The sequence below is a fragment of the Durio zibethinus genome, chromosome 18, assembly GCF_047325235.1.
Source record: "Durio zibethinus cultivar Kanyao isolate XHJ-2024 chromosome 18, ASM4732523v1, whole genome shotgun sequence".
Classification (NCBI taxonomy): Eukaryota; Viridiplantae; Streptophyta; class Magnoliopsida; order Malvales; family Malvaceae; genus Durio; species Durio zibethinus.
In genome coordinates, this window is record NC_143179.1 from 16,439,335 (window position 1) to 16,506,184 (window position 66,850).

General features: G+C 31.1%; 2 protein-coding genes and 1 pseudogene across 3 annotated transcripts; 1 reads left to right on the top strand and 2 right to left on the bottom strand.

Annotated features, from left to right (window-relative positions):
- Positions 1-14,997: 14,997 nt before the first annotated feature.
- Positions 14,998-16,483, bottom strand: LOC111300626 (AAA-ATPase At1g43910-like; annotated as a pseudogene).
- A 10,475-nt stretch (positions 16,484-26,958) lies between these two features.
- CALS5 (callose synthase 5) lies at positions 26,959-46,010 on the top strand. The gene is made up of 42 exons (XM_089747734.1): positions 26,959-27,157; positions 27,266-27,366; positions 29,492-29,613; positions 29,715-29,811; positions 29,919-30,029; positions 30,837-30,965; positions 31,075-31,167; positions 31,374-31,465; positions 31,596-31,722; positions 31,868-32,005; positions 32,091-32,167; positions 32,260-32,332; positions 32,408-32,533; positions 32,605-32,719; positions 33,751-34,085; positions 35,096-35,148; positions 35,253-35,313; positions 35,406-35,487; positions 35,584-35,633; positions 35,729-35,815; positions 36,385-36,507; positions 36,598-36,689; positions 36,788-36,875; positions 36,957-37,117; positions 37,686-37,809; positions 37,894-37,988; positions 38,104-38,221; positions 38,352-38,503; positions 38,811-38,920; positions 39,017-39,139; positions 39,223-39,291; positions 40,341-40,530; positions 40,620-40,731; positions 40,805-40,924; positions 41,004-41,119; positions 41,240-41,323; positions 41,766-41,878; positions 41,950-42,179; positions 43,167-43,979; positions 44,403-44,453; positions 44,544-44,729; positions 45,334-46,010. The coding sequence occupies exons 1-42, from the start codon at positions 26,974-26,976 to the stop codon at positions 45,562-45,564; spliced, it is 5,754 nt and encodes a 1,917-aa protein (XP_089603860.1). The 5' UTR covers positions 26,959-26,973; the 3' UTR covers positions 45,565-46,010.
- On the bottom strand, positions 45,986-59,598 carry LOC111299764 (transcriptional corepressor SEUSS-like). 2 transcript variants are annotated; one of them, XM_089747736.1, is made up of 11 exons: positions 59,225-59,598; positions 57,311-58,546; positions 57,109-57,228; positions 56,274-56,322; positions 54,940-55,154; positions 54,776-54,844; positions 52,911-53,008; positions 51,517-51,610; positions 48,417-48,486; positions 46,811-47,385; positions 45,986-46,735 (listed from the first exon to the last, which is right to left on the bottom strand). In XM_089747736.1, exons 2-11 carry the CDS (start codon positions 58,316-58,318, stop codon positions 46,451-46,453), a joined length of 2,583 nt encoding a protein of 860 aa, XP_089603862.1. In that variant the 5' UTR covers positions 58,319-58,546; positions 59,225-59,598; the 3' UTR covers positions 45,986-46,450. The 2 variants fall into 2 exon arrangements, with proteins under 2 accessions (XP_089603862.1, XP_089603861.1); XM_089747735.1 differs by having other exon boundaries at positions 45,986-47,385.
- Positions 59,599-66,850: the final 7,252 nt, after the last annotated feature.

The following is a 66,850-nucleotide window of genomic DNA, read 5'->3' on the forward strand; positions in this document are numbered from 1 at the left end:
TATAACTATTTTTGTGAGAACTCCTGTTGTTATAAGGACTCAGGCACAATTGCTTTTAGAGCTATAAGGCTAAATTAGCACAACATCGAATGGATCCAAAATGATGATGATATTGTGTGTTCATATCATCAAGGGTTAATGAAAAGATTAAAGAGTTAATCTTATGGGGCAACATATATATAAAGAGGATCTAAATATATACATGGTGTTGAATAGATACACTTTTAAAACTTAGATAAAAAAATATTTTCAAAGATCTTTAGATGCCTAACGATAGGAAACATCCTAATATTACAATTTGATAAAGAATTTTGTGATTTTGTGAGAAAATGGTAATAAGGAATGCGATCTTTTTTATTGGCCCAAGTCTTCATAATGGCACACATAAAATTTTTGGATCTCCATAAATGGCTAACAAAAATTTAGAATTGTCATAAAAATTTATGGATTCCATACTAGTCACTAGACAAGTAATACCTACTAATTGAGAACATAGTTTAATAAAATAATACATATGTTTAATGAAAGAACTTGTTTATGTGTTCAATATGTACATACTTTGTGAGACTTGTCTATGTGAATTCAATAAATTATGTTATTGATTAAAAGTAACCTTATAGTTAATGAGAGTTTTAAGGTATTAATTAATAAGTTACCTTAGAATGATAAATTTTGCACTATAAAATAAAATAATTAATAATCAAACACATTAAAAATAGAATTTCATTGCAAACATAATGACCTTTTGGCTTCATTTTTATATGAATGATTGTCATTTGTGGTAAAATAAAAGTGTATAATGTTAGGCATTAATTAATATATAGGTTTTTCAATATTAAATTATCCTTTGAAATAACTTCTGTATCTAAGTGTATGGTTACTAAATGAGAATAATTATGGAATCTGAAATATGAAAATACAGTATATGTTAGAAAAATAAGAGGTTCTTGAAATTTTAATAGATGAATAAAAGATTCAAGCTATAATTTGATTTTTGTCATATAATTGAATACACATGAAGGTGCACCTGACCCACGATAAGAGTATAAGTACTCTCAATGATGCTTTTCATCATTTTTAATTAAAGGAAGATCATTTAAAAAGCATTTGAGGCTAGTGTTAATGTGTATATGGCATACACATGTTTAAAGGAAGCTATGGGCTTCAAATGCAAGCCACATAATAAGAATAAAGAGAAAGCTCCTAAAAGATCAAAAAGTAGTCAAAATGGCAAAGGGAATGGTCCTAAAGCTTAGTATAAAAAGAAAAAAGATAAAGTTAAATGTGTTAATTATGGTAAAAAGAGTCATTATGGTAAATAGAGTTACTTTGCTTATGAATATAATGAGACAAAAAAAACTTAAGGGCCACAAACTATATAGCATGAGACATGAACAAAATGTATCTCTGTAGGAAACAATCAAAAGATTGAAGTAATGGGTGTTAACACCTACAAGTTAAATGTGTATGACGAAAAAACCCTTACCCTACATAATATTTTATTTGTTCTTGATATTTGATAAAATTTAGTTTTTGTCATTGTTCTTCTTTATCCAAGAGTTATTATAAATTTTCATAATACTGATATGGATATATTTTTGAAAATAAATCATTATGGATTTAGATGTTTATTAAATTATTTTGTGATGCCAATATTAATGTGAATGTTTGGTATGTTAAACTTGGTCATATAGGTCAACAAAAAATTGATGGATTAGCAAAAAAGGGATTACAAGGCCTATATTATAAGTTTAATCAACCATTATGTGTAAACTGTCTAGTAAGAAAATTGACAAGAAAATCATTTGATAAAAAACTAGAGTCAAAATTTCATTGCAACTAATATATTTTGACATTTGTGTCCTAATGTATGTATGGGTACACAATGGAGGTTAATATTCATCACATTTATTGATGATAACACATATTTCAGTTTTGTCTAATTTATTATTTAAAGTTTAAAGCTTTAAAGTGTTTTAAAAAATATGTGTAATGAAAAACCAATTAGGTAAAAACATTACAGCTTTGAGAATTAATTGTGGATGTTAGTACTTAGCTGATTAATTCAGACAGTTATGTGGTGAAAATGATATTAATAGACAATTAACCATTACAATATCTCCACAACTAAATGGTGTTGTAGAAAGAAGAAATAAAACTTTTCTAGAAATGGTTAGATTAATATTGGCCTAAGTGAGTTTGCAAATCACTTTTGGGGCCAAGTATTATTATAAACTGTCTATGTATTTAATTAAGTATCCTATAAGTCCATTACAACCACTATTTATGAATTGTGAACTAGTAGAAAATCCAATATTAGTAACCTGAAAACTTGAGGTTGTACTACCTATGTTCTTAAGTTCGCTTATCAACATGGCAAGTTAGGTCTATAATACAAAAAAAAAAATATTTTAAGATATTCTAAACATTCCAAAGAGATATGTATTCATAAGTGAACGATCTAATAGGAATGTAATTAAATTTTGAATATCAAAATGCTACTTTTTTAAAAAAATTAATTTCCAAATAAATGTGAGATGAGCAAGAAAATGTCTTTTTATGAAATTGAGGATGCAAATGATTTAGTAAGTTACAAATCAACTAATGCATATTTTTTTTATTAATAACCAATAGTATCTTATTCAAGTGGGAACATGACTAAAATTGATGAATTTGTTGAATTTATTTCATAAGAATCACAATTCAAGCAAAAGAAAAGCAGATGAAAGCAATAAAAGAAAAAAATGGAATCTAAAATAAAACAATGTATATGGATTGAATGATCTATCCAAAGGGCACAATTCTAGCCATTATAGTTTGTTTAGATTTGGAGTTATATTGAATGGTTGTGATAAGTGCATTTCTAAATGAAAATTTGAAAGAGAAAATTTATATAAAATGACTTATAAGTTTCATTAATAGAGGTTAATAACACAAAAATGTGTAGATGATTAAAATCATTTTATGGTCTTAAAGAACATTCCAAGCAATGGTACATTAGTATTTATTAAGCAATAATTTCATATGATTTTCTCATGATTGGTGAAGATCATTATGCATATGTCAAAAAATTATGGACGAGTTTGTGATCTTTCACTCTATGTAGATTACATACTGTTGGCTAGAAATGATAAGAAGTATTTCACCATAGTGAAGATTAGTTGTCCTCAAATTTGAAATGAAGAACATGTGCGAAGTAGCTTACATACTTGATTTAAGAATCAAGAAAGATTGTTTTAAGAAATTATTTTTTTTTCACAAGAATAATATATTAATAAAATTCTTGAATGATTCACTATACAAGACAATAAGCTAATTGATATTCCTATAGTAAAAGGTAAAGGCCTAAGCCAAATAATGTGTCTTAAGACTCCACAAGGTAAAGAAACAAATGACAAGAGTTCCTTCCTTTAATATTATTAGAAGCCTTATATATGTTATGATGTGCACAAGGCCGAATATCAGCTACACTTTAAGCATGGTAAGCAAATCATATCAATCTAATCTAGGTTAATCCTATTGAAAAGCCATGAAAAGGATATTAAAGTTTCATAAAAGGCACTGTGAATTATTTGTTATGTTATCAAGAAAGTGGTCTGTATTTAATTGGTTATATAGACATTAATTAGAGAGAAGATTTAAATAAAAAAAAAATCTTTGGCTATGTTTTTTTATTAAATATTGGGCTATATTTTGGATCAATAAAAATAAGACTTGAATAGCACTATCCACAATGAAAGCTAAATTTGTAGCATTTTCAATGGTAACGTATAAAGTTATTTGGCTTATAAAAATTTTAAATCATTTGGGAATTGAGAAAGATGAGTCTAATTCAATGTTAGTGAATTGTGATAGTCAAGTAACAATCACATTTATAAACAAATCCTAAAGACCAAACATAAAGATATTAAGTATAATTTTGTGAAAGGTAGTGTTGTACAAAAAAAAAGTTAACAAGTGTATTTCTATGCATGAGATAATTGTAGATCCATTAACTAAGCCTATGCCTAGAGCTATGTTTATATCCACATTAAATCTCTAGAGTTGCATAAATAAGGATATATTGATTAAGATGTTCTATATGAACAATTTATGATTTTTCTCATTTGAGTTAACTTATATTGAATGCAATTAATTCCATTAACGTTTAATACTTTGTTGTGTGATGCATACACACATGTATATGTATATATACATATCCAATATGATTTGAAAGGTATATTAGATAGATAATTGACCTTCTCACACAAGCAATCACTTAAATGATTTGACACTGTAGAGATGAGATTAATTTTAAATTATGGATCGAAAGTCCAAGCTTAAAACAAAGCCACCTTGATAAAGGATAAGATGAGGTCACTTGATATTTATATTTGTGATCAAAAGTGAATAATCCCACAATTCATTTCGTTTGACTTAATATGTCAGGTGAAAATCCTATTGATTATGATAAATCAAATAGAGTTGTAGACTTAAGCTAAATACTAGGAATATATAAATTATCACATTGATATTTAATGATAAAGACATACGCTCTTTAAAAAAATATGAGTAATACAGTAGTATGTGTTCATATGACATATGCATTTTTGCAACAAGGGTAATATAAGAATAGATATCTGTTTTTTATTGTGTGAAACCCTTAGGATTAAAGGATTCTAGATTTAGTACTCTTAAGGACTTTTGGCTATGTCTTAAAGTTTCAGTTCAATCTTAACTATCTTAAAATATTGCCAATGGTTATGGATGATTCGATTTATGGGAGATATTTGGATAGCAATTGAATTGAAAGGAAAGATTTTAGAAGAAAAAGAGATCATTTTGGTGTTATATTTGGTTGTATTCACAGGCTAGCTAATTATATTTGAGACATCAAACATAATTATAAATACATAAATATATCATATAATATGATAAAAGAAAGATCGTTAAGAACTTGAAATGCGATTTAATGAATCTAAGGTGCTGCATACTAACTCTACTTATAGTTAAGAGTTACTATATATATCTAATAGTTATTAGTGACTAGATGTGATTTTAAGCTGCTATATACACCTAGCGATCAAATAGCAACTAAGCTCTTGAAATATGCTAGTCGTACAACTTATGTATTTGTAAAAACTAGAGTACAAAAAATGTTTTCTTGAGTGTGAGAATTTAGAACCCATTTTATGCCAATGGAAAATGTTGGAAGGGTTTGCCCATGAATGAGAGCCTAACTATATAGAAATTACATGACAGTTTTTTATTTTTTGTTTCTAATTGATAGAAACTACCCAATGCAGTTGTATTATTTGTATTCAAATAATAAGTAAAAACTGCTATACTCTTCTTACTTCTTTTAAGATGATAAAGAAAATGTTCTTAAAACATGAACATGTCGTGGTCTCTTCCTCTCTCAATAAGACATGGTATTTGGTCATGATGAGAAATAAAAGTGATGAATATGTTCATTTAAATAAAGTATGAGATAAGTTTTATTCATATAAGATTATGTGATGAGTTAAATAGAGAACAATAGAGAAAATGTGTAAAGAAGAAAACTCTCTAAGAAATCTCATGCTTCGGTATTTAAGGACTTACGCTGTGGATAAAGGATAATTTTTAAATTCGTGATTTTGTCCTTGACTTGTGAATTAAGTTAGCATCGTTTCCATAAATCATGTAAGTTTTTTGCATGTTATTGATATATTATCATATTTATATATTATTGCATTATCCTTCACTATAAAGTTTTGATCCCTAAAATTTTATTCTTTTTCTTTGTTTTGTTTTTTTAATACATTTCATTTTTACCATGGTAGAGCACATGACAACCCTCAATCATTCCTTTTTATTTTTTAATTTATGCTATTATTTTTCGTTTAAAATAATAATTCAAATCCTTATAAAAACCATATTTTTTAAAACAATCCTATATTCAAAGGGAAAAATACTAACGGAAGGAAAAGGAAAAGAACAAACAGTTCCTTTTGCATATAAAAAAAAATGTTGAGAGAAGGGAAAAAAAATGGTGAGAGAATGAGTGATGTATGGAAACGAAAGCTAAGGAAGGCTGAAGTTGAGGGTTACAAGAGTAATTGAGCTAATCATGTTTGATTTGATGCTTAACGGAGTCAAATCTTATCCATAAAAACATCGCACATATTTTATTTTTAATGTTTTAGTATAATTTTATAATTATTTAATTATATTAAATAATATAAAATATCAATTATAAATATAAATTATATATAAAATTTTAAATTATAATTAATTAATTATAATATAATATTATAAGTATTATATGTTTAAAAATACATTGTTAGTGTTTCCAACCTCATCGTTGGCAAGGTCTTGCCTCATTGACAAGACATAGGATCAAGCTCAATTAACCATGGATCAAATAATGGTTAGATTCGACCAAATCCATGGAGCCCTCCATAACTAATATATTATATATTTATATAAAAGAAATAAATCTTCATCAGGAGGGCTTACGAAGATAATCATTTTCATAAATAAAATTTCTAACATTGACTACAATGGACCACATAATCAAGAATAGGTTTGTTGATTATTAATCATCAACTGTGGGCGGCAAACACCTATTTATCTTACTACTCACTCGCATGCAAAGAGGTCATCATTGTTTTGACATCTCACCGTACCTTTGAATGGGTCATTCAATTGAAAGATACATTGGGGATAAACGTGAGCTATTAGTTATTGTAATAGTGGGTTTAATTTATTATCATAATAAAATTAAATTAGTACTTAAATATATGTTTAGATAAAAAATAATTGCAGCGATAAGGTAATAGTAAAAAAAAATTATTAAAAATATTAAGTTAAAAATTATTTATAATAAACATTTTAAATTATTTAATATTTATAAAATTAATAATTTATTAAAAATTATTAAATTATTTTTATATTAGATAATAATTTTGTTTTTTTTTTTCTAAGGTAAGCAAGACTTGTTAGAGTATTTGTATCTAAGATTAATCAATCAAAATCTTAGACTATAGTTGATCACATTAATTATTTTTTATTGACTTAGTTGTTTTTGATGATTTATATATTGTATAATCAAGATTGTGAAAGAAACATCTAAATATTTAACAAAATTTTCATTTTAGAGGCTAATCTACATTTCCCAATTAAGTGGTAAATTTTTTTTTTTAATTTTTTGAGACTAAGATCCTAAAAGGTATGAAAAAATGGGAACATCTAATTGATAAGGACTTTATTTATTATCTGACCATCCACTTGACCTATGTTCTTACTAATTTATTTGAGAAGATGCTTGAGATGGGAAATTGTCAAACTATAAAAGAAATTATACATGAAATTTTGTTAAGTTAGATGCATAGAGAAAAAAAATTATAATAAAAGAGAGAATAGGGCAGATCCACTATCCTGATCGTCAAGCCCAACAGCGTAGCCCATTCTCTTTTTTTTTTTTATTTATTTAATTTTTGTTGTGAGCATAGTTAAATTTATAAATTAGCATATCAAGACTTTTTTTATTAAAAATGATAGTTTTTATTAGGTTACACTTATATACTTATAAGGATATAAAATAAAATAAATATACAATAATTAAAAATTGAGAGAATATAGATATTTTGTTAATCAATTATAATTTTCTTAAAAAAATCAAATCCAAATTTATGAGTGAAGAACGCAAATGCTTACTATTAAAAAATACAAGTAGTTTAGATTTTTTAAATAAAAGAAAAATTTGTAACTTAAGCAAAGGAAAGAAGGGAAATTTATAATAATAATAATAATAATAATATTTCCTATTATCAGGAGAAGAGAGGTTTTAGGGATAGCAACGGATCAGATCGAAACGGTTTGCTCGTCTCGAATCTGACTCGATTTTAAACATATAAAATTTGAATTCGATTCGATAATTTTTTATTATTTTTATACTTAAATCTAATCCGATTTGATATTGTATAAAATCATATTCGACTCAACTCGACATGAAATTAATAAAATATTATTTTAAATATAAATATAAAATTAAATATATATAAAAATATATATGAATAATTATAAAATTAAATAAATAATTAAAAAAAATTATTTTTATATATATGTCTATCGAATTTGTCTAAAACTCAACCTTGATCCGATCTCAATTTTTTTTCATGTCACCTAATCCGACCTGATATTTAATTTAAAAAAAAATTAATTTTAAAAAATTAGATCAGATCAAAACCATTTCAAAATTTTTTACCGTCTCTAAAAGGTTCCAATTGCTTTTACATGATCATAATTTGTTGTAGCTAGAAAGGTGACTTTTCCCAATTTTGTTTACTATAAATAAATTAATTAATTAAATTAGATTAACTGCTCCTACTTTTTAACTAAGTTGTGATTCATGAGATATTTAGGACCCACGTTCATAAAAATGATGATGGGCAAATGATTGATTGGAATGAGCTGTTTTTCGATCACATTATCCTTATCTCCTTTTTAGGTTGGCTTGTGATAAAGCTGTTTTTGTTTTGTGGGCCCACTTCCTTACACCTACAAATCATGATACACGACATCACCATACATCATGACAGCGACGATCATGATGATGATGATGTTGATCATTCATAGTTTATCATTGTCTTTCTAATAATAATTGGAAAAGGATAAGTTTTAGTTTAATGCAGAATTTGATTCAACATAATGAAAATTGTAATAAAGCAGGTTTTTTTTTTTTTTTTTGCTAAGTATTATGGTTTATTTTATTTTATTTTTTTCTCTCAATCCTCTTCATTTTCCTTTAACCTAATTTAAATATTTTTTTTCAAAATTAGATTATCACGTTTTTTTAATTGAATTTAATATTAATTGACATGATATTAAAATTGACATTTAAAATCTGAAAATTACAAATTTAAAAAATTTATATACGTAATATAATTATCACTTAGGTAAGTATAAAAATAAAAAAATTAAAAGTAGATTAAAATTTAAAAATGAAAACCCATTTCTACCCTTAATATTTCAAATATTTAAAATTTTAAATTAAAAATCTTTTATTTCTAATCAATCCAATTGCACCCTAAAACAATATATCTTTACAAGTAATAATGTGTTATTTTTTATAAAGAATGTGGTAGCCTGAAATTGAAAAAAAATTGTAAGTATTAAAATTTAATTTTTAAATTTATTAGATATTATTTTTTAAAATAATTATATAAATCATCTGAATTAAATCTTTATGTTTACATGTTCACTTCTAATTAGATAAATTTGATTCTATTTTGAATGGAATGATGGTGTTAGGCTTAAAACGACAAATACAACATTACAAAAATAATATATTGTAATAAATCACAGTAATAGACAACAATTAATAATGCAAAAAAAAAATGAAGCATATCAAGATTTACATAGAAAATCTTTTAGTGTAAAGGAAAAAAACTATGAACAGAAAAATCTTTATTATCAAATAATGGATATATAAAATTATTTTCTAACTAAAACTAGAGTTAATCGATAACTAGAGAGATAATTGAAGAAATCTCATCAAATAAGTGATTCAACAAATACACCATAAATTTATTTCTAGAGAGTTTCAAACCCAATTTTCACCTCTCAAAGAACATTAAATCACGAACGTGCTGACAAAATTTTAGCTCAATCAAATCATGAAATGATTTTCGTTCAACCAACTCTTCTTTCTTCTTTTTTTTTTCTATTTTTTTTGGTTTTTTTTTCTCTTAGTTTCAGCGCTACACACCTTTATTTTTTTTACATCAAAACCATAACCCTTTTTTTTATTATTTAAGGCTTTATTTTAGGTTAAAAGTTAAAAGGCCTATTGCCTTTGATTGGCAAAATAATAGGGCTAAACCCTACACATTCCTAATAATCCCTCATTCCAGTTTCATTAAGAGAAGATTCATCATCATAGTAGTTTCATTTAGAACTTACTTGCCCAAGGAACCCATTCTGATCAAGTTACTACAAAGCTCAAGTTTTTTCCTAAGAAATGTTTTAGTCAACATATATGCTGCATTTTTTTTATTATAGACTTTTTGCAACTGTATCGACTGTTCTTTAATCACCAAATGTAACTAATGATATCTAACATTAGTGTGCTTTGTTCAAGCATAATACATGACATTCTTACTCAAATTTAAAATGCTCTGACTATTACAAAATACCACATACTTTTTCTAATTCAACCCTAATTCAAGAAAAAAATATTTCATCCAAAACACTTTTTTTACTTACTTTAATTGTTGTAATATACTTAGCCTTTGTAGTTGACAAGACAACACATTTTTATAGCTTAGACTGCCAAGACACAGCTCCTTCTACAAAAGTGAATAAATACCTTGAAATAGATTTATAACCATTAAGATCACCTACTATGTCGGTATTAGTAAACCCTTCTAGAACTGATTGTAAAACTCCATAACTCATTTACATTTTTAAGATGCCCTTCAAATATTTAAAAATTTATTTCACCACTTTCTAGTGAACCTTTCTCTGATTAAAAAAAAATCTATTCACTACACCAACTGCATGAGCAATGTTAAGCTGTGTGTAAATAATAAAAGAAATAAAAAAATTGACTACAAAAGAATAATAAATACTAGACATAACTAGTTGTTTGTTTTTAGTTATTGGACATGATTTTTTACTTAGATAAAAATAGTCGACAAGTGGACTGCTAACCCATTTAGTATATTATATGTTAAATTTACTAAACACCCATTCAACATACTTTTCTTATGATAACCACTGCTTTTCAGCTCTCCTATCCCTGATAATATTTATACCAAGAATTTACTTTGCTGGATCTAAATTTTTTATGTCAAAAGATTTAAATAATTATTTTTTTAACCTGTGAACCACATTAGCATCTTGTCCTACAATCAACATATCATCAATATATAATAAAATAATAATAAAGTTATCATATGAGAATTTTTTAACATACACATAAAAATTCGTTGCCATTCTTTTATAGTTGTGGCTCACTATAAAAGAATTAAATTTTTTGTACCATTATCGCAAAGCTTGTTTCAAGCCATAAAAACTTTTCTTCAATTTGCAAAAAAGAGCTCTTGCCCATTCACTTCAAAACCCTCTGGTTGATCCATATAAATGTCTTCATGTAAGTCACCATACAAGAATGCAGTCTTAACATCAAGTTGCTCAAGCTCAAGATTCAAATTAGCTGCTAATCTCAATACCATTCGAATGGAACTCATCTTCACAATTAGAGAAAAAATTTTATCAAAATCGATACCAGATTTTTAAGAAAAATCTTTCACTATCAATCGAGTTTTGTACCTCACTTGTTTATCACCTTCTATTTTCAACTTGAATACCCATTTATTCTTCAATGACCTCCTCCCTTTTGAAAGTTTAACAAGATCATATGTATCACTTTTTTATGACTTTATTTTTTTTCATTGCTTTTAACCAGTACTCTTTATCCGAAATAGTCTGCATATTTTAAAAGCTCTTTGATTCTCTATCACTAGTAACTATAATAAAATTTAAACTTAGATACCAGGTGGATGGCTTGTGCTCTCTTATAGATCATCTAGGCTGAGACTTTACACTACTTGATTTTGAAGGTAGCTCATTTTGCTCAACATTCTCTGGTGGAGAGGATTTCTCATTTTACTCAAAATTAATTGCATCTGGCTCATCACTAATTGTGGTTGGCTTATTCGTATCTCTAAGTTCTATCTCTTGCTCATTTTCATCATTTATGGCTCTCTTAGGTAAAACTCCTATCGATGTTAAAACATTATACTTAATAGTAACTCGTGTAGTTTTCTTATTTTTCTTGAGGTCTGCTATAATTTCTTTTTCATGAAAAATCACATCTCAACTTTTAACTATCTTTCTCTTCTCTAAATCTCATACATTGTAGCCAAAATTTTTATCACCATATCCTATAAACACACACTATATGATTTTATTGTCAAGCTTTGACTTTTACTCTTTTGACACATGCATGAATGCTTTACACACGAAAACTTTTAAGTGAGAGTATGAAGCATATTTTCCTATCCACATTCTTTTTGGAATGTCAAAGCTCAAAAAAATTCATGATGATCTGTTAAGCAAATAACAAGCTGTGTTAATTGCTTCATCCAAGAATAGCTTTGGTAATTTTGTCATCTTCAACATACATCTGACTTTTTTCACAATGATACAATTTATCATTTCAGTTACACCATTATGTTGTAATGTTTTAGGTTCTATCATCTCATGCCTGATCTTATGCTTTGAATAGTATTTTTCAAAGTCTTTAGATGTGTATTATCTACCATTATCAATTCGAGTACACTTCAAACGCAATCATATCATCATTTTCACCATGGTATGAAATTTTTGAAAATACTGCAATACTTAATTTTTATTTTTTAACATATACATCCAAGTCTTACATGAAACATTATCAATAAAAGTAATAAAATACCTGTTATCACCTAATGACTCAACCTCAATGAGACGATATACATTAAAATGAATCAATTTCAATATATTTTCTTTTCTTTAAAAACGCTTATGAAAAAAAAACTCTATGATGCCTGTCAAATAAAAAATAATCATATGAATCAAGAAAATAATCATATGAATCAAGAGACATACCTTTGGTCAAGGTAATGAGAGATTACCTTACCAAAATTTGTAACCCCTTTTTGCTTATGTGTGCTAGCTTCTTATGCTATATATTTATTGAAGTATCATCTTTAATGGCATTTATCTGATTGTTGTTTAATTGCATCTATGTTTTGCACATTGTGTAACATAATTTTTCTCTTGCAATTACCATAAATCCTATAAGAAATTTTCATTGCCTATTCTTTTGTCAACTTTCATATCTTTTCTTATCAAGGATATTAATAGCAAGTAAGTTTATTTTCATATCTGAAATGTATCTAACATCCCTCAAAGTTAACATGCAACCCATAGTAGTTTGTATAATAATATAACTAATCCCAACAATCTGTGACACACTTGTTTTTCATCTTGGTGTAACCAAAGTCTCTTGCTTTGTAAGTTGTAAATGATGTCTATTAAAAATACAATGATATGTCACTTTTATGTTAACTATCCACTCAATATTGGGATCATCAACATGATTACAATCACCATGTGTATAAATCAAAGTAATTAAATCACTATCTGAATTCACTGTTGCAACAATGCCATTATTTAAACTCTTGTCTTTCTTATCTTTCTACTCTTGCTTCAAGATTTTGCAATATTGCTTTATATGACTTAGTTTATCACAATGAAAACATTTCATTTTATCTATAGACTTGAATCTATGTTTAGACTTACTACGATTTTTTAAGTTTTGAGCTCTTTCAATGTTTTTACCCCTATCTCTCTGATAAAAGCTCGATTCTCAAAGTCCAAATCTTTTGACCTTACTTTTTTTCATTAAATATACTATCATTTACCTTATCTAATGTCACCTTATAATCAAAAGCTAAATTAATAACAGTCACAACTAGAGTATTCTAGTTGTCTGGCAATGAACAAAAAAAAAATAGTACCTTCATTTCGTCATCCATCTTAAGCTTTATAGTAGTCATTCGAGTAAATATATTTTAAAAATTACTCAAGTGCTCTGTAATTGGTCGTCCATCCCTATACTATAAAGTTACAAACTTTTTAACAAGCATAACTTTATTCATGCCTGTTTTTCTCTGAAACAATGTTGCCAATTTTTCCTAAATAATGTGGGTATCTGTCTCTTACACTACATAAAGAAACATATTGATATCAACTCATTTTTTTATTATGGCCCGTATCTTTCTAGCTAACTTCTTATAGCTTTCATATTTCATATTTGTTGGTTTAGCCAAATCAACTAATATCGACTCATACAAAATTTTACAGTATAAATGATCTTCTATCATAAGCTTTCAAATTGAATAATTTGATATTTTTTAATTTTATAATGGAACATGTGTCGCCTTCCTTGATTTCAAACAAAATTTACTTTTGTTTTAGGTTGCTTCTGTATCGATGCCTCAAAATAACTATTATTTTAATACCACTTATTGGGCCTAAAGTGACAAACACAACAATACAAAAGCAATATATTATAATAAATCCATAGCAATAGACAAGAATTAACAATCAATAATGCAAGAAAAATAAAGTACACTAAAATTTATGTGAAAAACCTTTCAGTGTAGAGAAAAAAATCACGAACCACCAAAAAATTTTACAATTAAATAATAGATATAAAAAGTTATCTTCTAGTTAAAACTAGAACTAATCAACAACTAGAAAGACAATTAGCAAAATCTTATCAAATAGGTGACTCAACAAATACACCTTAAATTTGTTCTTATAAAGTTTCAAACTTGATCTTTAGTGTTCAATATGTAAAATACTGAATTATGAATATGCTGATAATATTTTAATTTAATTGGATTATGAATTAACTTTCATTTAACCAACTCTCTTTTCTTTTTTTTTTTTACTTTTTATGATTTTTTTATCCCTTCAGTTTCACGCTACACCCTTTTTTTTTTTTAGGCCAAAACCACAGCCCTTTTTTTTATTATTTTTATTATTTAAGGTTTTATTTTAGGTTAAAAATCAAAAGGCCCATGGGCTTTGATCGGCTAAAACAATGGGCTGGACCCCATACATTCTTAACATATGGAACTTGGTTGAAAGACTTGCAAGACTAATTCATCATTCCAAGTGCGTACGATACAGGAAAAGTGAGCTTTTTGAGATCTGCAGATGAAATTATTTTTTGATCAGCCAATGGAATTTTTATTAAGTATATACTGTAAATTTTGAAGAATGTGGGAGCTAGGACTAATACGATTTCTTTGCTTTAGACGGGAAATTACACAAGAAACTGATTGGCTAATAAGATCCAATGAATTGATAGTTGTAAGATATTACTAAATTGAGCATTACAATTTTCTTATTACAATCAAGCTGAATCAGGAATTTACTTTTACAATTTGGAAACCAACAGAAGGAGGCGATTGATATTTGAAAAAAGATAAAGAGTTTTTAATGATCATCAGCTTTCTTTTCCATCTTCATTGCTTTTCACGTGAAGAAAGTCAACGAAACTTTCCAAGTACAGCTTCAGGCTCGATACTCTTCATGAGCTGCTGTGCTACTTCTGCTGGAGTGACTGTCAAATTTTGTAAAAGGTTTTCAATAGCAACAAAGGAAGAATGTTCTTTGATCCTAAGATATGTGGCTGCAAGCTTTCTAAATCCAGCAGGAGTGCAATAACCCATGTCAATATGAACATCCATTGGTCCTGGGCGCAACAGAGCTGGATCCAACTTCTCTTTATGATTTGTTGTAAAGATGATGATCCTCTCATCCCCGCAGCTCCATCAAGGAAGTTGAGTAAGCCTGACAATGTCACCTACATAATCTCCGTAGCCTGACAATGTCACCTACATAATCTCCGTAGTTACAAAAGCCAGAAAAAAGAAAATGAAATGATGGAAAGAGGAATAAAGATTGAAAAAGCAAATAATTACCCCAGGAACATTAGAAGAAATGCGATGTGGTTGCTCATCGTCTTTATCTTCTTGATCATCTTGAACCTTGGCACGATCATGGAAGACTTTTGTGCCACAGTCCATGTCCTCAATCAGGAGTTTGAATCTGTTTGTGGTAGAGGCTAGCATATGCCTTAAGTCAGCGTCACTTCGAGCACTTTGGACCTGAAGATCATATATATTGTAGCTCAAGTAGTTTGCAATTGCAGCGGCCAATGAAGATTTCCTTGTCCCTGGTGGACCATAAAGAAGGTACCCTCGTGTCCAAGCCCTGCCAACTCCCTCGAAGAAATCCTTGCCTGCAACAAATGAGTCAAGGTCTTCCATTATGAGCTGCTTCTGCTCTGGCTCCATAGCTAGAGTCTCAAAGGTTGCAGGGCGCTTAAAAACTGTGGATTCCCACATGGAAGATTCTTGATCGTAGGTGTGGACGTTGAGGGTCTCACGCTTGCGCAAGATGGACTGTGCTGTTCTTGCAATGTGAGGGAAGTAGCTTTGCATTACTCTATCTCTATCACCTTTCTTATAGGTCAAGCGGAAGTATTTTTTTGTAGTCAATAGAACGAAGAGTCCATTCTAAGCGCATGCCCTGGAATTCATCAATGATCTTGCAATCGACAGGAATGTTTTCTTTTGGTGGCGCTCTGGGGTTTAGGGGTTCATTGGATCCAATCAAAAGACTATCGGCAGAGGGACCGATCTTAGTACGCAGATAGGGCTTCTACCGCACGAAATGTTTCATTATTAACAGCTTGCCAACGTTCCTCAATAATGAAATTGAAATAGGACAGGCAACGTGAAACTAAGTCGAAGAATTTAGAGGAAAGGTAGTTTTGTATTCGGGTGGGGATCATTTCATTCAAGATTGTACGAAATAGCATGGCCAAGGCAGAGACGGAGGCGTAGATGGACAAGAGGGTGGACATCGAAGGCAGCTCATTCAACAGTGATGACATCATCATCTCTAGCATTTTGCTTTCGAAGTATAGACGCTTAGAGAGTGAATTTATAAGCAGGCGAAATGGACTGACTTTGATCAGAAAAAGTGTAGGAATTTGTTGCTGTAATCTCCTACTTTATGTAATCCAGACGGATTATCACGTAATTGACTCTTTCTATCGTATGACGCATAATGATTAAATTCCCATTTGAATTTAACTACATTTTCGATGCAATACAATTGAATTAACAACATTGGTTAAATCTAAATACTAACTCTAATGAAATCCATTCAACATAAATTTTTAATTAAATTTTTTTTTCAATCACAGCTATATAAAAAAATTTTTAATCGTAATTACAATAACTTTTATTATTATTTTTAATCTTACAGCAATCAATTTTACCGACTATTCAAGTGAAGCTTAAAAATGTTGCAGAATCGAACTCCTGCATTAGAAGAAATAAAAATCTCAAAACCTCTGCATTACAATTAATAATAATTTATATCGTAGTAAATTAAAACGAACTTGCAAAAGCAACTTGGCATTCAAGTATGGCACCTCAGATTAAGCTCATTGTTAGTGAAAAGAAAAAAGGCTCCTTGACTTGCAGAACTGTCACACATGTTTGCTCACGCTACCTGGAAAATGTAAGGTCATTTGTTCAACACCATCAAGAAATGAAGCCAGGATCATCTTGGAGAGTTTCTTTCAACTTCAAAGCAATTCATTTGATCAGTTCCTCTATTTTCTGGGCTTTTCACCATGCACAATACACTACAAAATACACTCCCTAAAATAGGAGCTAAAACAAAACAACAAGATTTCAAACCTATGAAAACTTTTCTTCCGACCCATGAAACTGATCCTCGTTATAAATACAAAGTCTCCAAGAAACAACAAAAATTTTTAACTTCCAAGCTAAACTTTTGGGTCTGTTCGGCTGGCTGAAGTTACCAAATTTTCCTGAGACGGCTGTCTCATTTAATGTATCGCAAACCTGCAGGATAGTTTGTAATATTAATCACACCTCCATTTAACAGTACTAAATTTCAGTAAATAGTAAAATTTTAATATTGCAAGATTTTCCACTCACTCCCAATTTTCCGTTTCAGCCTCCAATAGCCAGCATAAAAGGACTATCCTGTGAGAAGGAAATGGAAAAGACAGTTCCTTAATAACATTCACAACAGTACGTGAGAATGTATACATATTGGAGTAGTCAAAAAACAACACATGGCTTCTCAAATGCTTCCTCTAAATCACACTTACTGCTTTAGGATTCCTGGAATTGTCAGACAAATGGCAGCAAATGAAGATCAACCAACGAAACCGCCTAAACTATATTCATAACTTTACACGTTATATGAAAGCACTAAAAAGAAACCTTAACTTACCTTTTTATCCATGGATCCAGTTGCAAGAAGCTGTAAAAAAAAATAATAAAAGAGGTCATGCACATGAAATAAATAACCTGACCAAGGAATGAGAAATAGACATAGTTTTATATGTTTGGTGCGGCAGGATTATATGAAAGGGTGCAAGCAGCTTTGTAATGTGTATGGAGAGTAAAACTTTATTGTGGTGCAAATATCATAACCGCTGACTCTACCATCTTCAAGAATCACCTGATTAAAACTAAAATTATCTTAATATGCATCATTTTATCAAGCTAGTCTTTCTCTGTTTTTAAATGGAAGAAATCAAATAAATGCAGCAGCATCTCTAAGAAATTATTAGCCTAGGTAAAGACTAGTGAGAGTGCAATCATTTTCATAGTACTATATATAGATGACATATTATTTATAGAAAATGATATACCTAAGCTACAATCTACCAAGATTTGGTTATCAAATAAGTTCTCTATGAAGGATTTAGGAAAAGTAACATATGTGCTGAGAATAAGAATCTATAGAGATAGATCAAAGAGGTTACTTGGTCTCTTATAATTTGGATACATGATAAAGACGTTTTACATGAAAGATTCCAAAAAAGGATTTTTACCAATGTCGCATGGCATAAATCTTTCCAAAGGCATGTGTCTTAAGATATAATTGAGAAAGATCACATAGATAAGGTTTCATATGCTTTAGCAATTGGATCTATCATGTATACAATGCTATGCACAAGGTATGATATCTCATATGCCTTAAGCATAACAAGTAAATATCAAGTAAATTCAGGTGAATGTCATTGAAAGGTAGTGAAAACAATCCTTAAGTACTTGAGAAAAACTAAGGATGTGTTTTTTATCTATGGTGGGGTCGAACTCTAAGTAAAGGGTTATTATGATGCAAGCTTTTAGTCTAACAAAGATGATAGCAAATTTCAAAGTGACTATGTTTTTGTTTTGAATGGTAAAGTAATAAGTCAAAAAAGTTTCAAACAGAGCATAACCATTGATTCTACAATCAAAGTTGAATACATCTATGCATCATAGGCTGTAAAAAAGCTGTTTGGATCATGAAGTTTATAACTAAACTAGATGTCATTCATAGCATTGTTGATTTGATAATTATCTATTGTGACAACAACAAAGCAATCACTCAAGCCAAGGAATTAAGGTCTCATCAAATATTCAAACATGTATTGAGGTGATATCATCTCATTAAAGATTTTATTTCTGAAAGTGATGTTAAAATTAAACGAATACCTAATGAAGATAATATTACTAATCTTCTCACTAAAGCATTGACCTAACAAAAACATGATAAACATATAAGCAAATATAGTATCAAATACATAAATGATTGGCTTTAGTACAAGCGGGAGATTGTTGGTATATGCCTTTCAAGCTAAATCAATATTGATAAAAGCATTATTTTTTTTGTAATATTTGATATCTTATAAAGGTCTTGATTTTTTTTATCATTAAGCTTATATATACATATATTTTGTTATTAATGCTTATATAATAAAATCCTTAGAATATAAGCTAAAACTTTACAAGGGAATTATAATAAGATTATAATAATGAGATTCTTATTGCATAAAAACTATATTCCTAAAAGTTCTTAGTCAATGCCTTTTAAATAAAAAGACATTGAGAAAATCCATTGAAACTAGCACATGGTTATATTCTTACTCATGTAGCAAACAACTGTTTTCATAAGTTAAAGTTTGGATAACTTAAGTTAACATGTGGGTGCTTGTTATAGGAATAATTTCACCGAACATGACCTGAGATAAGAATGTTATATGATAGTTCACATAATATCTATAATTATATTCTCATATGATGATTGTATAAGTGATCATTTGATTTGAGATTACTTATGATCTTATATGATGAGTATTATATTTTAAATTTACTCATAGTTCTAATTATAAATTTACTCATAGTTCTAATTATAAATACTCTAGTTAAGTATAATTAAGTATTACATAAAGCATATGAAGATTCATAAAGTAATCAAAATAGAATTCATCATCTTGTGTAATTAAGAGAGTATCTCAATTAATCTTGATTGAATTAACTCTAAAAATTTTTGGCCAAAGTGAAATAAGAGTTTAGAATTGTTCTAAAACTTATTAGTGAGTTAATGTTAATGATAAGATTTAACATGGTTGAACAAAATTGAGTAGACATTAAACCATTCAATGTATAACCTAATAAGCTTATGATAAAAAGATATTAATTATACATCAAGACCATGCACAGATAGATTGTCAAGCCACATTAACATTTTTTAGCAATAGGAGGTCATGACAATATAGTTAGCTTTGATTATGATCTATAAACATAAGATTATGTAATTAGAGAATTAATGATGAAATCAAAAGATTTGATTCATCTAAGTTCGAACATAAGAATTATAATGCTTGTATTTATTGCTAGCATGCTAAGAAACTTAATGGGTCACACATAATAAGACAATTGTAAAAGATAAAACTAGGACAAATTAAGTTGGACTTAATTTGGATTAGGTTAAACCCAAAAGGTAAAAGAATAAATAAAAGACATAACATCTACTTGTTATAGCAATCGACATACATAAGGATTAATTGGGAATTAAGTTACTTTATACTAAGCTAAAATAGCCAAACCCTCATCTATATAAGGAACATTAGCCGTCTCTCTTGATAGAAGAATAGAAAATACACTTTCATCTAATTTATTGACAACAAACTTGAAACAAAAGTAAAAAGAGGATTTTTACAATACTCATTAATTAAAGTATAGGTTTTGTTCCTCCCATCACTTGAGAATGTTCTTTTATAGTCATTCATGTGGATCACCATTAGAGGCTAGACATTTAGACAATTATTGGCTTGCTAAAACAAATTTAATACTTAGTACTAAGAAAAATCGGTACAAGAGGTAATGTACTCCTAGCTGAAACTAATTATCATGTTTGTATGATCTTATTGATTGATCTTGATTTTAGGGTATTGAAAATTTTTAAAATTTCATTGTAATTAATCTGTATATTGATGTATAATTCCTTTTAGCATTTTGAAAAGAAACTATGGATGATGAAATAGATGTGAAATAATACGTGAATCCTAATTGTTCTTTTTCCCGGTTGCAAACCAATAGGTTGCAAATGAATTTTCAAAGAGAAAATGAAAGTTAATGGAATTATAAACAAGTCTAAAGCTAGACTTGTTGCTAAAGGATTTACATAAAAACATGGTATTGATTATTTTTATACTAATACATTGGTAGAAAAAATTGCTACAATAGGGATGCTTATAGCATTTGCTTTTATATATAAACTTAAAATTCATCAAATGGATATTAAAACAACATTCCTAAATGATGATTGGATGAAGAAGTTTATATAGACCAAACAGAAGGATTTAAGCTTCTAGGTCAAGAAAAAAAATGTGTAAATTTGTTAAGTCATTATATGGATTTAAACAAGCTCCAAAGCAATGATATCAAAAGTTTGATGATGTAGTGCTAGCTAATAGATTTAAAATTAATGAATCTGATAAATGTATCTATAGTAAGTTTGACAAAAACAAAAGTGTTATCATTTGCTTGTATGTGGATGACATGCTAATTTTTGATATGAACTTAAAACAAGTTAAAAGTACTAAAATATTTCTTAAAAGCAATTTTGCTATGAAAGACATGGGTGTTGTTAATGTGATTTTAGGAATTAAAATTATTAGAGATAACTCTAATATAAGCTTAACATGATCATATTATATTGAGAAAGTTCTCAAAAAATTTAGTCATCTTGATGGTGCATCAATTTCAACACCTTTTAATCCCAATTTAAAGTTGACTCCAAATAAACAGAAGCCAATTGCACAACTTGAATATATAAGGGTTATAAGCTCTTTGATGTATCCAATAACATGCACAAGACTGGATGTAGCTTATATAATTGGTAAGTTTATTAGATATACAAGCATCCCAGGTAATTTGCATTGGTATGCAATTTCAAAAGCTCTTAGATATTTAAAGAAATCAATAAACTATGGAATTTCATTTTGTGGTGATCCTTTAGTTTTAGAAAGATACATTGATGCGAGTTGGATAACAAATAAGAAAGATCATTTATCCACTAGTAGATGGATATTCATGCTTGGTGGGAATACAATTTCATGGGATTCTAAAAAATATACATGTATAACTGATTTTACTATGGCATCCAAGTTTATGGCATTAGCTTCTGTTTATAAAAAAGCGAAATGGCTAAAGAATTTATTTCTTGAAATTCCTTTATGCCAAAACCAATGTCACCAATTTCTATTTGTTATAATAGTCAAGTTACATTGTCAAGAGCTTATAGCCAAGTGTATGATGGAAAGTCAAAACGTATTGGTATAAGACATAACTATGTTAGACAACTTATCGAAAATAGGATGATCACCATTGATTTTGTCAAATCAAATGGAAACTTAGGGATTCATTGACAAAAAAGTTTATTAAGAGATATGGTATCTAAGATTGCAAAAGAGATAGGACTCAAGCCTTTGATATAAGTCACACATGATGAAACATTGGCTCAACGCTTAATTACACATTAAGTCTTGAGTTTGAATAAGTCAAAGTACATCATTTGGATGTGACTGCAACTATTTAAAATTTTAAAAACATCCCAAAAATGATAAGTGCTTGAACCTTATGTTTAAAGAAGGTTGAAAATTATCTCTTAATGAATCTATAACAAGAAAAATTAATGTTGGAATGCTTATATGATTGCATTTTTTTTAGAGTTCACTTATATGAGTGAAAATATTATTGTTTCTAAAAGCAAAGGTTTGACTTCGAAAACACTCATGAATATACATGACACATAACCATTAAAATTGTGTCATTGTATTGCTAAATAACGCTTTAGTGAGACATTGAAATTTTGTGTGTGGTTTAGTACATGATTAATCACATAAATTGGTTAATTTAAAGATCTAAGATCTATCATTTAATGACTAACTCAACAATATTTTATCATGACTAATCACATACATTAATTCAAATATCTAAAATCAACATTCAATGACTAACTCAACAACACTTTATCACTAAGGTTAAGATTTTGGAATCATGTTATATGATATCTTTACTTATGTATTAGATTTCTGGAAGTACTAGAACTTAACCTTATTTTGAAAATAAGTGAGAAAAAATATTTTCAAAATAATGAAACTATTGATTAAGTAAATTGACTTAATCAAAAGAGAGTCATGTTAAATTATTTCACTTAGTAGTAGTTCCAAGATATAATTCTAAATACTTAGAGGAATTATATTAAAAAGAATTTAAATGAAAACAGTTGACTATTATGTTTGAGGAGTCAACTGCCTTAAGCTTTCAAGAAAAGTAGTTGACTACCTAAAACATGGAGTCAACTGCTTTGATAAACAAAAGCTAAACAAAGTTTCTATAGATAACAATCGACTACCTTCATATACCAATCAATTGCTATGGCTAGAAATGAGTGGAATCAATTCTTAACCCTAAAGGAATCATTTGCCAAATGTATAAAAGTCCTTTGAAAATTTGATCAAGGCCATGGCAATCAATTGCTCTTGAATAGCAATCAACTGTTTGAAAAAGGCTAAATGTGGAATCTCTTTTAAAAATTGAAAAAGCGTCGACTATTGTATAAAACAGTCGACTGCTTACACATAAGATGCATTTAGACATGTAAAAAGATTTGATGACTTTAATGAGAAGTCAACACCTTGTCCTTAAAAGCATTTTGAAAGTTGTATTTTCAAAAAGGTAGTCAACAACTTACTTGGAGCAATCAACTACTTTACTTGAAAAGTTATAATTTCTAAAAACATGAATAATGATCTCTTTATTTAATTAGTTTATTACTCAAATGAATAAATATGTTTTAATATTTTAAAAAGACATTTATAACTAAAAAAAAGTAATCATTGATTGAAAGAACATAATCAAATACTAACAACCTTAGAATTAAATCTCTCAAAATAGAAATGAACGTGAGTTCATTCGAACATCCAAGTTAATTCAAAAAAATTTTTTCTTTTCTCTAGTTCTCTCAAATAAAGGCAAGTTTCTTTAACATTATTTACTGCAAAAACCTTGCTAAAGATAAGGTGTTTATGCCTCTAATTAAAGAATGTATAATGGTTTAATCTTTCTAGTGCAAAATAAACTAAATATAGACTTCATTGTATCTTGAAAGCTATTTGATTCAATCTTTTTTGCATACTGTAATTGGTAGAGACGAAATAAAACTTAAGAAAAATGCTATTTAATTCAAGCCTTGAAGTCATTTTGATTCATGATTGAAGATTCCATTTTTTCTACAAGGAATACAAAAACAAGACTACAAAAACATCACAAACTCTACAATTCCCTCTGCAATCAAATACATTTTATATTATGTTCTCAAGTCTTGCATTTTTTCTAACATATCTTTCATAAAAGGTCTAAATTCTCTAATGGTCTCAATTGAGAAGGGTCAAATTGGAGCTCCTATAACGGTCCAAATTCTCGTTATCTTTCATAAAATGGCCAAATTCTATGAAAGGTTGTCTTTCATATAATTGTTGGGAGCTCACAAAATTTGGCCCTATACTACATTAACCATCTCGCATAATACAATGACTCTAATCGCTATAATAGAGTGACAAAGGTCAGATTTGACCTTCCCCGTTCAACAATTAGCCCTTGATAGTTAGGAAAAGAAAGATATTTTTTTAAAAAAATAAACTCTTTTTGAAAATAATTTTTTTTAAGAAATGAATTTAATTATTAATCATAGAAATTATTATAAATTTAAATTATATACATTTTTGGCCAAAATTTTTGGATTAAATTTATAACCAAAAAATTATTATTTTAAATAACCTTTATGAAGAATTTTGATAAGTGAAAATAATTTAGTCTATCCTCAATCTTGCATACACTAAACCTGATAAATGATAAAAAAAAAAAAAAAAAAAAGCCTCTTAATCTTTACACACCAAATCAAAGGATATGATTATTATCTATCGAATCCTCTTCCTTACTATTGGTCAAAAAAAAAAAAAATTCCTCTTCCTTATCCCATTGACTTCATCGTATCTCCTACACATTCGTGCATACCATTAAGTGTTTGTGTTCGATACATTTAGTCTGCAAATGTATAACTAACAATTGCAAGATAATTTTTTTTTCTTTATTTTTAAGTAGTCTCAAATTAACAGTGTTAGTGTAAAACTAGCCAAAATAATGCATGGTGATTAATGTCAAAATTTAAACGTTAAGAAATAAATTCATTTCACCCCAAATCACAAAATATTTTTTTATAATTTACTTTTTATTTTATTGAGTTTCTTAATATAACTTTACATACTTGTGAGAATGTTACAAAAGGAGTGTCAACTTTACAAGTTACATATAATTAATAGATAGTTATCTAATCAACTAGTGTCTTAAATATAAAATAATAATTATTAGTTTTTATTCTAAATATGCACTTATGGTAAAGTTTAAAAACTTCAAAACAGAAAATATAGATATATGATTCATCAAGGATGTTTTTAAAATTCTATCGACAATATATATAGAAAAATAATAACCCATAATAATTATCCCAGAACACTTTTGTTGATATTCTCTAATTGCCTAGGAAAAATGTTCAAAAATAGAATATCGAGGGAAAAAAAATATTTAGAAGCATTGGTTTTCATTTATGCTCTCACAATGGTATATTATTTTTTTGTTTATGAAATGGAAAATAATTTTTTTTTCAAAAATAAAAAAATTCCCTGAAATGTAAAACACAGCATGCCAACTCTATTTTCTTTTCTTTGATTTTTTTTAAAAATTGGAAATTATACTTTACTAAACATAAAGGCATTTTATTGGAAAAAAAAAAACATAAAAGCATTTTTTTGTTTTTAAATTTTGTAAATACTAATCAGCCACAAAAAATATTTGGGCAAAAAAAAAAGCCTTCAAAATATATTTTTTTTGTCACAGTCTTCCGAGTTATTGGAATTAGATGTGCAACTATGTCCCCAAACCAAACGAAATCTAGCCAAATGAGATGGGTCCAGCTAGTTCTGAGATGCCCACCGGAGCTCCAATCATCAGTCAATTTAGCTCATGAAGAATCGCTCCAACAAAAAAGTCAAGGAAAAAGAAGGGAAAAAAAAAAAAAAAAAAACTTTTCCACCAAAATCGCTGCAGTAACCTCTCCTTATCAGCCTCGTGTCCTTAATAGCACGAAATGCTGATGCACCTTCACCCTGCTCTTTCCATCTCCAGCTCCTCTCGTAGGCTGTCCATTTTCTCTTCCCTTACCTCTAACAAACCAAACCACCTCTCCACGTTCCTTTCTTCCTTTTTTCCCCCATAAATTTGTTTCTCAGGCCAAGGCGCTTTTACACGATTTCTCTCTCTCTCTCTCTCTCTCGTTCTTTTTTATTTCTTTTTGGATTAAACGTAAGATTCAACTTTCTTTTATTGATTAACTTCTGATTGATCTTTTTGATTGCTGTGTTTGGTTTGCGAGAAAAAGGAATGCAACATGAACCTAAGTTTAGAGTTTTCCGTTTATTTTCCTTCGTTTTCTGAGATTCCAAACGGAGTTTTAAGTTACGTCTTTATTTTTGTGAAAAAATGCTGCTCTATACCGAATTCTTAGTGAGAAAAGGAATGGAACATGAATCCGAGTTTCCGTTTATTCTCCGATTTATCAGCGTCCATATTTTTGTGAAAATGTTGTTCTATACCGGATTCTTAGTGAGAAATTTGAGTCAAAACTCATCGTATCCTTCTGTTTTTTAATATATATAAGGATAATTGTTTGCCTTGTGCATGAATATCTATACGTGTTTTAATATCTATGATTTTCTTGCGCTTTCTGACTTACCAAACGGCCCTGAAACTGATCGGTCTACTGCATTTCGCTTTCTTTAGAAAAAAAAAAGGCAACGTTATTCATATATATCTAAAAAAAGCCTTGAAAACTCATGGCTTTATAATGCAAAGTTATTCATATATATCTTTCTCTTCTGTTTTTTACAGGGCTTTGGGTAGTAGAGAGTTGAGCAAAGCTTGTTTCTAACGAGTTAACTGAGTAATGACGAACACCGACTTGGGACCGCAAGGGCTAACGAGGAGGCCGTCAAGGAGCGCAGCCACCACAACGTTCTCAACGGAGGTGTTCGACAATGAGGTCGTACCTTCCTCTCTTAGTTCCATCGCTCCCATTCTCCGCATTGCCAAAGAGATCGAACATGAACGCCCCCGTGTCGCCTATCTCTGTACGTTTAAAAGTTTCTTTTCCTTTTTTTTTTTTTTCGTGTTTTAAGTTTTCTAAAGTAAAGTTAACTTTTCTGAGTTTTGATTTTATTGCAAAAAAAAAAAAAAAGGTCGTTTCTATGCTTTTGAGAAAGCACACAGGTTGGATCCGAACTCCACCGGACGTGGAGTGAGGCAGTTCAAGACTGGTTTGCTGCAAAGATTAGAGAGGGTAAATTTCCATAATTTTTAATTACATTTTCCATGATTCGATTTTGTTTTGATATAAAGGGAAAGAATCTTTAGTACAGCTTATTTACGAAAATGGAAAAAACTAAAAATAAAAGAGTGATGATATGACGTGCTTAGTCACGTATGAGCTTGGTTATATCAGCCAATGCCTTGGTCTTTTTTTTTTTTTTGGTTGTTTTGCTTATTATTTTGGATAATGTCTACATGTGCTTAGATTATTATCTCATATAGATCGTTTTATAAAATTTTTACAGTTTGTGTTAAAAGATGGATAAATATTAGTATTTTATATATTACATTAAGTTATTAATTCTTTCGATATATCTTAATAAGATATTGCGTTAAAATATGGATAAATATTAGCATTTATATAATACATTAATCTATTAATTTTTTGATAAATTAATTTATTAATTTTTTTGAATATATCTTAATAAGATTAATAATCCTTTAATATCCTCAATAGTTTGAAAACTATTAATATATTAAATAATTTTAAATAATTTTTAATGTATACTCATATTTCTGCGATAGCACCCGGGCTTTTACCGCTTGGGAGCTTGATTTTACTTGGTTTCTACACTGTTTCCCTTTTTCTTTTTTTGGTTTATAAAGAGAGTTTCCCTTTTCTTTGCTATTGTATCTATATATATGGCGGGAAATTTTTTTTATTACATGGTGTTTGATAAGAAAAAACAAAATAAAGGAAATGAAAAAAAAATTAGAAAAGTATATAACATTGAAACAAGGAAATGTTTCTCTCCTTGTTCGGTATAAAAAAACGAAATTAAAATTAAAAAAAAAAAACCATTGAGAGTAAAATTGTAGATTGATTATTAATTTTTTTGGTAAGAAGGGAGCCAAAAGCCCCGTAATTTTTAATTAATTTTAAGTAACGATTTTTCTACTTTTAATCTTTCTGATTACGCAAAGATTTTTTTTTTTTTAAATAGATAAGAAGATTGGATTTTATAGGGTGGAAAACAGTGCGAATTCCTTCCTTTTTCCTTCAAATTTTTTCTATTTTCTTTTTATCAAATATTCAAAATTTTGTTTTCCTTTACCTTTTCCTTCTATTCTCTTTTTTTTTTTTTTTTGGTTGTTTATTGCATATTCCTACTCAACATATTTAAATGCCCTCCTTATAGAGGAAATGCTGAACTAGGAAGTTCTTATAAGGAGAAAATTTATTATTTTGTTTCCATGACTAAAAATAAAGGAAAAAAGTGTACATATATCACTATATACGGGGAGTCGAGCCGTCGAGTGAAATAAAATGGAGGGTTGATGCCTTTTTCCCCATTTTCCATCTTTAATAATAATACTCCGAGTAATGGAACTTCACCTTACCCCTCAATTCATGGTATTCGCAGAGGGACTTGGTTAGAGAATTGCATCCGCCAAGTTAAAGAGGTGAAAAATTTTGGGCTAGTGATTACTACTAAGCTATGCCCAAGGATTTTGTCAAGTGTCAATTACATGTTTAGAAAACACTACTACTAGAAAATTACGACCAATGAAAGAATTTTGTCCGAAATCCTGCTTGCTCCGGTCCCTTACTCATGGGGCTTTATTTTCGATGGTAAAATGCTGGATCCAATGAAAGGAAAATACTAGTAGTAGTATAGAATGGAAGGTAAAGTCTTCTGGGTTATTTATCCAAAAAAGAGTTCTTCTGGTTAAATTCTCGAGGACTGTTTTACCCATCCCGTAATCCCGTTATCTGTACTAATACATCATCATTGATTGATTTTGTTTTGTATGCATCTATTTTCTTCTTGTTTGTATAGATGCTTCATTTGCACCTTATAAAAGCCATATACAATTTGGGTTTAGGATAATAATCCAAAGTTCATCGCATATTCAATTGCTTTTGGCTGAGAGTTCTGTTGCCTTGTTTTTCTGTTTCTTTTTTTCTTCGGGATGAGATGATAACAACAGTTAAGCAGGGCTGTTCTGCTTTCTTTGCTTTTTTTTATTCCGACTCTATCAAATCTTTGCTACGATTAATTGCAATCTCACAGCCATAGGCGTAAGTTGATGGCATATGTATTTTTAGCATTTCACAAGCTTTTGGTGAACTATGCGAAATATTTTGGACTCAGGACAATGCATCCAGTCTTGCCTCTCGTGTTAAAAAGACTGATGCACGGGAAATTGGGAGCTATTATCAGCAATACTATGAACACTATGTTAGAGCACTGGACCAGGGAGACCAGGCAGACAGGTAATATCACAATAGTTTTCATATTTATATGTATGAACAAAATAGGTTTCCACGACACTTGCTCTTGTGTGTACTAATTTCTTTTCGCAATTTGTTGACAGAGCTCAACTTGGCAAAGCTTACCAAACAGCCGGAGTGCTTTTTGAAGTGCTCTGTGCCGTTAATAAAACTGAGAAAGTTGAAGAAGTTGCTCCTGAGGTTAGTCCTAACCGCAATAATTCCTTCAAATTTCTAGTGAAACTGCTGATTATAATTGTCAATTTGATGGCATGAAATTGTATTTTCAATGATATTTCCCTGGGCAGATTATCGCAGCTGCTAAAGATGTCCAAGAAAAGAAGGAAATCTACACTCCCTACAACATTCTTCCTTTGGATTCTGCTGGGGCTTCTCAGTCTATCATGCAGCTTGAGGAGGTAATACCTAATATCATGTATCATTCCACTGATTAAGTGGCAGATCCAAAAATTGTCAGTGAGATCATGTTTAGCACCATATAAAAAGGGAAGCACACCTTAAATCATGAAGAAATTGACATAAAATTGCAAACATTTAAAACATATAAAAATCAAATATGTTATCTCATTTTTAGTTGTAAAAAATATGAGTATAATTAAATAAAATTTTTCGAAATTTTCTTCTACAATTCGCTTATATACAATTCCCTATTTTTCTGTGATCATATTTGAAAAATGAATCATGATTTTTTGTTCAATGGCCAGAGACAACGATGAGGCAACTCTCATTTTTACTCAAGCCCATTATCCTCAATGAAGAGAGGATTTATTTGAAACTTGTACAACCTTTGAATAATAACCTCTTAAGTTAAGTATCATATTAACATGATTTTCTTTATGAGAAGAAGTTTTTCATTGATATAATAAAGCGAATACAGATGTGGGAAATGGATAGCCACAAACAATACAAATTCAAAAACTTTAAAAATTCAGATAATAAGTATAGGAACTGGACCCATGTATTAGACTTATAGTAAAATACAGGTGAAATTTGCTTTTGATCATTTTCCTGTGGGTTTTTATTCAAATTTAGTGGAATTAATGCGAGAAAAAACTGCAAGTTTTTTATTATAGTTTACATTCACTGTTCTTTTCAAAGTTCCATGAATGACCCCATCTATACTAGCTGTTGCTCTACCCTGCTGCTAATCATGTACCAGTATGCTGTTTTGTCTTTCCAGTCTCTTATTTGTTGCTTTAATACAGGTTAAGGCTGCCGTGGCTGCACTATGGAACATTCGTGGATTGAACTGGCCTTCAGCATTTGAGCCACATAGGCAAAAAACTGGAGACTTGGACCTTCTGGATTGGTTAAGAGCCATGTTTGGATTCCAGGCATGTCTTCAGCACCCCCACACCCACATGCCACAAAAGGCTTGTGGTCGAATAAATAAATGTTCTTCTTTGAATAATGCATGCATTTGGTTTACATTGTTCATTGCAGAGAGACAATGTCAGGAACATGAGGGAGCACTTGATTTTGCTGCTCGCCAATAATCATATAAGACTCCATCCCAAGCCTGAACCTCTTAACAAGGTATGCATTAGTGTTATTTCTTTCTTAATTGCATGCCAGTGGTTACTGAAATTTCAATTGTAAGTGTTTATATAGTTTCACTTAGATCCCCTTCTAAGCTTAAGAGCGTGAAACTGAATATCTGTCTTGCATCTGTGATAGTCTTCATAAGGGGATTTTCCTTTTTTGAATGTGTCTATTCTGATTAAACTCATTCTTTTATGTAGCTTGATGAACGAGCAGTTGATGCTGTTATGAGCAAGCTTTTTAAGAATTACAAAACATGGTGTAAATTCTTAGGACGCAAACATAGTTTAAGGTAAAAATAACAACTTATACATCTAATTACTAGTGGATATTTCCATTCATTCCTATTATGCTGTTTAACTTGAGTTTCTTTTAAATGGCTACAATTTCTGGTCTAATGTGAACAAAAATTATTTGTGTAGACTGCCTCAAGGCTCTCAAGAAATACAACAGAGAAAGATACTATATATGGGATTATATCTTCTCATCTGGGGTGAAGCAGCTAATGTTCGATTCATGCCGGAGTGTCTATGCTACATTTTTCATAATGTGAGTATTCTTTGAATAACTACATGATACCCTTCTTCTGCTTCTGTTCAACAAATATTCTTCTCCCTTTGTTCGCCTAATGTTTCTTTTTAACAAGATTTATATAGTTTTGAGTATTTGGAATCACATTACACAATATTCACAGATGGCATACGAACTCCATGGCCTGTTGGCTGGAAATGTTAGCATAGTGACGGGGGAAAACATCAAGCCCTCATATGGTGGAGATGATGAGGCATTCTTGCGGAAGGTTATAACACCCATTTACTGTGTCATTGAAAAGGTATGATTGAGCACAAATATACTAGTTGTTTTTAGACTTTGGACTTTCTATTCCAGATACAAATAATTAAGTTCAAATATTGCAGGAAGCAGCAAAGAGCCAAAATGGAAAGGCTTCTCATTCACTCTGGTGTAATTATGATGATCTGAATGAGTATTTCTGGTTTGTGTGGTTTCAATATCAAATTTTATCGGCATCTGGTTCTCCTTTTTTTTTATTTTAGTTTAAATTTGGTTTTGCTGTATCTTATTCAGGTCTTCTGATTGCTTCTCTCTTGGATGGCCTATGCGTGATGATGGTGACTTTTTCAAATCAAACCCTGACATGGTATTCCTTAGCAGTTGTGAGCACTTTTCTTGACTAAGCTATTGATCTTGTACTTAATTACAACTGCTATGCCAGGGAAAGAAAACTTCTCAAAGGAAATCTGGAAGCACAGGCAAATCAAATTTTGTTGAGATTAGATCATTTTGGCACCTCTTTCGAAGTTTTGATCGACTATGGACTTTTTATATTCTAGCTTTGCAGGTATTAAAATTCGACCTTTGCTTTTGGTTTTGGATGCTTGTACATCTAATATTCCAATCTTTTGCTTGCAGGTATTGGTCATTTTTGCATGGAGTGGAGCTTCATTAAAGGACATATTTCGAAAGGATATATTATATTATCTATCCAGTATTTTCATCACAGCAGCCGTTCTGCGTTTCCTTCAGAGTATGATATTCTTACTTAAATTTCAGTCTTATACAAAGTTTAATTTTTTCCCTAGAATTGTCCTTGCTTGTGCCTGTGGATTCTTAACAGCCTATAGACTATCTGGTGTTATAGGAACAATCCTATAAATATTCTGAGAAATTTGCTAAGACTAGAACATTAACATTTAAGGAGGTTGACTTCTATTAAGATGATGTAGTTTGTGGAAACTTTTCCGATAGTTTCTTTCTCGAAAAATGTCAACATAATTCAGAAGCATTTTTTTCCAGTCATCAATATTATTATATAAACATGGAATCATGACAGGGAAAAGAAATAAAGAAATTGATTATTAAATTTGCTTAATTCTCTGGTAATCTGTCAAAATCTGATTGACCTCTTTGATTGATATTTGTTAATTTTGGAATTACTGATGCAACATTACATGTCAGCAACTTATTCTTTTATTCCTAGTTATATTTTTAGTCTATTTGAACTATTCTTTTTCTTTGCTCCTCTTTATCGTGTTTGCAGCTGATAGTTTGATGAAGATCATGAAATTTGAAGTCATTTACAGTTATTCTAGAAGCTTTCATGTCTGTGGTGGTTTTTTGCATATCCTCTTTGTTTTCTTTTTGGTTCATAAAATCTGGCAGCAGATAGGTTGCTCTAAACCCCAAGAAAGGGCAAGAAGTGCACCTCAGATAGCTTCATTGGCTGCATTAGCACCAATGAGGGGCAATCAATGAGACTCAAACCCAGGCATTTCATAGCAAGGAGAGCGAGCTTAGCCAATTGAGCCAACCCATCTGCATATCCTCTCTGTTGAACAACAATATGGTTTTCAAAGGCTTGTGTTTTTGTGTCTGTGTGTGTGTGTGTGTGTGTGGGGTGGGGGGTATGCAATTTATAAATATTATGTTTAACTTCTCAACCATTATTTTCTGACCTCATTCTTCTTCTGCATGTACTTAACTTCTCTCCTTGTGAACAGTAATATCAATGTTTATATTGTCTTCTTATTTTCTGTATTAACTTGTATTTTGTTTCAGGTGTTTTGGACCTTTTTCTCAATTTCCCAGGATATCATAGGTGGCAGTTCTCTGACGTAATGCGAAACATTCTCAAGATAATTGTTAGTCTTGCATGGGTCATCATTCTTCCTCTATTCTATTTGCGTGCATTCTCGTTTGCCCCTGAGAAACTTAAAGATGTGCTATCATTTCTTCATCAAGTAAAGGGCATTTCTCCTCTATATATCATGGCTGTGGCACTATACTTGCTTCCAAATTTACTGGCAGCTGCTCTGTTCATTTTTCCAATGCTCCGGCGTTGGATTGAAAACTCAGATTGGCACATTATTAGGTTACTGTTATGGTGGTCACAGGTACTGAGTAGCTTCCTTTTCCATGTAGTTCATTATTACATTCTTATTATCTCTACCATAGTCTTTCTTGTTCCATATCATATCTTATTCAGTTTGTCCTAATGTCGAAATGGTTTGATTTTTGTTTTCTTTGGGTATTTCTATTCACAAATTAAGTAACTGGTGTTTTGAAATTCCAACCCATCTAATCAATTGAAAGTGTTAAGGATTTATAATGTTTAAGCCTCTTGCTTTGAACTGGCAGTTTGAAATGTTAGGCAGTATAGCCAAATGGCTTTTGACCATGCTCATCTCAAGGATTATAATTGTACTGAACTTCTGACCAGTGAATGCTCTGTGCAGCCCAGCTGCCCAATTAATTTTCGTTTCCTGAACAGTTGACAGTTATTGGTTTTTGAGACTAAAAGGAAGCAGTGGCATTTGACCAAAAGTACAGCCAGCTATAATACTTTTAGCCCATAATACTACACCTTGATTTTGCATTCTGTCACCTGAAACTGTATGATAATGTCAATAATTTCCCTCTTAACTGTTAACAAATTGTTTGTCAATTTTAGCGGAGTTTTACAGTGAACTTATTTCCTGTCAGATATTAAATTTCCATTTCATCTATCGTATGAGAAGCTGATTTTGAAACCAGATTTCCTCATAGTGATTTAATATAGAATGGGTTTCATGAAATTAGCATAAAGACCTATATGTTGAGAAATGCATATGAATCAAACTTGTATCTTAAGCTCACTGAATGTCATAGAATCTAGAATGATCAATCTTTGAGAAAGCTGGTCTTAATCTTTTATTTCTAGTCTCATAAAACCTTATTTTGTTAATATAAAATTTCTTAATTGTCTTAAAAACGTTTGGTCATTCATCTTGCTGATATAAGTTTAACCTACTTTTCTTTTTTACTGCTATTGCATGATATAAGAAGAGATAAAAATATTGATATCGTTAAGCTATATTATCAACTGTTTTGTTGCAATCTCTTGAATGAGTTTCTCTGTCTGCAGCCTAGAGTTTATGTTGGGAGGGGAATGCATGAAAGTCAGTTTGCGCTTATAAAGTACGTTTGAAAATAAATACACCTTGTGTCACAGAACAATACTTTCCAGTTATGCATTTCATTTTTCAATTGGTTGAAGTTTCTTCATGTTGTCCCTCTTTTAGGTATACTCTTTTTTGGATACTACTTTTGTGTGCCAAGTTTGCATTCAGCTATTTTGTCCAGGTGAGCTTAGTTACATCTTTTGTTTTATCATTCAGAAATAGACAGTTCAGTAATTGGGTTCCGTTTTAACCCCTTATGCACTTTTCCTCCAGATAAAACCATTGGTGAAGCCAACAAAAGATATAATGAGCATTCGTCATGTTAAATATGCATGGCATGAATTTTTCCCTAATGGTACTGGTTTCTTTTGCTTCCCCTTTTTATTAGAAGAAGATTTTATGTTTTCTGATTTATTTTTATATTTTGTTAATGGTTATCTTGTCGTTACAGCGGAACACAACTATGGAGCTGTTGTGTCACTTTGGGCACCAGTAATATTGGTGTGTTACCTTGTTGTTCCTTTTTTATTCTTTTGATCAATTTATTATAACATTTTTGTTGCACATTTCATATAACTTTATGAAATTTCTTGCAGGTTTATTTTATGGACACTCAAATTTGGTATGCTATTTTCTCAACCATATATGGTGGTGTTAATGGAGCTTTTGATCGCCTTGGAGAGGTAATCCTTCGGAATTCTTTTTATCTGTTAGTTTAGAACAAATTTTCCTCATCGTCTTTCTTGATCTACACTCATGCACTATTCATGAATTGTTGGGCATCATTTGTCTGATTAGCTTATTTTCCCATTGCGTCTATTCATTCTTTTCGATAAGCGTCACATTGACCACAGCTAGATTACTTGGGCATCCTGTAGCGTGGCGCTTGGGATAAATTATCTGTCTTTTTCTTTTGGTAAATTACATTTTAGCTTTCTGTCAATAGATGGATATTTAACCAGTCTTATGAGAAACTCAATCTGGATTGTGAATTATCTCTTCTAGTTTATTTGGTTTCGCCTTCCATATGCATATTTTTCCCAAGTTATACTAGAATTTGAGAAAGATGGATATGACTCAAAACTATTATCTGCGTATATTTTTATTTCAGCCATGCAAGTTGCTTATGGAGTTTTTGGAGCAGCTTTTGTAACTGTTCACATCAAGAACTGGCTTCTTAATGTGCTTTAACTTTGTAACATGCACACTAAAAGTCATGGGTGTTTTATTCTAACACTCTTTATTTCTTCAGATAAGAACTTTGGGCATGCTAAGATCACGGTTCCAGTCCTTGCCTGGTGCATTTAATGCATTCTTGGTGCCTTCTGATAAATCGCAGAAGAGGGGATTCTCTTTATCAAAGCGATTTGCTGAGGTAAAACTCCTGTCTGAAATCATTATATTATTTTACAATGATTAAGCTATCAGAATAATATATAATGATTGTAATCACATTTCTCCACAGGTAACTGCTAGCAGAAGAAGTGAAGCTGCAAAATTTGCTCAGTTATGGAATGAAGTAATTTGTAGTTTTCGTGAAGAAGACCTAATTAGTGACAGGAAAGTTCTCCTTTTAAAGATATTATTTTCTCATATTCATTATATTATGTTTTACTCTACAATAAGTTAAAACTAAACTGGGTATTTCTTTAAATCAGGGAAATGGATCTGTTACTAGTTCCTTATATATCGGATCCTAGCCTGAAATTAATTCAGTGGCCACCCTTTTTGCTGGCAAGCAAGGTCTGTAAGGTCTAAGATCCCTTAGACTTCCATTTGGTCTAGTTGCTTCGTTTTTTGTTGACTCTATGTCTTCATCTGTAGATTCCAATTGCATTGGATATGGCAGCTCAGTTCCGCTCAAAGGACTCTGACCTTTGGAAGCGCATATGTGCTGATGAATACATGAAATGTGCTGTTATCGAATGCTATGAGTCTTTCAAAATTGTCCTAAACACTTTGGTGGTTGGAGAAAATGAGAAAAGGTTATTCTTTATTGATCTTAGTTTATTGTTTTCCTCATGATTGATTTTGGTGCATTTTCAATTCATTAAATTCTACTAATGCCCACCTTACAGCTTGGGAGTTTACATAATAGTTGACTTTTCTTCTTTTCATCATTAGTAACACAACATGATCCATTCTCTCTTTTACAGACACATACAGATGTTTGTTTGTTTGTGTGTATACCCAAGATGTTTAATTTTAAACTCGAGGTTAGCATGATTTTGGTAAGGAACCCTTATTGGATTCCTCGATTAGCTTTACCCTTTACAGCGGTTTTGAAGTTGTTGTACCTATGTAACTCCATTTTTACTCGTTTTATTACCATTAATGTAATTGTTATGCTTTATTGCCGAATTGCCTATGTCAAGGTTTTTTTATGATTCTCAAATCATATTAGGTTCAAGGGTCAAGTTATGTTATACAAAAATATTATTTTATTTTTTTGGTGTTTATTTCCAAAAACGGCAATATTTAGAGGGCAACATGTTGAATTTTTTTTATTCAGCTTCAATGCTAGTATTTCTGACTATAGTCATAATGTTACAGGACCATTAGGATTATCATCAAAGAAATCGAGAGTAACATTTCGAAGAATACTCTTCTTGCAAATTTCAGAATGGCTTCTTTACCTGTCCTTTGCAAGAAATTTGTGGAACTCGTTGGGATCTTGGTCAGTTGTTATGAAAAACAATAAATATTAGATCTTCATTTTGCTCTTATACATTTGTAGTTAGTTCTTTTTATTGTATTGCAGAAAGATGGTGATCCGTCCAAAAAGGATGCTGTGGTTTTCTTGCTCCAAGATATGTTAGAAGTAGTTACCCGTGATATGATGGTGAATGAGATACGGTTAGTGAACTCTGTTTTACTCTATATAGAAGAAAATGTTTTATATCTTAGTGCATGAGGTTGCTTTTTTTTACAAAAGCTTAAGTTCCATGTTTTTTCTTGTAATATTGTACAGTGAATTAGTAGAGCTTGGACATAGTAACAAAGAATCAGGAAGGCAACTTTTTGCTGGTACTGATGAAAAACCTGCTATATTGTTCCCTCCTGTGGTAAAAGCACATTGGGAAGAGCAGGTACATTATCAAATAAAATAACGTGTATTAGTTGAAACACAGATTATAGTTTAAAGAACTTAACTTTGATTGGAATCTTTTACATTTTGTAACAACTCAATCCCATGAATTATAATTTTTGTTGTTTTAGATAAGACGTCTTCATATCCTTCTGACAGTCAAAGAATCTGCCACCGACATACCAACAAACCTTGAGGCACGTAGAAGGATTGCATTCTTTGCAAATTCATTGTTTATGGATATGCCACGTGCTCCTCGAGTTCGTAACATGCTCTCATTCAGGTATTTTGTGTTTCCTTAATGTAGTTATTGAATATATGTTCTGGTTGCATGCGTATGGTCCTTTGAGAAATTGATTTTTGAATATACCATCCTTCTCAGTCATTCCAGGTATAGCTATTTTGTAGGATTTTATTCCTTTTAAAGGTAGATTTACTTTCTTAACATACTAGTTCTATAGCACATAAATTTGCCAATGCAATTCTGATGTTTTGCCTTTGGAAACATGATGTGTAAGTCCATGTCTTAGCATATGCTAAAAGACTTTAGCATTTTTTTATAATTGAATACTCCTTCTTGCCATTGTCAGTGTCCTGACTCCATACTATAGTGAAGAGACTGTCTATTCCAAATCTGACCTTGAGATGGAAAATGAGGATGGTGTATCAATCATTTTCTACCTGCAGAAAATCTTTCCAGGTTTGTGATATTGTAAACTTGCATGCTAAAATATTTTGAGATTTCCATTTTATTTTAGATAACTTCAAATTGATTGTTGTTATTGACTCTGTTTAGATGAGTGGAACAACTTTATCGAGCGACTCAATTGCAAGGAGACTGAGATTTTCGAAAATGACGAAAATATCTTGCAGCTTCGCCACTGGGTCTCCTTAAGAGGACAAACTCTGTGCAGGACAGGTGCTTGATGCTTTATTTTGTCCCTGAATTCATGAATTCATCTATTTCTATATCTTTCTCCTGAATTATGGTTGGAACTGCAGTTAGAGGGATGATGTATTACAGACGAGCTTTGAAGGTTCAGGCTTTTCTTGACATGGCTACTGAAAATGGTACGTACATAAAATTTCTCTGCAAAGTGTTTAAACAGTTTTCTTTGGACTTTAAATGACAGAGGTTCTTTTTCTGGTCTCCCACCTTCTATGCAAGTTGATTTTAAAATGAGATTATGGAATCTAAGTATAAGGAAATTTGTAGTCACTCATTCAATATCAGTCTTACTAAGAAGATGCATAGCTGGGATTCCATACTTCCTGATTTGAGCTTTTATCTTTTTACCTTGTTAGCAACTAGTATCATTAGACACAAACTAGCTATTCACTCATAAATAACTCGTAATACAATAGCTTGCTTATGTACTATTGTAATGAAACTTTTAAATAAAAATTATAATGGCGATCATGGTCAAAGGCAACATGTGATAAATGAATTCTGAGTGAATAAAAAAGGAAAGGAAAGGAAAGGAAAAAAAAATGGAAAAATTAGGACAGGGTAATAAGCTTGTTGAATAATGGAATAGATAGATAGCTAGACTTTTATCTCTTGTTGGGAATAATTTTTGTGTTGCCTTCTCCATCTTCACAAACTATACTTTTTACTTCATTCTAAATATTAAATTAAATTAATAGAAATTGACTATATATCTAATTAAATCATGTTTTCAATAAGTATTTTCTTTTTGTCATCTTATGTTATAAATCTAATTAAATCATGTTTTCATTGATTAAGTGTTTTCTTTTCTATCATCATATGCTTGTTATGCTATATTATGTAGATAAAAAAGACAGGATTTGAATTCTGCAAAATATTCAATTGGAAACTGCTTTCTGCTTTTAGCCCTGTTTAATGAAGCATATGAAGTCAGAACAAAATAAGTAAAGAGAAAAAAAGGGGAAACCAGATAATTTTATACTTTGATTTCTGAATGTTTTAGTGTCTTCATCCCTTAAGTCTATGTGTAATTGCTATTTTCTATTTATTTTCTTCTTTCATTAAATATTGTTGTCTCTGCATGAAACATTTATATTTACTTAATCTAGTGTACAGTGAAGTAGTTGTGGGTTTAGGAAATTATAGCAGTCCTTTCTTCTTGTCTGAACAGAAATATTAGAAGGCTACAAAGCCATCTTAACTCCATCTGATGAAGATAAGAAAAGTCAGAGATCCCTATATGCTCAGTTGGAGGCAGTGGCTGACCTGAAATTTACTTATGTTGCTACCTGTCAAAACTATGGAAATCAGAAAAGGAGTGGAGATCGTCGTGCAACTGACATCTTGAATTTGATGGTTAAGTAGGTTCCTTGGCTGATAATATCTTTATGCCTTTTTATTTGACATCTTGAACTGTTCGCCGTTCTAATTTCTGGTTTTTCCTATACAGTAATCCCTCTCTTCGTGTGGCATATATTGATGAAGTTGAAGAGAGGGAAGGTGGAAGAGCTCAGAAAGTTTACTATTCAGTACTGGTTAAAGGTGTTGATAATCTTGACCAGGTAACAATGCTTAACTGCAAACAGAGTAACTTGTGCTTCATTACGGTGCCATAAGTTTTTTTCTTTTTTGAAGGAAATCTATCGAATAAAATTGCCTGGGACAGCAAAGTTAGGAGAAGGAAAACCTGAAAATCAGAATCATGCTATAGTTTTTACTCGTGGAGAAGCTCTTCAGACCATTGATATGAATCAGGTAAGGCAATAAAATAATTATCGAAGTGGTAACGATTTTTGCTGTAGATCTGATGATATTTTACTGCAACTTTTTCTAGGACAATTACTTGGAAGAAGCATTCAAAATGCGCAATCTTTTGGAAGAATTTAATGAGGATCATGGAGTAAGACCACCTACAATTTTAGGAGTTCGTGAGCATATCTTTACTGGAAGGTTGAATGAACATTAATGTTTGCTTATTTGTTTGTTTGCTTGGTCTTGTGATAGCTGTTAAGTTTTTACTAATGTCAAAATCTGGTGGTTTTATTTTATGCTTTGAAATCTATTATGCAGTGTATCTTCTTTGGCTTGGTTCATGTCAAATCAAGAAACAAGCTTTGTCACTATTGGTCAAAGAGTTCTTGCAAGGCCATTGAAGTATGTATTGATCTCTTAAAGTTTACTTTTCTCTTCATATAACTATCAAGGGAATTATGTCATAAGAAAAAGCACGATCAATTTTTTAAACCATATCGTTGAGTGAATACTTTATGACAAACAGATGGCTGTCCATTTTCATTTATGAGAGGTAATACCATGTCCAAAATTGCTTTCAGAATGTTTAATGCTGTTTATCCTCATGTTAAAAATTAGGTGTATCATGTTTCATTGCACTGCTGACATTTCAAATTCCCCCAGCCAGCAACCTATCCCAACCTTCTTCCCTTTCTCTGTAGTGTTACTTTCTTCATTGGACAGCAAACCCCAGGACAACCAATATCAGCCATATTGAGTTTCTTACTCATTGAATTCAAGTGCTTTCCATGTGGGTTCCTGTGCATGATAATGATATACTCAAAATGTATTTTGGTGGGTTTAGGGTTCGTTTCCATTATGGTCATCCAGATGTGTTCGATAGAATCTTCCACATAACCCGTGGAGGCATCAGCAAGGGTTCTCGTGGCATCAATTTGAGCGAGGACATCTTTGCTGGTAATGATCTTAAACCATCTACTCAAGTGAATTTATATTTTTTTTTCATGATATTTATTATACTTTAACAGGTTTTAACTCAACCCTAAGACGAGGGAACATTACTCATCATGAGTATATTCAAGTTGGGAAAGGTAGGGATGTTGGGTTCAACCAAATCTCACTGTTTGAAGCAAAAGTGGCTTGTGGTAATGGGGAACAGACACTCAGCAGGGACATCTACAGATTAGGCCATCGCTTTGACTTTTTCCGCATGTTGTCTTGCTATTTTACAACAGTTGGATTTTATGTCAGCTCAATGGTAATTCTTTTTCCTTGCAAAATTCAACCCTTAATAGAACTACTGTGCACAAACTAAAGAAAAATCTAACCTGGGGATTTCCCCAATATGTTGCTATGGCTCTTCATTTTCTTTGAGGTATAATGTCCAACACTTACCCAACAGACATTGGTATGGAGGTCTGACCCTCCAAATATAAGGACAAAAATAAAAAAAATTGAAGAAACCCATGTCATAACCCCTGTTCCTGCAAAAATCCAGAGGTTTGTCCCTTAAATCCACACCAAAAAGGAAAAAAAAAATCTATAGGAAATTCATTGTTACGGGTGCCCTCTCTTCTGAGTTACTAAATCTGACTGTAAACTTGACCAAGCACTAGTCATTGGAATTATGACGGGAGGAAGAAAATACTCTATTTTGTTTGTATGAGAATGAATTCAATGGGGAAAGGTTAAAAAACTATTATATATGTCAAAATTGCATAATAGGAACCTATTAATCAAATTATGCATTCACTGCTTAACATTTGCTGGAACATGAGCACCACATCAGACAACTGTTACATATCTCTATTGATTCTTTGTATTATATGTAAGGTTCTCTGTTCATTAAGAGTTCCTTTTTTTTTTTTTTCTTTCCTGTCAAGTATATAGGAACTGAAAATATTCTTTAGTTCTGTTGCTCTTTTTTCTTATATATCTGACCTGCTTGTACTTTCGGCCATTTTTATGTTTTTTGCCAAAATATTTTTAGAACATTATTTTTTTTCAAAATTTCAAGGTCATACTTGGAAGATCTTGAACATAAAGGCAGAGTAGATTGTCTACTTATTTGAATCACAACTCTATTAAGTGCCAGTCCACCATGAAAACATCAAATCTTTGGAGTATCCCAGCAATGAGTACTTCAGATTAATTAGAAAGTTTAGTAATTAGTAGTTTTGTTTCTTTTGACTCTCTAATCTTATCTTTATAAAGCTAATGTGAACCCCTTCCTGTTATTATGCAGTTGGTTGTCTTTACAGTCTACCTTTTCTTGTATGGAAGACTCTATTTGTCATTAAGTGGTTTGGAGCAGTCAATAGTTAAGTTTGCTTCATCTAAGGGAGATGATCCTCTAAAGGCTGCCATGGCTTCACAGTCTGTTGTTCAGTTAGGCCTTTTGACAGCTTTGCCCATGGTCATGGAGATTGGACTGGAGAGAGGATTTAGAACTGCATTAGGTGACTTCATAATCATGCAGCTTCAGTTGGCATCTGTGTTCTTCACTTTCTCCCTTGGAACAAGGGTCCATTATTTTGGCCGCACTATCCTGCATGGTGGGGCAAAATACAGAGCAACAGGGCGTGGTTTTGTTGTCCGGCATGAGAAATTTGCAGAGAACTATCGCATGTACTCAAGGAGCCACTTTGTAAAGGGGCTGGAGCTATTGGTATTGCTTATATGTTACAGGCTTTATGGTTCTGCAGCAAGAGATTCTCTATCTTATGTACTCCTCTCATTTTCAATGTGGTTTTTAGTTTTATCTTGGCTGTTTGCTCCTTTTCTTTTGAATCCATCGGGATTTGAATGGCAAAAGATAGTAGAAGATTGGGAAGATTGGGCAAAGTGGATTAGCAGCAGAGGTGGTATTGGCGTTCCATCAATTAAGAGCTGGGAATCTTGGTGGGATGAGGAACAGGAGCACCTGCAGCACACTGGGTTTATGGGACGTTTGGTGGAGATTGTTCTTGCTTTACGCTTCTTCATTTACCAGTATGGAATTGTGTATCAGCTAAACATGACCAAGAAGAGCAGAGAAGGAATACGGCAGAGCATCATGGTGAGTATTAGTATATGAGCTGCTTTATCAGTCTCTTAACATCTTCTGCTTTCAATACTGTTTAACTTTTCATCTCTACGATTATAGGAAGACAGTAATCTGAAATTTTAAGGTTAAAAGCCCTTTTTAAATTTTGGCCTTTACTACACTCTCCTTGATTAATTTAACATACGATCTTTTAGGAGAGAGAAAAAAAAAGGATTTAAGATTTCACATCCTAGTGCTTCCCTGAGGATGCAAACTGGTATATGCTAAAGGATGAATGCCATGGCAGCACAGATGGTCTATTTTTGTGTTATTTTGTAAAGAAGACATCTTTTCGACAAGTTGAATTCTGCAACCTTGCTACATACTGAAAGATCTTGAGCTTGGGGTTGTTAATTTGCAATACCAAGATTGTTCATGTTGCTATTATGCTTTCAGGTTTATGGTCTTTCCTGGCTGGTCATTGTTGCGGTGATGATTGTTTTAAAGGTAAGGCTCAAACTCCATGTAATCATTCAAAATGAGAATGGTCTGATTCCTGTTATTGGCTCTAAACACTGATGCACTTTTAATCTGCAGATTGTGTCCATGGGTAGAAAGAAGTTCAGTGCAGATTTCCAGCTGATGTTCAGACTTCTTAAGCTATTCCTGTTTGCCGGGTGTGTTGTCATTATTGCAATGCTGTTTTATTTCCTTGATCTCACACTTGGAGATATCTTTCAGAGCCTACTAGCCTTTATGCCGACAGGGTGGGCTCTACTGCAGGTACATGGCTTTTTTTTAGAGGCACTTTTGTCTTTGTAGAAAGTCCAGCTTCTTAGTTTTAACGCTGTCTACATTGCGTAATGTGCATCAGCTACAATTAAAAAAGTACGTAAGCTATACTGACTGCCCTACTTATATGTGTGTGAGCCGAATGCCAAAAGCTTCACTGATTTTGTAGTCTGCTTATGCATGCTGTCTATGTAACTACTTTGTGATGGAGTTTAACCCATTTTTCGTCCTGTGAGCCATCTTATTTTGGACCAAATTTCTGGATTTTGAAATCTCATTTTGAACTTAAAGACATGCCTCATTTGGAGAGGATTGACACTGATTTGTTCATTTCTCGTCGGTTAAGCTCATTACTAACATTTTTCTCTTACTATTTATTCTGATGAGTTTCCATTGGATGTACGATAACACTGTATGTCATAGTCTCAGTGCTGCAGTGACCTTGTTTATTAAATATATATTTATTTTTGGTATTTGAGCTTGTTAGAGACTGAACTCTAGTCACTAAAACTAAGAATTCAACCATGTACCAACAAATCACTTCATTGTTGGCTTTATTACTAAGAATCGATTTTTTTTTTTTTTTAATGATCAGATATCACAAGCATGCCGGCCATTGGTGAGGGGTATAGGAATGTGGAGTTCTGTCAAGGCTCTAGCAAGAGGGTATGAATACATGATGGGGGTGCTCATCTTTGCCCCAGTTGCTATATTGGCCTGGTTCCCCTTCGTCTCAGATTTCCAGACCAGGCTGCTGTTCAACCAAGCCTTCAGCCGAGGGCTTCAAATCCAACGAATTCTGGCTGGTAGCAAGAAGCAAGCCTGAAAAGCACCAATGTAGGATTGTGGTGATTTACCAAAGGAAGGATGGACGATGGGAGGACCAATACACTGCTTATGAGCGAGCGTCACAGATGCATTCTCCAAGTTTACCTTTACTCTCCATTTTAACTAATCTCTGTTAAAAGGCTATGGCCTAGGAGTCCTTTCCTTGAGAGATTCCAACTGCAAATTTAAGCATGCAGCAATATGTTAGGTTTAATGAGAAAATTCTTGGCGGAAGACCTAATAACATTCATTCCCATGGGGGCATCAACTCTTGACCATGCCTCCCTGTTGCTTTTACCTGCTTGCCACGCAAACGCAACTCCTCATTCTCCGTTGACAATAACTCATTTCACTCTGTTGCAAATTTTGGCATTGTCATCATTCAACCGCTAGCTGTTAAAAAATTCATCCATCAAATATAAACAGCATTAATGCTTTTTTCTCTTTTTGGCTGCATAGTTATGGATGTTCAATTATGTATACAAAATTTAATCAGAAAGAGAACCATCATTGGAAGCTACACTTAGAAAAGTCTCAAGCCGAGTTCCCTTTTGGCACGGGCTACATAGAAAGAAGGTGCCTTATAATATTATAGTCATATACGTTACAGAAACGTACAAAAGGGAACCCTACAAGCATACTCTAGACAGCGGGGGTGGGGGGAAGGACTCAAAAGAAAATGTAAACAATTCACCATTCACCTGCCAAGGCTAAGTTAGATGTTATCCTTCTCTCTCTATAATCAATAGCTGGTCGATGAAATCCTCCACCATGCAATGACCACTCCAAACTCAAATCAAACCAGGAGTATACGTGGCAGAAGCACTCTGTATTACCACCACAAACCTTAGCAAATTCATAAAAGAGTAGTCCACAAAACTAATTTAGGGGGATTTCCAATCAAATTGAAAGTTGTTAAAGCCATTTACTGCTCCAAGCCCATTCAGTAATCTATTAGCTAATTCTTGTTGATGGTTCACAGTTTCTTGACGCATCATTGGCATGCTCACCCTCCCAGTGAAATTCATAGGGTTGTTCCCCATGGTAGATCTCATACCACATGGATTGGGAGAAAGACCAATGCCGCCACTCAAGTTCCCAAATCCTCCACCTGCAATGCCTGAATTGTTATCAACGAACCCATTCCCCATCAGGCAGCTGCGACTCACCTGTGGAAGCCCATTATTGTTCATTAAGTTATTCCCCATAGAACCAACACTGACCGTGTTACCTGCTTCACTGACCTGTGATGAAATCATTATTTCCTGAATGATTTTTTCAACAGAGCTCTGAGAATCATTAGGGTCAACTTCACTTGACTGAGATGACTGCTGTGGTGGAATTTGCACAGATGAATTTGCAAAATTGACATGTTTTGCAGTGGTTGAAGGAGCCAGGGCATTATGAGAACTTTGGGGAGGCAAATTTGATGAGGATGGCGTTGGAGATGAGAAGGGTGAAGAGTGATTTGGTTGAGTGGATGGCAAAGTCGTAGAGGACCCTGCAGTTGGGATCTGAACTGGGGTTCTAGCATAGGGACTGCTCCGATTGTTCATATGACTTTTAATTCTAGAATTCATGGAATCCTGTCGGAGAAGCCCAATGATGCTCGTAGCAGATATAGAAGTTGATGTTGCACCGTGGGAGTAGTTTACACTAGCAACACCATTGCTTGCAGAAGGCTGCAGAACAGTTGACTGTATTGAATGAGGATCATTGTTTGCATTTTCTCCAGTAATTTGCCGCTGTTCCTCAGGTTGCTGAGCTGAATTATGCTGCATGGAGACTGGGGAACTCCTTGGGAGCTTGGCCAGACTTTCTGAACATGAATCAAAAAAATTTACGTCTCAAGGCGAAGTGAAAACTACAACCACTTAAAAGAGGAGAAAGATCAATGACAAAGCTAATTATGACATTTCAAGGTTTCCAAAATAATTTTGATTCATTAACATATCATGCGAGAAGTTTACGAGAACCTTTATCAAGCCTAAGAAAAATAGAACAAAAAGCTAAAATATTAAAAAATCCCCTGAACTATTTCACTTTTCTTAAATAAATCTCTATACTTTTATTATACTTAAATAAACCCTTATTTTTTGATTGGTTTCTAAATAAATCTTTATGTAAAAAAAAATCATTTTATATTAAGAGTTTATTTAGGTAAAAATTAAAAGTAAAAGGCTTATTTGGATGTAAATTAAAGGTCAGAGACTTCTTTGAGTGCAAATTAAAGTCTAAGGATATAACAAAAGTATAAAGACTTGAGTAAACTGATAAAGTTCAAAGGCTTTTTTGTAATTTTAGCCAAACAAAAACAAAAGAAGCCAGTGCAATAGTGGTATTCTCAGGGCCTCATGCTCAGTCTGTTAAAAACAGGAGCAAGTAATCCTCCTAAATGGCATCCGATGCCCATTAAAACAGCCCTGATAAGCCAGTTTTATCTTTTATTAAAAGAAACCGCATTAAGTTTTATTTCCATTAATATAGCTAGTATTGATCCAGTTGTAAAATCCAGTCACGATGCCTGGTCCCTGGTGGAATATTATCTCAGATTAGCTTGGGCATATCAATAAGCCACCTAAAGTTCATCAATTTGAACTTGAAATCTGGATGGGGATCATTTGGTGCCTCCCATCAAGTAATGGTCTTTGGGATTCTTGCAAGGGGATGACAACCTGAGCCAACATATTCCAGGTTTCTTGCTGTTCTACCAACTTTTTAGGGGCTTAGGCAGGCCAGGAAGATCAGAAGCAGCACAACACCAATTGATCAATAAGAATGCTTTTTAACAAATCAGTGAACATGAAAAAAGATCATAAATATTGGAAGAACAGAATTTATGAACTATACCCATGGGTCCCATCCCTGACTCTTTGCTATAATCAATCAAATCCTTCATGCTATTAACAACCTCTGATATCTGCAATTGGAAACCACCAGTCAGATCATGTAAGAAGTGACTCAAAATTCCTATTAAGCTAAGCTCTAAACTGTCACCTATCCAGCCATTAGCTATGAATTTATGCTTCATGTACGATGATATCAGAATAGAGAAAATATTAGCCACAAAAGGCACATTTGTGGATGAAAAGGAAAGTAGGATAATGAGAAAAATTATTAATCTCCTCTAATACCTCATAGAATTGAGACAGACCCAAGGTAAAGTAATAATATATTAATATTAATCACAAAAATAATTTTGCAGCTAATCATTTCCATTGATTGAAGGACCTATAAATCTCATCAAGCTTAACCCCCATTACTGTGATAAGCCTCATCTGTTTAGTAATTCATTTTTAAAGCAGCACAGTATTTACATCCCTATAACAGACAGGTATAAATAATTAATGTCACCACCAAAATACAAAAAAAAATAAAATAAAATAAAATTAGTAAGGTTTAAGTATGTATTTGGTCCCATTATAATTTAGTCCCTATATATGAAATCTTCAGATCATTCCCTGTACATTAATTTGTGAAAAAAACATCCCTATACTCTCAAATTTGGCAGACTCCAGCAAAATTACTCATACATGCTACTGCTAATATGTTCCACTAAGGGTACTGATTAGCAGTGCTAACATGTGCAGCTTCTATATTAAAAATCACATGGTTTTTTTATTTTTCAAATGGCAATACTAGAATTCTGGTCAAATGACCCCAAAGGCAAATACTTATGTTAAAAGTTTAGATCAGTTCCTCTAGTTTTATTATTGAAAATTCCATCTCATGCTATAGAATTTCATACAATCAAGTAAAATTGCCAACCCCATAAATCTCAAACCACTAAGAACCGATTTGGATGCAATCGCACCCGTGGGTGAGTGCCGATTGCATCCTTAGAAGCTGCTAGAGACTCATTTAGGAGACACAGTACCGGTACAGTTGAAGAAATTAACCGTGCCAGAGCCTCTTTTCTTCATCAGTAGAAAATGGTCCAGTGGGGGAGTGGCTATCAGCATTTTTTTTTTCCTTGAAATTCCAAATGTACCCAAGTTTTACTCTTCACACACCACCCTTTTTTCAAAATTTTTTGTAAATAAAATTACTTAATTACTATTTCACACAAGTTTTTTGATAATCATATCCAATAAATTTTTTAGCTTACGAAAAATGAATTTTCAAAAAGTTATATAACTTTCCAAAAATTCATTATCAAAGAGTGAGGATTGCAATTTTAATAAAAATTACAAAAAAAAAATTTATTAGACATTTTTATTATTTAGTGTAATTAAAAAATTATTATTGAAAAATCATAAATTTTAAAATAATGAAAAATAAATTGATTTTGCTATTTTAACCTTAGAGAAAAAATAAAATCTTATGAAATCGTAATTAAACATTTCATCTCTTGAAGCATTAAGAGATGATAAAGAAACTATCAGGGCTGATCATTATCTGAAAGTTTAAATTATTGAAAGCTGTACAAATAATATTATTGAATACTATAAAATTTTTTCAAAATCTAATATGCTAACTAGAGAAATCTATCGTAATAAATAGATAGAAAAACTTATCCAAAAAATTCAATTTAGTTAGAGATATTATAAAATTTTAATAATTGATACAAAAAATATATATTTATTAAAAAAATGATGAATTTTAAATTTATAAAAAATTTGATTTTTCTATTTTATCTTTATTTTAATTAAGATCTTATTAAATTTTATTTTTTATAAAGTCAAAATACTAAAATTAAATTTCTTTTTATTAATTTTAAAATCTATGTTTTTTTTTTTCAATAATAACTTTTTTTATTACATTAATTAATAAAAATTTCTAATAAAATTCTTTTTTTTGGTAATTTTCCTTAAAATTCCATTCCCTTTCTCTTCAAATATAACTTTTCGAAAATCTATTTTCAGCAAGTTATAAAATTTATCGGATATGAATATTTGAAAATTTATGAAAAAAAAATAATTAAGTAATTTCACTAACAAAAAATTTTGAAATAAAAAATAGTGTGAAAAGAAAAATCAGGGTGTATTTAAAAGCACCCTTTTTCCTTTCTTGCCCTTCACATTATCTTACAAAGACAACAATATCCTTATAATTTTTCTTTTAATTTTTATTTAAATGTTATAAAATACTTTATTAATTTAATATAATAAATAAATTTTACTAATTTTTTACTATCATTTTTATTTTTAATTATTTATTAATAAAGCTATTATTTTATTTAAAAACAATTTAATAATTTTTAATTACTTATTAATTTTATAAAAATGTCAAATAATTTAAAATTTTTGTTACATATAATTTTTATTCTAATGTCTTTAATGCTCTTTTTTAATAACAATTTACCTCATTATTATCATTGCTTTTGCATCCAAACAAATATATCACCACTAATTTTAATTTCACTACTACAGTAACAAATCTTATCATTACAATAACTAATCTTACTTCCATTACTATTTTTAATATCAGCAAAACCAATTTCACCAACCACCCAAATGGACCCTAAGTTTTTTCATAAGATAAAAACTAGTTAAACGGATCTAACGCAAGACAAAATGGGAAATTAAGGCTTGATTTAGTATCAAAGTCACATTTAGTCATTCAATTATTAGATCTTGTTTAACTACTTGATTTGTATGAAAAAGATAAACAAATATAAAAAGAGTAAAAATAGAATAGAAAAGGAAGTGGGAACATCCCAATATTACTAGACATAAAAGATTAATTTTATTAAAAATATATAAAGAAAAAAGAAAGAAAAATAATAAAATGTTTTGTGCATTTGTAATTTTTCACGTGTTGACGCCATACCATGCAATGCAGTTGTTTTTATCGTGGAAAAGAGTTGTTTAAGAGTAACAAAACTAGCAATTATACTCAATCACAAAACTTATTTAAATTCAAACTAAAATCATTAAAGCGAAAAGAAAATATATAAATAAATGCTATAATTTATAATGACCAAAAATAAAGTTGCAGCCTATAATACCTGAAGGCACCGTACATATCTCTTTGTATACCCTAAGTCATTGACTAAAGGAACATCCAAGGCTTTTGCAAACTGAAGAGCAGATGCAACTAACCTGAAAGAATCACTTGTGTTACTAACGAAGTAAACCAAGGTGACACGCAAAAAGTATGCATATGTGCAAGAGGTGCATTAAATAGGTTAGTCAAGTAAACACGAAATGGTCTTCATTGCAAGAACACCACTTCTACATCACCTTCAATTAGATGTCCAAGCGCACCACTTTTACATGCCATTCAGTAACATATGGGGGCATAATTTAAAACACGCTCAAACTATCATCTACACTCAATCCAACTAAGTCTTACTGCCAAGAAGTTTGGGGTAACATATATATAATCATTTTCTTTACCCCCACTTGATCTAAAGGTTATATCCTTTGAAAGATCCAAAGACATCAATCCACTCCTTTCTCATCACTTTACCAACATCATACTTACATACCTCAACTTCAGTCCTAATTGAATCAAATCACTTTACTCCATGGCAGTATGGAAGCATCCCTAAGTCTATATTGCACATGGTTAAAACATTAAGTTATACTCCTCTTAATTCACCTCATTTCATGCCACTCACACATTCTTAAGATGTTTTGTCCTCTAAATACCCTACATACCATAGAGCATAATATGGCCGTATGATTTTATCAGACTTTCCTTTCAAATTGGCAGCAATCTGCTTAGCACTTCTTCATTTCATCCACTGTCTTTTTCTTTCTATCACCAATCCTTAGTACTACCAAAAATAACTGCAATAAAGAATTTCTAATTGTCAATTCAAAACCAATCTAGCAAGCATGAATGGAAACAGCCCTCATGTCTGTGTTGGATATGGACATGCTTCAAATATGCCAACATACAAAAATTAAAAACATGTGTGAAGATCTGAGTTCACAAAGAGGAAATACAGCAAAAGAAAAGAAAAGAAGTAAGACTAGCCTGGGTGTCAAAATGGCCATCATTGCTTTTCTCATGTGATAGCTTCTCATCTATGCCTTAAATCAAATAGGAAAAAGAGAGGGAGAGGAAATGCTTGAGGGTGGCATTAGGTTTTGGAAGAGAAGGGACAAAAAAAAAAAAGCTTATATAAAACTTTTGCAAGGTTCGGCCACTCACATTTGATTCTGCTTGCTTTAAAGTTGAAAATTCAATGGTATTCAGCTGATTTACAACAATATTTGCACGGAAATAAAAAAATTACCTGAATAACTTATTATAACAAAATTTCTCTAATGATTTAGAAGACCTTTTAGTTTAATGTCACAGTTATGAATAATTAACTCACATTTTACAGGGCCACAAGGAGAGGATAAGCCATAAACCATGAGAATGATCTAATAAGAATATAAAACTCACATGTTACAGTTACTCTGTAAGTCTGGTGCAGATAAGCTGGATGATGCATTCAGTGCTGATGCTTGGTACTTCTGCGCAGCAGCTCCAAGTTGACTTACCTGGAATCCACTTTAATCAATTAACAAAGTCTATGAAAATGAAGCTCTTTCCCAACTTTTATCAGGTAATGGACATCATCGAATCTATGAAAGAATGCTCTTTAGTTCATCAAAATCCATTTCACAACCCTTAACACCTCCAGCAGAGAAGATAAGTCAAAGCAAACACAAAAAGAGAAGGGAAAATAATCTTACTCACATCCTCCAGTTCTCTCCAAGCATACCCCCCACCCCAAAGAAAAAACACCTTTCCTTTTCAGGGCTCGAAGTGGTAAAGGGAAGACGGAGGGGGATCAGTAATCTTTTTCCTTCACCTTCTACTCCCAGTGTCCCCCATTTCTAAAATAAAAATCAGGCTTATTTATGTTCTTTTAGAGTGAAGATGAGGGTCGATCCACCTTTTGAGGCTTTTATTGGAGGGTTTTTGGGTGAGAAAGAAATATCTACATATGGGATTTATTAACTTGGAGAAAGCATACATAGAGTTCCTCGAAAGGTGCTTTGGTGGGCCTTAATGAAAAAAAGAGTCCCTTTAAAGTACATCAACATAGTTAAAAATATGTATGAAGGAGTAGTAACACATGTGAGGACTGTTGGGAGCATGACAGATAGCTTCCCTATTACCCGAGGATTACATCAAGGCTCAACACTAAATCCTTTCCTTTTTGCCCTAGTTATCGACGAGCTCACTGGACGTATCCAAGATAAAGTGCCGTGGTGTATGTTATTTGCCGACGATATAGTCTTAGTTGTGGAAACTTGTGATGCCCTTAATGTGAAATTAGAATTATGGAAGAGTACACTGGAGTCTCAAGGTTTTAAATTAAGTAGATCTAAAACTGAATATAAAGATTGCAAGTTTAGTGATCACAAGGAAGTGGGTACTATTATGATTAAGTTGGATGGGGAAAGAGTAGCAAAGAGTAGCCAATTTCGATACTTGGGATCAATTATTCAGAATGATACTAAGAGAGAAGCAGATGTCAAACATAGGATTCAAGCAGGATGGGCGAGGTGGTGAAGTACGTAAGGTGTGTTGCATGATCGCAACATGCCTTTAAAGTTAAAAGTGAAGTTGCATAAAACAATTGTAAGGCCTGCATTATTACTATATGGAACTGAGTATTGGGCTATTAAGAAACAACATGAAAAGAAAATGAACATAGCAAAGATAAGGATGCTTAGATGGATGTGTGGTAAGACTAGAAGAGACAAAATCAGAAATGAAGAGATTCGAGAAAAATTAGGGGTAATCCAACTTGAAAAGAAGATGATACAGTGCTGTTTACGGTGGTTTGGATATGTAAAACATAGGCCTAGCTATGCACTGGTTAGGAGAATTGAGTCTCTAGATCTAGAAGAAATCAAAACATCCAGAGGTAGACCATAAAAGCTATAGATGCAAGTAATAAAAAACGATATGATGGTTAAGGAATTAGATGAAAATTTGGTTGTTGATAGAAATGAGTGGGGCAAAAGGATTCAAACTATAACCTAACTTGATTATCTTATTTGGTTTTTCATATAGTTGTCCCTAGAATATGGAAGATAAGGCTTAGTGTGTTGTTATTGTTGTTGTTGTTGTAGAGTGAAGATGAGGACCTTACTCAGCAATGAATAATGATTTTTAATGCGCCACCATTACAGTAAGGCTTAACAAAGTCAAGTTAATTTACATTCATAACTACTCGATGAAAGGATGTTGCAAGACTACTACTAAGCACATAAATCTACATCAGACTACTACTTAAGCATCAACATGTATACCTGAGGTATTATCAATCTTCGAGGGATAAGCTCCTCATGATGTCGTACACAAAACTCCCAAGAGCAAATCTAGATAGCAAGGACAAGATAAACAAAATTTCAACCAATTAGAAGTTCCAGAGATTATTAACTCCTTTAACACAGAGGATTTAGCATCTCCAAACCTTTAGATCTGGAGAGAAAACAAGATGAAGTTGACCATCCCGTACCACACGAAGATGCTCAAAAACACTCTCTTCTATTGCTTTAGCGTAGTCAAGAACAATTTGACCTTTAGCATTATGATATTCATGAGGCATATCAACATAAAGAAGCTCCTCCAAAGTACCACTGTCATATTTGATTTTAAATAGCCTGGGCAGAACCTCAACAGTTGTTCCTGAAAAGCAAAAATTTGATGTTTACATCAAATTCCATTTCAACAAAGGGGGAACGTTTTTTCACAAGTTTTTTTTTTTTTTTTTTGCAATTTGGGACATGAAATAATGAAACTTTTTCCCCATAGTCACAAGTCATATTCTTTGCTCTCACAGAAGAATGAAACTCTACTTCGATTTCAGCTGCTTAGCTTTTAAGGCACATCTTTGTTTCCTTCAGCATGAACCACTCACTCATTTCATTTGTAAATCAAACCACTCATTAAATAGTGATATATTTGTGCACCATGGAGGAAACTAAAATATAGCACATCCTATTATAATATTAATTTTCCTATTGGCACCGATTTCATAGAATCTAAAGGAAATAGACTTATTACCTTAAAATTACCAACCATCTTACCTTCAATAGTTTCACCATTCTACTCCTTCCTTTTTCTATTCCTAAAACTTTTTATCCAATGAAATAGAAAAGTTAAAGAAGCAATATAGCATTACCAATATTTGTTACATATATATAAGATTGTTTTATGGCAAGTGTAGATCAAGTAAAAAGAATTTATTAATCCACCTGAGAGTAAATGGATAGGGCAACGGCCCAGTGTCTATGATACTTAAGACTCTGAAAATTAGAGTAGATATTGAAGACCCAACTTATCCTATATTGTTGCTCTTAATGAATATCCAAATAGACAATCACTAAGGAAAGTAGCATGCACCACATCTTTTGATATCTTTTGGTAAAGTGTTTAAAATCTTTCTTTCTTTCATGCAAAGAAAGCCCAGGTATTGGTTAGAGCAGGCATCAAAAGTATCCATTATATGTTTCAAAGGATAGCATTCAGATACAAAATATTTATGCATAAGCAGGAGATTTGAGCTTTGCCATTAATTGTTTGTCAAAGGACAGTGAATCAAAAAAGATTGTATACAATATTGATGCAGAACTTGATAATCATATTAGTTAAGAAGCAGGACCATTTACATCAAACACAGAACACTTTCTTCACTTGATATGATAAGACATAGTCACCTCCGAACTTAACATGATATAGTCAGCTTCAAAAGCAGGAGTCTTTAAATTAATAAATCAATTTGAAGAGTGGAAAGAAATAACATACCAAAACCACGGCCAGGCTTGCGATTGCATAATTCACAGTGCCATATATCCTGCAAAAGCTGCAATTAAATTTCTAATATTTCCTCATAATGGCAGCAAAGCAAAATCATAAACTTTGTGAAGCATTCAAAAAAGTGGAAAGTATCATTTTAATTGGCCAAGACTCCAATGAGATATAAATAGATACTAGATAAGCAAAGAAGATCCTAGGATGCTCCCCTGCCAACCACAAAATACTACTAAAATTTTATACTCTTTGCTAATACCAAAGTTTTCCTTTCTACATTAGAAACTTGTTTTCTCCGAGCATACAAATCCGAATGTTAATATCTGTAGAGAAAATTTTTGTCAGATCCCAAAACCAACTACTACTATAGCTACTTTTGATAGCTGTCCAATTGAGACTACAAAAAGTTTTTTTAAATCATACAACTTTTGCCCCACACCTACGTATCTGACAAGAGGAACAAAAATTCTTCATACTTATCCTTGAATGAGGCCAGGGCTATGATGGAAGCTACTAAACCTTATCTGACAGGGTATTTATTTTTCTTTTCTTCTTTTTTTTTTCTTTTGTCTGACTGTTTTCGAAAATAGCATAAATGAAATGCAAAGTTGATTATCTGCTATAACTCATTATTGACATTTCGCACCTTTATCAAATATCAACAAACAGTGATCCTCCGAGACATCATTTAGCAAATTTAAAATTCCCGGAAGGGATTGCACCAGGGATACTCCATGACAACCACCACCCCTTTCTTTCTAAAGCACCAGCTTTTCCTCTCCCTACGGACAGTAAAGTGTAAGTCAATTAATTTCTTTAAACAACATACCTGAGGAAACACACCATTACTTTGCCGATTATTTCCATATAATGAAACACACCATGTTTTCTTTGCATTAGGAGCAAAAAATTCAGCAACAAATTTCTGCCAGAATTCAATATTGTTATCCTGAATCAAGAACAAGTGTTACCACCAAGCAAAACAGCAATCACTAGAAGAATGAATAATTCCTCAAGTGAAATTATCTTACATCAGGTCTGCACTGTTGCTGATATATGTATTGGGTCAGACGCCGAGCACAAGTTCCTGGTTCATAAGCTGGTCTAACAGCAGATCGAACAGACAAGTGCTGCTGCTGAAACTGTGGCTGTAGTTGAGGTCTTTGCTGAGGAAGTGATTTCAACAGTTGTTGCTGATGTTGCATCTGCAAAATACGCTGTTGTTGCAAAAAGTTCATCCGTGCAACAGGTGCTTCAGAAGAGTGCCTGGTTAATTGAAGGAACTGCTGCTGCTGCTGCTGCAAAAGCATTGCTTGATCAGACTGTTGACGTTCCAATTTTACAGGTCCTATGCCTCTTCCAATTTGGTTCTGTTGAGGCTCTAGCTTCACTGGTCCAATATTTCGAAATGACTGCAACTGTTGCTGGGGACCAACCTGATCATTCATAGTCTGAGGCTCCAACTTGACAGCACCTGTGCCCCCTAACCCTCCTCGGATTGATTGAAATTGCTGCTGCTGCTGCGATTGACTGTGGGAAAGAGGGAATTGTTGCATCGACTGCTGACCTTGCTGAAACTTTTGTGGCTCAAATTGTTGAACTTGAGCTTGCTGTAGATCCAATAGTGCAGGGTTTCCAGCAGAGTTTGCAATTTGCTGATTCTGAAGTTGGCATGATGACCCAGAATTTGCAGCATCTGATGGTGCGAATGATGGAGGTACATTAAAACCAATCTCATTTGCCACAGCAGTGAGAGGATTAGACTCAGCTGTGGCATCAAAACCTCCCCGCTGGAAACCACTCACACCAGATAGGCCAGAGTTTGAACCCCCATTGCCAAAAGTCTGATTCAGGAGTGATGAAATGTTCGCTGTGCTTTCGAGTAAATTCATGCTATACTGAGCTCTTGGGGAGACAAGTGATGAAAATGTTCCTTGCTGAGGCATTGAACCTTGAGATCCCAAAATAGCAGAATTTGATCGCGTAAGTGCTGGCAAAACAGACTGAGCACCACCACTTGGTGGCCCAGGCAGCACCATCTCGAAATAAGACAGCAATATCTCAACAAATTCACCAAACTGAACTAATAGAGCTTGAATTCACCATACTCAGATATCCTATTGAGGCTCCCCAAGCACCTTGACAGAGAAAGGTCATAATTATATTCAACCAGGAAGCAAAATGCAGGCCACATTTAGAACTCAACACTCCAGCTTGTCAGCATTTCAGAACGGAAGTGACAACTGTTTCGTTCTGACCACTAAAACCTGAATCATAAATAGTAACAGAGAAGAATAACAAGGTTAATACCAAGCAAGAAATAAGGTCATGACTCATGAGCATTACAAAAATTTCAACACTTGTTCACAAATAAGAATCTTCAGTGACAAGCTGAGACCGTTTAGTGAAAATTCTATTTGATCCATAAAACACAAAGCCAAAACCAACCATCCAAAAAGTCGTCTCTTCTTGGCACAAATATTTCCAAATATGGTTTAAGCTAATGCAAGTATAAAAAAAAATGATAGTGACATATATTAAGTGAAAATCTAGGATTACCAAAAATAAAAAGAAAATTTAAATGATTCCATCTCCCAAATTCAAAAAACAAAAGAAATGAAGTTTTCATCTATTTGGTTGCAAAGAAAATGTAGGAAAAATAAAGAAAATACATGAATTTAAGGCTAAAATTACAACCCAAGTCTGCTAAATTTGAACCCTTTATCTCATTCTAGACCCGGATACCAACACCCACAAAAACTAAAAACAAAAAAAAAAAAAAAAAAATGAGAACCCACATATTAAACACACACAAAAAATAATAATAATAACTCACGAAGGAAATGGAAATCCAAAGACCAGACAGATAGAACAAAAGCATGAAAAAAAAGTTATAAGTATTCCTCATTATCCCGAACAAAGAAAGAAAAAGAGAGAGAACTTACAGTGTGAAGTGGCAATGTTGAAAATTGTTGAGAGAAGAAATTTTTTATCTTTCCCTAAAAAAACCCAAAAAATACCAAATACAACTCTAAACAAAGCCGAATATAATATTAAAACATTTTTGTTCTAAAAAGTAACGATTTTATGATTTTGTCTTAAAGCTTTTTTCCCATTGGATTTAATTAGAATTAGAATGCGATAATATAATAGTAAATAAACATTAATTTATATGACCGTACAATCTTTTTTGTTTTCATTTTTGCGTAAAGATTGCAGTCTCTGCTCTTTCTATATTTTTTTTTCCTTTTCTTCTCTCCGTTTTGTTTAGAAAGAGAAGAGCAGAGACCTGCCGAGAGAGAAAGAATTGAGTGTACATGCGTGTTCTTGCGGACGTCAAAATTCATTTGAATTGGATTCAATATTTTTATGTTTTTCTTTTTTTTTTTTTTTCTGTTATACTATTTTTAGGTGTCTCTCTATTACTAATAATATAAAGTCAAAACTTTTTCTTTTTATTTTATGGAAGTTAACTTGTACTCGGGGTCAACGCAGAACTTGTACTTGCTGGCAAAAGCACAATATCCATGCATGCCACACATCATCATAACCAATGATGATGATGTTGCTTTTAATCTCATGCACTTTTTTTTAGCACATCTTCACCAACACAACTTTTTATATTTTTTTTACGTACACACACATACGTGGGAGGGATTTATTTACCAAAAATATTTTATTTATAATGATTATATTATAATTAATTAATTATAATTTTATTAATTTAAAATTATATAAGATTCATTAAAATTTTATGTGAATTCTACATTTATAAGTGATGAATTTTTTTATATTTTTATTATGATTGAATAATTATAATATTGTAAAAAAAATTATAAATGGTATACTCTCTTATTTACACCAATGTAAAATTAATTTAATTTAATATTTTTATATGATTTATATTTTATTAATATAACAATTGAATTTGATACTTCGTTAATATAGATAATGCACATCAAATTTGAAATTAAAAATAGTTTTTTTATAAAATTCTATATTTTATCACAAATTAATGAATTAAATAGGATTAATGCAAACTCATGGGTGGATGTAAGTGTTAAAGTGAGGTGTCTTGAAAAATAAAAAACTAAAGATCCATTTTTTTTGGAACATCGTCAACATTTTATTTTTAAACACCTCCCAAAATTATCATTTAGACATTCCAAAAATTTTTCCTCATAATATATTTTCTTAATTCACTAATCGTTTTTTTTATTGTCATTGCCCAATACCTAATTACAATCCACAACCAGCTAATTAAAAACTAACAACCTATTAAATTTTAATCTAAATCATAAAAATATCAAATATTTGTTTCTTACTAATCATTTACTTTTTCCTTCTAAATTTTCACCTAAACAAAAATAAAATATTTAAAAAATAAATAAAACCCAATTTTATTTTATACCATCTAGTTATCTTTCTCATTTAATTATTTGCCTTATCAATTTTCAATTCTCCTAAATAAAACCAAATGTTTAATTCCCAATTCTTATAAAATTCCTACCAACATCTTCACTCTTCACTCTTCACTCTTCATTCTGATCACTCTCCCTACTCTTATCTTTGGTGATGGTCTATTTTGACTCTCTCACTTTCTACCTTCAACCCATCTGTTAGGGATGTTTTTAGATTTAAAGGGTATTTTGGTCATATTTTCTCATTCGAGATTACCAATAGACAATCAGGAACATTTTATACTTTTAGGCTAACCTAACATGTTAAACTGACTTGAGGTCACAGTACTACATCAATTCAGTCACCTTACCAATCTACCTAATGGGTCTCCTCAATGCTGACTTATCATCCTCTGAGTGGATAGTCAACATCTAAGTCAACTCAAGACTCTAGATCATTCCTAACCAATAGGTTAACCTGGAGCAGCTTAGGCTACCTGAAACCCTTTACCTTTTAGCTATAAATAAGGTCATTAAGGTACCATCTAGACATCTTACATTATTCCACCTTATTTATTCTCCTTCCTATTTTTCTCTTTTGGCAATCTCTAATTTGAACGTAGAGTACAAATGCTGAGGATACCTCTAGCCTTTGTTCTTAACCGTTCTCATTCTCTTTCCATTGTAATTTTAGGGTTTTACCCATCCAGCTCAGTTCGGCACAAACATTTGGCATGCCAAGTAATGGTATTTATTTCTTTAACCAAGCTAAAACACCATGCCATCAAGAAAAAGAGTTACCGAATGAAAAGAACTAGCTACCACAGCTAGAACCAAAACCCAAATTAACCAACGCATAGATCAACCTGTATTGGCAAGCCCTACAATGGAGCAATTTTTTTTCTCAATCAACAATTGCAATCCTTGAGAGAAATGATCCAAAGTCTCACCCATCCACAAACGTCTAAAGCCCCTAACCTAAATACCCAAAAAAACCTGCATGTAAAGAAATTACTAAGCTACGATGACACCAAAGCCTTATCGGCTTCAAAAGAAAAAGAGTAATATATCACCCCAGTCAACCATAACCACACAAATACTTCTACACAAGTCATTACCCAAAAGTTTAAACAAACCATCCCTGAGCTTTAATCGAACAAAGACTTCGAAACTCAAATGCAGGTTATGAAAAAAAAGTTGAAAAGAAAGGTCATTGCATTTGAGGATGAACTAAAATTCTTAGAAATCTCACCTTTTATCGAAGAAATTGACAGGACCATGTTGCCAAAAAGGTTCAAAATGCCAACCTTGGAGACATATAATGGTACAATCAACCTTTTTTATCATTTAAAGCTTTACCAAAGTAAATGATGTTGCAAAGGGCAGATGAAGCTTTAATGTACAAAGGTCTAGCCACCACATTCAAAAAAGCAGCTCGGTCTACTATAGTACTATGAAACCGAGGTCTATTACAACATTTAAGAAGTTTAGTCATTCCTTCTTATCCCACTTCATTAGTTGTAGAAAAACCAAAAAAAAAAAAATTACGCTGAAATTAATGTCTATCCACCAGGGCAAAAATAAGTCTTTAAAAGACTACGTCACATATTTTAATGCAAAAACCCTTCAAGTAAAAGATATAGAGCAAACTGCTACAATTGTTGCCCTGACCAATGGATTCAATGATAGAGAATACCACTTAAAATTCATCATTTTTCTAGAATCACTAAAGACATTTATCGATGTGCTACTTATTGTAAAAAATATATCAACGTTAAAGCTACGATGAAAAATAGTCTAAGTGAGCAAGGTTCATCCTTCCTTTTTGATGGTCCAGATAGGAAAAGTTCATCTCCCCTCATCAATTAGAAGAAACAAAAAAGAATCTACGATATTTCTCTAAGAGAAAGAAAACAAAGGTACCCTAAGACCAAGAGCCCGAGCAAACAGAAAGATTACACTGCACTGAATACCTCTAAAAAAAAGATTCTAATGCACAAATTAAAAGGGGTCTAACCTCAAATGGTCAAAATCACTAAGACAGAACACCTGAGAAAACTTTACAAAAAGATCTGCTTTCCATAAAAATATCGACCACAACATAAAAAATTGCATTAACTTAAAAAATAAAATAAACAATTTGATTAAAACAAGTAGGTTAGACAGATTTATGGATTGAGCTACACAAAGTTAAAGATGACCAGATTTCAAAAGGGAAAATCGAAGAAAAGGGGCAAGAAGAAACCAAAGGGCTGGAGAAGAAGGAAGCTGAGGTGGTGAAAACTAGAGGAATGAGCAAAAGGAAAATTAAGGTCAACTTGTAGACAACAAGCCCATTGCGGGCATCATCAATGTAATAACTAAGGGAACTCCACCTTGACCAAAAGAAAATTTAATCAAGGGATGGTTATGGCCATAAGATCCTTAACCAAGAAAAAAAAGAATTAGAAATATGAGTTAATCTCTTTCACCTAAAAAAACAAGGAAATTATCAAATTCTCACATGATGATACCATCATAATCACCGTGTTTATGTATAATTATATGATGAAGAGTTAAGTGAACACTTCTAAAAAAAATCTTAAATTTATCACTGTGCATACTTTTTTTTTATAAAATAAAATTTTAATAATTAAATATATTATAAAATAAAATAGTCTCAATTGATAGGATATAAATCTTGAATTGATTTAAAAATTTACATACATGATAAATATAAAATTATTACTAATCTAATAGTTGGTTTCTTAAAGTATTATTCATACAAAAAATTATAAAAAGATGTAAAATTTATTAATTTTTATATATGTATATATATGGTGAAGGAATTAAAATATATCGTAGAGCATAACCAGCACAGTATCCAATAAGAGCAATGAGAGTTCATTGCTTGTTGGCCACCAAGACTTTAAATATTATCTCGTTAAAAAAATCTTCCTAATAAGACAAACCATTAAGAATATTTCATACGCTACCAACTATCAACAAGACAAATCTGGGTTCACCTAATCCAGCCAGTAAAACCCCAAAGGAGATTACCTCCTTATTGATCCCTAAATAAAAGCACCACCCAAGTCAGTAAGTCTTATCATTTTTCTTCCATTCAAGCCAAGGTTTTGCATCCATCCCACCAACACCAACAATTTTTAACACTCGATTAGCAATTATCGAAATATGCAAACCCAATCAACACCCAAATACCATTTAAGCCAATCCAATTTCCTGTTAGACCTCCTCTACATCCAGTAGCTTTTATTCCCCCAAATTTTATTAAGCCAAGACTTTAACCACAAAATAATCAAAATCAACAAAAGACTAAAATTCTATCATTGATATAAACAACAACCTTTGAAAAACAAATAAATTTGAACACTCTTAACTTCCTACCAAATCACCTATTTGCTGAATTAAATTTCACATGCCATCCTAACATTGAGAATAATTCAACACGTTAAAATTTGAAATCAATTTATCCTCAAATTTTTAATACTTTTTAACCATTGTGCCAACTTACGATCAAAGTATCACCAAATAAATAATTTAAATAAGCATATGCTAATTATTTGTACAAAAAAAAAAGAATATGCTAATTAATATACAAAAAAATCATAGAAAAAATATAATAAATCGAAATCCCAAAGGGGAATCCTCAATAATGAACCACAAATATTTTAAAATTAAATATTTTGATACTAAGTTTCATAGATTAATGGTAGATTCTATCATCATAACCTAGGATCAATTTATAAAAAATAATAATAATAAAATTAGGATCAAAATTATAGGGGGGTCCATTTGCATTAGATATTTATAGCTGATCGATTATTGTGAACTACTTTCATAATGGAATAGAAGAACTGTCCAAATTTTGTGATGCTTGGATCCATACATTTATTCTTGGAAATTATTTTTTTTGCTTTATTCGACAAAATTAAAAGTAAAATATATGGTCTGAAATCAAAATAAAGATCCCTATCAAATAGCCCCCAGTGAAGGGAATCAATGATATGAAGGCTTTTAATTTGTACTTATTGTCTGTTTCTAAATAAGTATCTCCAAAATTCTCTCTCTATATATTTAATTTCTACTAAAACTTTTTTAAAAAATCTTATTTTAAATTTAAAAAATTTTCCAATGTTTTAAGTATAATATTTTTAGTTTTGAATTTTTTAATTAATTTTTAAGAATAAATATCATAAATAATTTTTAAATTATAATAAAATATTTAATGTTATGTTTGAATTTTAAATATCTTTAATTTAATACATAAATTATAAATTTATTAATTAATATGATATTTATATATAATATTATTAATTTTAAAAAATAATACATAACGAATAAATAATATTTTAAATATTATATTAATTAATTAAATTAATAATTTAAATATTATATTTAAAAAATTTTAATTTTAGTACTATATTATACATCGGTAATTTAAATATTATTCATGACATTTAACATTTTGGTTTATAATAGAGAAATGACAGCACCATTCATGGGCATTGGATAATGGCAATAAAAAATAGCATGGCAGTGCATGTGATCTGTACGTGAAGGATAGATCCACAGATGCTGTGGACACCCCAAGTGTCAGTCGCACACAAGGCCATGCACCGTTTCGAAAACATAACGGCCGTTCATTACCGAGCCCAGGCTGACGCTGGGGACATTTGCTTTTCTTTAATATTGCGTTTGGTTTTAAAAAACAGTTTTTAATGTAAAAATAATGCTAAATAATTATAATTTGAGTTAAAAGATTTATTAATTGTACAAATTAACTGAGAGGTGTGGATTAAAATTTATAATTTAAAAATAAAATGATCAAATATTTATTTCATTATTTATTTTTTATAAAAATAGTTTAATTTTCAATATCATGTCCTATGGTTTTATAGAAATTTTAAATTTTCAAAATAAATTTTTACAATAATGTTTGAAAATTTTTAAACCATAACTTTTTACATTAAGTTTTATAATATTTTTAAAAAATATTTTTTAAATAGATTTTTTTTAATAGTAACAATAAATGAATCGCAATCTTTTTTAATTATCTCAATTAACATATAATTTGATTTGGGTTCCATCTCACGGTCATACCTAAATCTAATGTTGCATTTTATGGTATTTGAATGATAATTAAGGGGATATAGTAGACCTGACAATCTGTATTTGTGTATAATATTTCGTGTCATGTTTGACACATGTAATTATATGAATTATTAAATTATGAATATGACACGAATTATAAAATATATTTAAATTTTAAATATAAATATATCACGTTTAATATACGTATTATATGTAATATGACACAATTAATATATATAATTAATTCGTTTAAACACGAATAATATAAATATATATGAATAGACATAATTAATATGAATATATATAAATAGACACAACTAACACGAATATATAAAAAAAATGATTAAAATAATAAGTAATTATAAACTATTCATCTTTTACAACTTAATAAATCTAACATATTAATAATATAAAAAATACTTACATTTTAAAAAATTAAAAAATTTTAATTCTCATTTAATATGTATTTAATATATATATATATATATTTATATTTATATTATATAAATATATTAATTTTTAATATCAAATTTAAAATGATAAACTATTAAATATTAAAAAATAAAATAATAATATAGAAGACTAATATTAATATTTATATTATTAATATAAAAAATAATTTTATAATAATTATTAAATGAGTATCATAATTAAATGTTTAAAATAATTTTTATATGATATTAAATAGTTAATTAAGTATCATAATTAAAATATTAAAAATTAAAATAATTTTTATATGTTTATATTAAATTAAAATAAATATAAAAATATATTAAACGTATTAAACATATTAAACATGTATTCTATGATAAAATTAAATTAAATTTATTATTCATATCATTTTATATATTTAGATAAATTAACACATAGATAACATGAATTGTATTATGTAAAAATTAGTATCGATATAAATAAATACAAAACATATTTTTTAAAAATACATATAATTTTTTATATTATTTTTATATCGTATCATTATATTGTATTTGAAATTTTCAGGTCTATGATATAACAAAAGAAAGCATTTTGAGGAAAAAGTAAAGGTAAAAAACCATCAAAATTTTGAGGTGACGTAAC

Coding starts and splice junctions, on each gene's coding strand:
- CALS5 (XM_089747734.1), top strand. CDS start 26,974: ATGACGAACACCGACTTGGGACCGCAAGGGCTAACGAGGAGGCCGTCA. Junction 32,720..33,750: donor CGTTCTGCGTTTCCTTCAGA/GTATGATATTCT, acceptor ATTTTGTTTCAG/GTGTTTTGGACCTTTTTCTC. Junction 38,921..39,016: donor CCTGCAGAAAATCTTTCCAG/GTTTGTGATATT, acceptor GACTCTGTTTAG/ATGAGTGGAACAACTTTATC.
- LOC111299764 (XM_089747735.1), bottom strand. CDS start 58,318: ATGGTGCTGCCTGGGCCACCAAGTGGTGGTGCTCAGTCTGTTTTGCCA. Junction 51,611..52,910: donor TTACAGAGTAACTGTAACAT/GTGAGTTTTATA, acceptor TGATTCTTTCAG/GTTAGTTGCATCTGCTCTTC. Junction 48,487..51,516: donor GATATGTACGGTGCCTTCAG/GTATTATAGGCT, acceptor TTCCAATTGCAG/ATATCAGAGGTTGTTAATAG.